The following is a 72,089-nucleotide window of genomic DNA, read 5'->3' as shown; positions in this document are numbered from 1 at the left end:
CAAACTTCAGAGCTGTCTGTGAGTCTACTTACATACCCCTTTCACCGCAATGGTCCTCTTGCATTTGAGCAGCCCTTGAGGACTCTAAACCCTCCAGAAATGCTGCCATCACAGTGAGTACTTTACAAGGACTGCAGGAGGCAATGATTCAGGGTAAGGCCATTAATTGATTATTTTACATTTAGCTCCAAAGGCTATCATAGCTACATGCTGAGCCATGGCAGTTACTTTCCAAGCAAACACTTTCCTAACTGAATGCTCTTGTACTTTCAAAACAGCTTTTTTAAAAAAAAAAAAAACAAAAACACAACCTTCAAAAGAAAAAACATATCCTGCAGAAAATTGCTTCTTCTTTCCAAAACTACTTCCAACTGTGAGGATTTGACAAGAATCTAATACAGTTACAGCATACAAACCATACAGTTACAGCGTACAAACATATATATCCTTTCCATTCTTGTTTTAAAATCTTCATTACAGTTTCTCCGCAGCTGCCTTCCAAGTTACTGCCTGCTCTCCTGTTTGCCAATACTAAAACAGATTCAAAAGATACATATTTTGTGCTATGAAAAAGCTTCACCTTGCTTAGAAGTCTAAGTCCAGCCTTCTCCTGGCAGTTCAGTAAGGGCTCATTACAGCAGACAAGGATTTTTCTAAGTTCATTTAACTTACAAAGAGTGTAATACTACATTCCTATCATAGAAACCTGAGTAGATCAATACAGACAAAGTTTTCATAATAAAAAAAACCCCAAAACACATCCTGCAGGCTATTATTTTGGCTTTAATTTTTTTAAATCCAGCTTTGATAATGTTGAGAAGACCTCTACAAGAAATTCCATGAATGACATCTCATGACAGCTTATGACAAATTTGCATTTTTAGACTTTGGAATTAACAAAGGATATAAATAGTGCATTTCCACTAGCTGATATCCAGAGGTCTCTTCCAACTCTAACATTTCTGTGACTCTATGATCACCTTGACATCTCCAGCATCCTGGCAAGCCCAAATTAACTGTCACTCAGAATGCCTTCACTTTTAATTAATTTTACTCTGAAAAAAGCAAAGTCAATGGCAAGTCAACTGGTCAAGTTCACAGAAGAAAAACATATGCATGTCTATGTAGCCAGCATATTGCTGGGCATGTAGAATATTGCTAAGTTTTAGAAGTTTTAAATTAACTCTTAACACTGGCACCTTCACCTAATACAGAAAATAACAGGATACAGACATTTCACAGAATTATTGTACCAGTGAAGTTTGGACAAGGATTGAGAGTTTGAGGACTATAAGCTCTAAGTACTACCTCTCATGTAATTTATATTGTTGGGTAGTAAAGGGGTGAGTGAAAACAAGGACCTTACTGCTTGTATTCCCCTGCTTGCCCAACAGAAGATAAGAAAAGTTCCGATTCTTGTGAACAAATAGAAAATTAGTGCTCTTTTAAAATCTGATTTATCCATGGTATTGACTCAGTGACCCACTGAAGCAACACAAAAAAACCTCCTGAAATTTCAGGTAAACTTCTTAGGTGTGAGCCTGCTTCTGGACAATGCCCACTTCCGGTATTTCTCTGATACAGACTCATTTAAAAATTTGAATGTTAAACCCATTCCTTTTTCCTAATATCCCCTCCTTCCTCCCTAATTAAAATGCTGGAATAGAAGATTGCTGCCCTTCCTAATTTGATGTTCATTATTTCGATAATTTATGGTTATAGCACATTTCAAAGTGTCTCCTTAGTGCAGAGCTGTTTGTCCAAGTGCTAGCTTTTATACTTGGTTGATAATACAACTTATCTGATCTCACTTGAAGGATGATTTTGTAGTTCACAGAAGAGCTGATGTGAAATCTCACAAGTAACAATTAGCTGGGATTTGAAAAAAGCTGTACTGAGCCCAGGCTCTGCAAGGCCATGGTACTTGCAACTTTCCTACTAAATCAGGCTCTGTAAACACCAGGGTCCAGTCACACCTGATACTATAGAAGCTGCAGTTGTTTCCTTCGGACTTACTAGATAATGTTAGCTAACAAAGTTGGGGCAGGAAACAAACACCATGTGCCTTCAAGAAAATACTAAGCTTTGCTCTGTGAAAAAGTGAAAGAACTTTGATTTTTAAATAGGAAAAATATCAAACATAGGCTTTCTTATAGACTTCTTGTTTTATATAGTTTATAAAGGTGATTACACAGTGTTCTCATTAAAGCAATGTACTGTAGTTACCATTAAGCACTTATTATTTTGGTTGTAATCTTTCATACTTTATAATGAAAGCGTAAGAAACAGTAATTAGGAAGATCCACATTTTTAAGCGCTAGGAAATAGCAAAACATTCCAGGTCTGTTTGACAAAATTCTTTGAGAAATTTCCTTGAAAAAGTTGGGGCTGTTCAGCCTGGAGAAGGGAAGGCTGCATGGAGACCTCATAGCAGCCTTCCAGTATCTGAAGGGGGCCTACAAGGATGCTGGGGAGGGACTCTTCATCAGGAACTGTAGTGACAGGACAAAGGGTAACAACTTCAAACTTAGAAGGGGAAGTTCAGGCTAGATATAAGGAAGAAATTCTTTACTGTGAGGGCGGTGAGGCACTGGAATGGGTTGCCCAAGGAAGCTGCGAATGCTCCATTCCTGGCAGTGTTCAAAGCCAGGTTGGACAGAGCCTTGGGTGTCATGGTCTAGGGTGAGGTGTCCCTGATGATGGTAGGGGGGTTAGAACTAGATGATCTTAAGGTCTTTACCATCCCTAACCATTTTATGATTCTATATCAGCACCACCTTACAGTTTTATATTCAAATTATTATATTCTCATAATTGGCGTAAGAATTATTGATAAGAAAATGTTTACATGTTACATAAATAATGAACCTGCTCAGAAATCCTAACTTGTAGAATTGGAACAGAAGTTTTGGAAACTAATACTCTGCTTGGCATTGTAAGAATTTGAGTCCTAAACTACAAAAATTTATTCTGTTTGCCTTGTTGAAGAGGTGATTTCAAGTAGACCTTCACTTGTTGCTGATACCAAGAAGTTTTGTTTGTTAAACATCAAAGCTTCTTCAGATTTCAGTGGTATAAGTGAGCAGAGTAATATTATCATAAATTGAAAGAACTGCAAAAAAAACCCAATCCTACTAAAAATACTGAAGGAAACATAATTTGCATATAATAAGATAGTTCAGGGACATATTTCAGTATTGAGAACAAACTTCTAGTTCTGCAGGAAGATTCCGCTGAAATAACATCTGACAGAAAAGGTCAGAGAGTTAATGAAATAATGCCTTATGATTGAAATAATAAATAATACCATTTTATACCTTATTATGCAATTTTGTACAATAAGGTACTTTGTAGTGTCATAATCAATCCTCCTACATGAGAAAGTCATAAGTCATCAATCTGGCATCAAAATGACAGACTGACTTATTCTGAGAATATTCAGATGTCAGCTACATAAGTGTTCCTTGAAATGTAGTATAAAACATCCCTCATTTAAAGTATTAATGCTGAGGTGAAACTAATGAAGTCATCCTAAAAAAGTGAGTAATTGCCATAAAGAGGAAGAGGATTTGCACAACAATCTCCGATCACTGCAGTTACTTCTAATATTTTTGCATTCCAAAAGGATTCACACACAAAAAAAAATGGACTGAAACACAAGACGTACTCATCACTAAGAGAATCTCTCTCAATACAAAGACTTCACTCCCTGCTTCTCCTAAAACACTCATTTTAATTGCAGAGAGATATTACTAATGCAAATACAAGCAGTAAGAAAAGATTAGTTGCACTGATGTCATGTACATTGTACTAGACATAAATGATGTCATATATTTTTTTTTTCTCCTCCAAGTCAGACTTAGAACAAATTCATCTTACCAGGGCAGTTTTTAACAGCTGAACCATTTGAAAGCCTTAATTAAGTTGATCTACTTATTTTTCTGTTCTGGCCACTCACATTTTATGGCTCTATACACTACAGATTTTCAAAATGTCACAAAGTACCTGCTTGACAATGGCTTTCTTTTTCTTGGATGGATGAAGGAGCAATCATTTTAGTCATTTTACTGTAAAACACCTTGCAAAAACAAAAAGGCAGGGTTGAAAAATGTTAACCGAAACTCTGTAATATAAACTTCTGTCTTGACATTTCAGAAAATGGTAATTCTAAAAAAGAAAAAGGGGCAACCACCACCAACTACTCTTCAGAAAGCTACCCATTTGGAAGATTTACAGTAATTCAGTGCTTTATGTGAGGACACCAGAACATCTTGAAAGCATCAGTATCAAACGCTGTAACACAGGAAGGGTTAGCCTACAACAGAGCCAGGCCACTTGACACAGTGATCAGATCCAAGCACTGCAGTTATCAGAGCCCTGAACCAGTTGCTTTCCACAACCACATATTACTACCTTCTTTAGGAGTTTACTTCAGATCAGCTTTTACAAAATAATTTCCAGACATCTCCAGTTTCATCATTCCTCTCAAATGCATTCTTTCCCCCCATACATCTCAGAACAGAGATGGATCACAGGCAAGGGGCAAAATGAAAAACTTGTATTCAGTGTGTGAGATAACAGCATGTATATTATTCTTTTAGAAGTAAACATTCTTAAACACAGCTACTTACAGAAATACAACCTTACAAACAGTGGAAATGAGGTATTAGTCTAAACTAAGAAGGCAGTTCCCCTCTCTAGTTTTTGCCAGGTGGGGAAAAGACTGCAAAGGACACTGAGGAAGATAGTCTATGCATTCATGTATGAAAGAAATACAAAGACTTCATAAGAGACTTTTTAGATTCACCTCTTTATAGCATTCATTTTGATTTTCAGATTATTGTGTTTCCGCTGAGTGATCCCCCTATCTCTGGCGCAATTTTTTTTTTCTCAGCAAATACACCTTTTCCCTGTTGACCAAAGGCAGTCTGCTTTGTGCTGCGATTTTATCTTTATTCCCATGTGCTACAGTGCCTGACAATGGGGTTCCAAGACAATATTGTTTACAATGTCTCATGTAGTGCAGATAATTATGAGTTTACATGAGTCTGTATCGCCCATATCAATCCATTTATTCAAATACATTCCAAAATCAGTAGGGTGCACTAAAGAGATCCAACTGAGTCTACGACGAAAATATTGTTCTACCTCCCCTAGAAGGAACATCTACCACTGTGAACAATTCAGAGCCTTTAAATGCCATCAGCATGCAAGAACAGAAAATTACATATCAATGTATAACATAGACTGAAGTGCATTTTCCAGCTGCTAAAATAAATTACTCTTACATGCATGACAGAGAACATTTTAAACAAATCATGCCATGCAAATGCTCAATTAAAACCATCTCCACTGAGTAGTATACGGCATGCAATGAGTCCCTAATGATACAACATTGAATGTGTCATTCTGGGGGAAATACAGCAGCAAAAAGTTTACCATAATTTCCTAATAACAATAATAAATTCCATAAGCTATTCAGCAACCACAGCATTTTCCATAGCACTATAATGAATTATCCTGTTTCCATCTTATTACAAGTTTGCTGTTAAAATGCACTCTTGTTTCTTGCCTCAGAAAAGTGTTCATTTCTTGCTACCTGCTAGAATCATCTTTCAGCTGTCACTGTGGCATTGCGTATTACTTAAGGTGAATCTACTTACTGCAAACAACATCTACTTTCCATACTATTTGGCTTCAACACAACCTGAACTATCCTTGCCCACCAGATATGAGAAATATTGTACAGTTGTGTCACATTACAGTTGTGTCTGTCTCATTTAGCCTCCTCACATACATAACAGACTGGCTCTTGGCTACCTTCAGATGCTGCACATCAGTTCCAGAAGCAATATAGCCTGTAGATTTAATATTTTATTTATTTTTTTAAATCAGGAGTAAGACTTTCTAGTAACTCAGCCCACAGTTTTTCAGCCTTGGGGCTGCTCTTTTAAAATCATCAAATCATTTAACATTTTGTTGCATGCTGTGCAGAAGAATTAAGAAGAATTCCCAGGCTAACACTATCACACACAGTATCACAGTATGTTAGAGATTGGAAGGGACCTCAAAAAAAGCACTATGCTTCCAGTTCCATAACTGTATCAACACAGTCCTATATGAACACATTAACCTTGTGTTGCCATAGCGTTCTTTGAACCTGCACAGAGATATACAGATCAACACTCAGGAACCACATTGCCAAAGGCTGCACTGCCAAAGGCATAATACAAATTAACATATCTTCCAAACCCTATTATAAAAATAATACTTAGGATTATTCCCTAAAAACTTTGCTTGTTGTGGTTTTTAGGTAAAGTAGAACATGATCTGAATCTATACAACTTTGTGCTGTGCAGAAGACTAAGTAGTTCGAAGGGAGAACTAGACAAAAACATTGTTATGATATCAAATTCACACAAAAGTGGTTGTCAGAGCATGGGTATTGAAGAACTTTAAAATCTATACAAGCTGTTGACTCTTGGTTCACTGATCAGAGATGTGCTGGCATAAGAAACATTTCAAAGCAATCTCTTGCTTCAGCTTAGATGAACAATGTTTCAACTATATACACTAACTAAAAGGAAGTGAAATATAACCCATTTTCTATGCAAACCTTAGCAGCAAAGTTCAACTCTGACCCCACTTGCACATTTTACAGTGGAACCATCCTAACTCTTTCAAGAAAAGTGACTTCATATATACTGTAGAAATTAGCGCAGCAGGATATAGAAACACTGGGATTGACCCAGTCATAATGAAAACAAAGAGCCTGGAACAGAATTCACTGAGGAGACAGGAACTGCTAGATGGTAGCTAGATTGCTACTGAAAAAACATTATTCAAGACAAAATGTGCAGAAGCCCAAAGGTCAACAATAAGTACGAACTAGAATTGCACTCAGTAACTAGATCTTCAGTGCATGACTCTAGGGCAGTGATAAAAAAGCACATACAATTAAATGAATCCTGACCTACCAACTAAAGATGGCTAATCAGTGTAACCACACAGGGAGAGCAGCTATTTGGAAAGGATACTTGTGTGACTACCCCTAGACTTACTGCCACAGTTTCTAGCTATATGGGTTGGAAGGGGGAAGATGGAAAGAACATGAACTTTCTTTTGCTTACTTAACCCAGCAAAACTGGCCCAGCAGTTCAGCTACTTTAAGAATTCTTTTCAGCATCCCTTTCTAATCATTAACTTTCACTTCTCAGAAAAAAAGAATGTTTGGGCTTTTTTGTAGGGATTGGTACATGGACGGGAGGTTGTCAGGAGGGACAGGAACCAGCTGACCCTGGGGAGGTGCTTAGGCGGCAAATATAAGGAATTGTAACTGCGCAATAAATTTGTTGATGACCCGCATTCCGTGAATGCTCTATGTCTCAGCCCTAGTTCGGAGGGAACTAGTGCTTCCGTCCCTCACCACACGAGTAGCGAGAAACTACACTTTTTTTTTTTTTTTTTTTTTTCAGATAAACCTTACAAAATTATCTTTCTTACAGTAATCTGATTAGGAACCATTACAAGGAGATGCATTTCACCATTACACTACATGACTGCAGGTGCTTCAACACAACTACAGTTCTTCCTATGCAGTACTGGAAAGACAGAGTAAGAAAATTCCCAGTGAGCACAGGACTTCACCTTCTCAACAAGGCATTGACGGAAATATAAATAAGAAAAGCAACTTACGTACTGACAGAACTTTAAACTTTCCAAATGTACAATCACATATTTAACTATGCTTATCACCTGAGTCCCACTGGGATCAAACCCTCTCCCACAGATACGTTTCTGTCAATTTCTCACTGAAAAAATCCAGGATTATGGGAAAACCAGGTGATTTTATTCCCCAAAAGCCAAACTAGATATATGCATAGATACTCAAAGTGAGATTTTGTAGGAGAAAGTGCTTTTCAAGTCACTGGTTAAAATCCAGTCAAAGAAATTCAACACAATCTTCTTTTATTCTCAGATAGGTAATGCTACCTTACAGTTACTTCAAGGCAGGAGGATAAGATCAGCCATGGAACTGAAAAGCAGGTAACACAGATACAAACTGCTTGTGTGCCAAAACCTATTTTTACCCAGTTATCTGAAGATTGCAATGCAACTGCAAGTTTATGCTACTGCAGGATGGAATTTTTGGATGCTAACTTTCTGCATCACCTTTAGTATCTCTAAAGGCAGCAAGCTGAAAGGATATGACTGCTGAGATACTTCCATATGTCCAGAGGTGATAGGGTGAAGTTGCTGATGAACCTCAGGTGCTGTCAAAACTGCACCATTCTTGATCTACTTAGAATACCTCTGCCTCAAGGAAGCACTTTCCACAGCCTTAAATTCACTTAAAATGCAAACTAGGAAAAGCATCGCCTGTAATGCATTGCCTCTAATGTCAACAACAGCTTTTTAAAACCAATGAGTAAGATTAACCAATTTCAGTGAAAAGTATAAAATTCCTTTCTGTTTAAACTAACTCATTAAACTCCCTTATCTGCTGACGTTTTTAAGGCTAAATAATTGGTATGTAATTCCTTCTATTGAATCAGTAACCTGTCAGGGAAGTTAATCTAAACATTTTCACTAAAGGACCCTCTCTTTCCCCATTCCCTCTTTTAAACCCAGGAAATTCTATCAGAAAAGTAGAATCTCACATGCCTGTGTGGCTTCTCTCACTGTCTGTCACAAAGTTATGGAAGCATAATGTGAAAATAAGCATTAGTGAAAGTAGCAGGGGAAGTGCTGGTGTATGACTTATGTCCTTTACAGAATAGATGGCTAGAAAGTTCACTAAGTCCCTGTTGCCACATTGCAGCTGCTACATATATTAAATTGATGCTTCAGTTCATATTTTCCTTACAAATCACTGAAACTTGTTCTATAACCTGTCCAGTTCTGCCAGTAATAAGCAGATGCTACCAGTGTGATATATTCTGTATAAACTTTGCTGGCTTACAAATTTATATTATGCTGGAATCTTCTGTCTCTCAGTTGTTTTAATCCACTGGGCAGCTACTGTTTTTTCTACCAAGGACATCAGGAACTGCCCCACACCTTTATAAGATATTCAGTTTCATAGTTGTGGGAAGGGATCAAATGAGATTTATTATAGTCACTATGTGGCCAGACCATTTGCCTGACACTGATGAGGCTAAAAAAACCATCTTGACAGCTCCCAGCAGCAAACCTGCCAAATATTCACCAGATAAATGAACAAGGGACATCCCCTTGGTCCCCTTAGAAAAAAAAAGAGGTAGAGGTTGAAGCCTTAAGTACAGGACCTTTTTCTGCCTTCAACTGCAACCCTCTTACATACTGTCACATACAGTGACCTTTTCCTTGCAGTCTCCTGCTGCAGTTTCCAAGAAGGAGTTTCAAAGATTACAGTCTACTGGCTACATTTGCTGTACCAGCCTTACATTGCATTTCCTGAATGCTCAACAGTCATCCGTAGTACAGGAGACTGGTATCATCAGTAGCACAGTTAAATTACAGAGGGGTAATCCAATAGTCCAACAAATTACTGTTCAGTAATTGCTGCTCACGGGTAAACTTTGCATTTTGAGAAACATCCTGGAAATAAAAGAAATTCACATCTCCATAAGGATTACAAGAAACTAATGGGTTCCTTGGGCCATCCACACTGACCTTTTTCTTCCACCCGAACTTCACCTCTCTTCTGGGACTCATCTTATGACAAGCTCTTTAACAAGCTCTTTGTTCTACCCTGGTGCAAGAAAATTCACCATGGACTCAAAGGCCTTAGCTTTATCTAACCTGCTTCTGTGCAGCTCAGTGAGTTATCTAGGGTAGGAATCCTGTTACTAAAGGCTTTTGCTACCTTCACAGGAAAGAAAAAGGGACGTGAGAGAAGCCGAGGTGGGGAAGCATTCATTTTCCTCTAAGATAGCAGAACTTTGTGCTGCTCTCCAGTTCAAGCTTTTGCCTGCTACATGGGAAACACTGGGAGCTACCAGATCCTAAAAGTTATCAGTTGTTACCTGCCCTATACACCCTTAATAGTAAAGAACTTCTTTGCATCCTAAAACCACCTTTATTAGAAATACATATAGCAGGTAAGAAAAGGAGAAAGCAAGTCAGCATATGCAAGACAGAATCATTCAATGAAAACAGATTACAAGGACAGCCTGACTACCAACTATTTTGTCGCTTTGAGAAGCACACTAACAGTAGAAAAAATGAATGCTTAACTGCAGGTGACCTTTCACAGATGCCAGCTGCTGCTCACACAAAAACCAGAGTAAACTGTCATCAGCCATTCTCCATGAACAAGACTTTGCACAAGTTAGTGTGTGTTATTTTATATATCACATTGAAACAAGAACAGGAAATGAAAGGAATAACATTGCTCTGCACAGGAGCTACCTGGAATGTCAAATGCACACATAAAAGCTGGAAGGTGCTTCCATAGAGCTAGGAAAAAAATCAGTAGAAAGGGTAAAATGAGAGAGTGCCCTGAAATTTGCTGCAATTACGCGACACAGCCTCTGGAGAGGAAAAAGAATAAAAAAATTTTAAAAAGGGGGAAGTAAAGGGGCAGTGGAGATGGGAGACATCCTGTGTCTTAATATAATCTCTGGGTCTTGAAAAATGATTTTTTCCAAGGATCAAGATTCAAATTGCAGATTTAAAGGAGACAGCAGATTATTCACAGCTAGAAAAACTGTACGATTACCTGGAGTTAGAAGTTTTCACACACAACACACATGTACTCTCTAACTAGGTAAGTATGTCTATGCTGTGAGAAAATAAATATAATGAAATCTTGGCCAAAATTATTACACAGATATAATTACTAATTCAGGGTAAATCAACTTCTGTTATTCTTGTCTCCAGAAGAAATTACTTTTTCAAAGAAGAATCACAGAGGAAGAAGTAGCTGCTACAACAAACAGTGTGCATTATTTTTAGTTGCCTCAAGCAGTCAAGAATTTGGTGCAGTCTGCTAATGTCCGAGAATTAGTTTCTATATAAGTTCTGGGGAAAAAAAAAAAGAAAAAATTAAAATCCGAAACAAGACTGGTTTTATGCTAATACCAAAGTATTAGTTGGAAACAAGTCATCTGCTTAAATTTGATTTTTTTAATAGTCATGGCAAAACTATCAACACAAAAAAACCCTTAAATCTTCTTCCTCTTACTGAATGTAATTCTGCCCAGTTTCACTGCTGGATAATTTATTTCAGCTCACAGAGATATGAGATTATAAGAGACATCTACACTGGAAACCCTTACTGCTGAATTAGTAGGAATAAACAGAGCAAGCTGAGCTAAAGCACTGACTGAAACTCCGATTTTAATAAACCCTGGAATACATGTCCCATATAACACAAATATGGATGTGCAGTCTGACTTGAAGATGGGCCTCTCTTTGGACTTTAAAATTTGCAGACATCTTCCTCTCTGCACTGAAACATTACTGTATACAATTTGCCCCAAATTACTGCAGGTGCAAAATGAGGGACCAAGGCACAGCAGAAGAGTCTTGAAGTGTGCTCTATGACAGTAAATCAAAATTCCACATATAAGTGTATATAGTAACTTAAATGGAAGGCCTTTAGTACATCAGAGATTACACTGTACATGCAAATAGTCATTGTGAGGGAATGCCAGAAAAAAAGCCTCTGTTTCTCAAAAGCAATAAACATTATGGCACTGAGTTTTTTTCCAGTTTAGTTTGCTGCCTAATGAGGATGTATGAATGTATGAATGTACACATCAGTAAAGTATAGATTTCTGAATTCATGTTTTTGAGAAAGAACCCACTGTTGCAGACTGGCTTTTTAATGGAATATTGCTGCATAAAACAATGCAAACTTTTTCATATGCAGTTCAACAACAGACAGGTTAACTAGCACTTCAATTCCAAAGAGCATTCTAAACCAACCCACATGTAGAGGTCTTCAGCTGCATAAAACTAGAGTCCAATACTTGAGCTTTGATCCTTCAGGAATACTGAGTAAATCAGAGAAGAATCCTTGTGCTCCGGAAATTCCTACATAGATAAAATAAAAATTAGTGAAAATAGAAGGCTAAAATAACCACCTTCTGCTCATGCTTTGTACATATCAAAGTCTGTTTATACAGCTATATCTGTGGGAAACTAACTGCTACTGTGTCACTCCCCTCTCCCACCGTTCAATCCCACATCTTGCTAGATTTGTTATACTATCCTAACCTCAAGCTTCACTTTCAGCAGTCTCAGACTGGTCACATTTCCAATTAGCTGAACCAATCATTTCACATCAGATGAATCTTTATTCTGCGAAGTGTTGCAAATCTTTAATTGGGCTTGAGACTTTGAAAAGATGTATATAATTATGTCATCAGAATACCATGGAGGACGAAGTGAAGCAGAAAATGGACTGTTACACTAGAGTATCACCCACTTAACACAACTAATCAGGTAAGATTCAGACATAAATCTGCTGGTCCCAGGGCAAAACATAGACCACATTCAGTAACTTAATGGCTTGTCAATGCAAGCAAATTTGTACAACTGTTTAGGTATTTTTTGGTTTGTGGCTTTTTTTGGTTTTTTGGGTTTGGTTTTTTTTAAGTATTTATACAAGCTGTAAAAGTGAAACGCTGAAATTCAAAAAAAGAAGCAGGATGTTCATTACTTCTGCTATTTCCTAAAGACAGGGTACTTCCAATTGAGTCTTCACCATATGTCCTACAATGTGTGAAAGCAGATGCAAAACTTGAAATAAAAAAAAATTACTAAGTAATTGTATTATTCCATTACTTATTCATTAAACATCTTTTCAGGATAGCATAATGTTAACATTACAACGTTCAGTCTCTCCTCACACAAAACCAGTCAACTCTTACAAGTCTACTCTAAAATAGAAATAAAACTAAAATTTTAAGATCCCTATGTGTTTGAAAATTAGAACAAAACATGGGGGACATGTATAATTACTATGATGGGGGGGGTTTTCCCCTCAAAAACATTCTTTTACTTCCCATATCATACAAGTAGCAAACTTGGAATAGAACGATCTCATTTCAGAGTACCTTACCTCTCTTTTAAGGTTTTTGTTAAATGTTTTCACTAGGTACACACAAACACTTCTCTTTGCACATTTCTAGCAGAAATAAAAAAGGAAAGTTGTAAATCAAGGTGTTATAAACCAAATGAGATATGAATGAAGAAAGAACCACTGATAATCAAGAATAAGAATACATTATTTCCAGATTTTTCTGAACATCAAGAGGGTTTTTTCAGCGTATTTATAAAAACTTATTTTTTATCTTTGGTACAGAAGTATTGATGACATTAAACTCTGACAAGCTAAACATTTGCCATAGCTTGAGGGGGTTGTTGCTGGCGTTTTATGTTTAGTAGTTAAATACTTTCCAATCCCCACAGACTAAACTGGTTTCTGGCATTTCAATGAATAAACAGAACATTACCCAGCTATTACACATTCTTCCCTATCTTGCATTTTTTTGGATAAGATTCCATCAAGACAGATGAATTTAACTTTGTGCATGACTGATTCAGGAGAGGAAAGAAATATTAACATTCATTTCAAGTGGTCTGTATGTGAAACAAAAGTCATTCTACCTACTAATATATGATCAATATCTGACTCATAAGTGCATTGTCCTTCAAAAGGTTCATCTCTCTTCAAAAGGAAATAAACAACTTAAACCTAGAAAGAGTAACTCCCATTTTAGTTTTCTTTAGTGTGTTTAAAAGCTTTACAGTTTTTAACTTTATAATAAACACTCCTACAACTGAAGTAGCATTAATATAAAATAGTATTACTCCTTTTTCACAGACATTTCAAAAAAGGAACAGCATGAGAAAGTTTCCTAAATGTTTTAAAATTTGTAATAAGAACAGAAGAAACAATGCTTTGACATTCAGTACAATAAATCTTTTCTCACCACGCATAACTCACCAGTTATCCTTGTCACCGTTTCCCATTCCAATTTATGGTGAAAGCAAGAGAAAGGATTTAACTTTTCATACTAATGCCCCTCCAACCCAGTATACAAAAACAGAGATTAAAAACCATTGCTTGTTCTCATTTTAATTTAATCATAGAATCATAGAATAGTTAGGGTTGGAAAGGACCTTAAGGTCATCTAGTTCCAACCCCCCTGCCATGGGCAGGGACACCCCACACTAAACCATGCCACCCAAGGCTCTGTCCAACCTGGCCTTGAACACTGCCAGTGATAGAGCATTCACAACTTCCTCCCTGGGCAACCCATTCCCGTGCCTCACCACCCTTACAGTAAAGAATTTCTTCCTTATATCCAATCTAAACTTCCCCTGTTTTAAGTTTGAACCCGTTGCCCCTTGTCCTATCACTACAGTCCCTAATGAATAGTCCCTCCCCAGCATCCTTGTAGGCCCCCTTCAGATACTGGAAAGCTGCTATGAGGTCTCCACGCAGCCTTCTCTTCTCCAGACTGAATAGCCCCAACTTTCTCAGCCTGTCTTCGTATCGGAGGTGCTCCAGTCTCCTGATCATCCTCGTGGCCCTCCTCTGGACTTGCTCCAACAGCTTCATGTCCTTCTTATGCTGAGGATACCAGAACTGCACATAGTGCTCCAAGTGGAGTCTCACGAGAACAGAGTAGAGGGGCAGGATCACCTCCTTCAACCTGCTGGTCCTGCTCCTTTTGATGCAGCCCAGCATATGGTTGGCTTTCTGGGAAATTTTCGAAACAGTGTTTTGTCTGTGCAGCTTCTAATGCAGTTAGAAACTCAGATTCAGTCACTATAACTTAGTGATTCACTGTGTATCAGCTGATTTGTAGTAATAAGCCAGACAAGCAGAAGAGCAATGTTTTTACCTGCATCTCCTTGTAATTGTTTGAATGCGCTGGAACACCTGGTAAATACAAGGTAGGCTACTACATGACTGTTCCTGGACAGTAACTCATTAAGATAAATACTTAATACATACAACTTGATCACTTGTTTAGATTCTTAATCTGAAACAGAATTAATCCGTTTCAGCTCACCGTATCCTTATGTCCTGGGTTCAGCAGCAGCAGTCAGTTTTTCTCCTTCTTAGTAGCTGTTGCAGCACTGGGTTTTTGACTTTTGGCCTGGGAACAGAGCTGGTAACAGCGATGTTTAGACTGACCAAGGACTTTGTGAGTCTCATGCTCTGCCAGGGAGGAGGAGAAGCCGGGAGGAAGCAGGGACAGGACACCTGACCCAAACTAGCCAAAGAGGTATTCCATACCACAGCACGTCATGCCCAGGAGGTAGAACTGAGAGTCGCCCAGAAGGGCTGGAATGCTGCGGGGTGGGGGCGAGGTACCGGTTGGTGAGCGGTTGTATTCTCTTCCTTGTTATTTCCTTTATCATTATTCTTATTGGTGGTAGCAGTAGTGATTTGTGTTATACCTTAGTTATTAAACTGTTCTTATCTCAACCCGTGGGAGTTGCATTCTTTCGATTCTCCTCCCCGACCCTCCAGAAGCGGAGGGAACAAAGGTTGGGGGGGAAGCAGACTGTGTGGTTCTAATTTACGGCCTGGGCTTAAACCACGACACCTTATTATACTGTACATATATTTTTGCTGAGTACTCAGTCATTAGCATCAGATAGCCATGTAGCTGCATACAAATAAAAAAACCCACAAAACCCAAAGATGGTTCTTGTCTCAAAAAGCAAGCATATGACAATGAGAACAATTTCAATGAAATCAAGACCATATCTAAATATCTAATGGGTGAATGTAATCAAAACATGCCTGCTAAACAGGGAGAGGCCAGGCAAGAAAAAAGATTATCTGTGATGAGGCTATTCACCATACAACTGCTTTCTGTAACAACTGCTTTCTGTATTCAATCACATGCATCAAAAGTGCATTGGAACAGAAATGCATTATGAAAGCAGAGCTGGTTCTCTAATGGCAATTGGAAAAAGACAGGAAGAAAATCCAAAACTACTGAAAGGCCAGTTTGAAGAAAAATACTGTGATTACTAGCCTACAGTACAAAAACTTCAGAAAAATATAGCTGCTATTAGTTCCCCACTAAAGTAAGCCAACCACAGTAAAAAGCAATGATTCCAGAGTGCCAGCGTTAAACACAATTGTTCAGATGATATAAACCAACACAGTTCCAGCTTGTGTCAATGAAAGTTCTCATTAAGCACTCGAGAATATTAATGAATTGTTCATTGAAGACATTTTCCATTTACAGGTACCTCCTTCAAAAAAAAAAAAAAAAGAAATCAAGAACACAGACTATGGAACCATTTAGGTACACAGCAGACATCTGGCAAAAACAATGACAAATGGTAGAATTAACATTTAGATGTAGTTCTATTAAAAAGACAACTCTTCCACTGTTGGAATAAACTCATAAAAGCCCTTTCATTAAATCACTCTCTCACACTAACTGAGTCCTCTTCAATGCAATTTAAACTCATTATGTTAAATGAGCACTAGTATAATTGCAATAAAATAAACATAAATACTGTTTTTATGCTTGCCTACCAGGTAAATCACCCATTTAAAAATATTACAGCTCTATCTGTTGCAGAGTACTTAAACATACACATTTAAAAGTTGTTGGCGGTTACTCTCTTTTTACTTGGATGAGTTGGTCCCTGAAGCACACACAAATACAAGTAAAATCTTTAACTTTGAAATTTTTTTCCACTTACAAGTGATTATACTTTCTCGCACAGAAATTGTCCTACTACTTGGATAAATTATGGAATTACAACAAAGATATTGTCCTGTCTTCAGTATGGAACACTAACAAAATCATTAAAAGCAGCTGCAAGAAAACCTGAGACATTAAGAGAAAAAATGTGATGTAAGATTTAGCGTCATGCCCAGTTGTGTATTTTGATGATCAGATTTCATCTCGTGCCTCCTTTTTCTCCTGTTTGTTCTAACAATTGTCTTGTACAGCAAGAATCTTTTATTACAGAGTGGAACACGCAGGTCAACCTACTGCCTTTTGCAACAGGTATATAAAAAGGGGTTTAGTTGAATATTTTATCAAAACATGCAGTTTTTTTGAACCAGTGATATTTTCTTTCATGAAAAGGGCCAGTGTGGTTACCTAATGTCACCCATTTTCTTTGTGGAGGTTCCCTGTATACAAATTTGGAAAGGAAGATGGGAGTTGAAGAACCGGAAATTTGAGTGAAGCCACATGTAACTTTCCAGGTTTGATCATACAGGTGGTAAATACTGAATTTGCTTCTGCTGTACAAGTTAAAAGCAACTGTCAGCTGAAATGAAAACGAGTGTACACATAATAATACATACTACTACAGCAGGTTTAGGTCCATCTCAGGCCTATCTGAAGAATCAAAAATGGATTCCTACCCTTCCTATCTTCAGAAAAGACAAGATAATGATCCTGATACTTCAGTGAAAAACTCTGTGACAGTTATGTCTGTTTTTGAGGACCTCTGAACCACCATCTGCTTGGTCTGCTGCACATATGCATTCTTACATTGTTCAGATGTAAGGTAGCAATAGCTTGAAGAAACTCTGCTAACTTTGTATCACTTTCTAGGTTGGCAGTACTGCTAGACTTACCTCATTAGTTCAGTTAGCAAACTTGCAAGCTACTACATTGCTGTTAAGGGGTAGGGACAGCATACTCTCTTGTTTCATTTACAATAGTGCCACCACAATTTTCTATAAAACATTAAAACGTATAAAACTGTCAAATACTTTGGAAATTGAAATTAATTTTTAAAGGAAAGTACTTAAAAATCCAAAACAAAACAAAAAACAAACCCACAAAGACCAAAACTAGTCCACATTGGAAATGTAAGCTAGAATGAGCAGTGACAGAACTTTTACTGTTTTATTGCTGCTGAGCACCCACTGACTTTGGCAGCTTCATAGCAGGTCACAGAACATACTTGCACATCTCAAAGGATCAAAGCAGCCAGAATAATTCTACATCTTCATTTACAAGCTTAGCAGTGAGGCCAGCAACTGAAAGGACTGTGGGACTGAACTACTATTTCCTTGCTAAAGGTGGTGCCTCAAAGGTGCACCAAGCAAAACAAAATCTTGACTGGCCACTTGTCTGTGCAGCATGAACTTCAGTGTCTGTTGTTCTGGCATTCATCACACCTAGTCCACTTGTTAAAACATTTATACTGCTTCGAGGGATCCCAGTCATCATAAGCAGTGAACAAAAAAGGAAACAAAATGCAGCTGATAATGCTTGTTACACTGGATAACCACCAAACACGCAAATGTTTCAGTTTCTTCATTAGGCAACATTATGCAAGTCAAACTAGAACTGAATCAGCCTTAACTTTATTATCTTTAAAAGTTACATGAAGAAATGCTATAGTACAGATCTGCTACTGTCTCTGTAGTACAAAGCACAAGTGCTTACACGTGAACACTGCTTGCATGAACCAATTAATGTATTTAAATAAAGCAATTATTTTTAAAGTAATCACTACCATAATAAAGTCACAGAAGTCAACAATATTGTTGTGCTTTTTTTTCTTAACAGACTATTATGAAACTACACCAATTTGCTGTGACTTGTAACATGCTATGAAATGAGACTGGAGTCCCATTACCATGTCATTCTGGGATTGTTCTGTACAAGGAGTAGAAGATTTGGTCCTAAAGTTACTTCAAGGAACCTGAAAGATCAAGCACATACATTCCATTTTTATATGAATATTTACTGTTAGATAAATGGTATCAGATATGCATTGTTTCCAAAACAACTGAATATTATGTACATTCAGTAAGAGCAGATATAAGTTCAGCTGTGCTGATAATTGGGACACTTATTCATAGGCCAGTATACGAGGCAAGTATCAAGAGTCAAATCAGAGAGAAGGTTAGAACAATAGAAAACAGAACAAAAAGGAATTTAAAGAAATTTCATAGTAGATATTCTATTTTCTTAACAAATGCCTTAAATGCCATATTGTTTAGATCTGTGACTTTCTGTCTGCCTTTAAATCCTCTACTAGAATACACAGAAGTATTTTCTGGATAAAAGAAAATAAGTATTTCTGCATTTAACAAAACCTTTCAAAACCTGTTATTTACCAATAACATTCTAAGGAATCTGAAGGGAACATCACACATGCTGTTTTACTGCTAGACATAAAAGTTAGCGTTCTCAAAAAAAACTGTGGCTCATGTAATAAGGCACCTTCACATTAAGTAAGTATGGAGCTCACAAGAAACATTAACCAAGGTAACAAGTATCTATAAAGAATATATTCCTAAAAATAATCTAACTATACCCAGTACCAGAAACAGACTAACCATGTGATGTCCAACAGAGAAGAAAACCACTTACTTATATCAACATGTCTCTTCAATCCATCCAATGTCACTTAAAACACCCACAAATACAATTGCACTTGCTACTGAAAAGCTTGCAGGAACAGTCTTACTTACAGGAAACTACTGACCCAGTTAAGTCAGTAATTTGTTCCAAACCAGTCATTTACCTTTTTGGTGCTTAAATAAAGCACCAAATTGACTATAAAATACTCCTTAGTTTCTTCCAACCACACCAACTCAACATAGACTTTACCCTCTGAATCTACATAGTCTGTGGTATAGATATGACCCATGTAATCATAAAGACCAGATGCCTTGGAAGACAGATCCATGCAGACTGGGGCACTGAAACACCAGAAGGGCTTTCCAATTTCATCCAAGAGAGTAACATCCATCACATAGCAGTCCTATAAACACAAGCAGAAGAGGTTATTTCCCTCTGCCATGGCCCAGTAAATAGATCTGTCCCTGATTTTAGGAGAAATATCAAGGATTCGGAGAGCAATTTTTGGTATAAAGGCTAAAATCTCAAAATATAATGGACAGTGCTCCACTGCAAAGCAACAAATACTTATTTAGAGGTTTTCTACAGAAAGCAAAATTGACAGACACATCAAAAGCTGTGCCAATCTACTTCAGATATTATTTCTTAAACACTTTAGCATCTGTGTTTCTCAATTACTAGTTACCTTGCCATTCGATATTAATAGTCCTTTCAATATGAGAAAGAAACCTAAGTTTAAACTCAGGTGCTAAACTTGTGTGAATGCAGCCATGTTTGCAAAGATACTCAAAGAGACCATCCCTAAGGCAGCGTACACACACAATTACCCTTACATGTCAACTATAAATGAAAGCTATACAGCACTTTTTGAATGGCTGCAAGCTACAGTTCCCCAAAAGATAATATTAAGGTATCTTTCTACCCTCCAAATAATTCTTCCTTTCAAAAAGCCTTGAAAATATTTCTTTATAATACTACACAATTACATCAATTTCTAATGCAAAAGTCAGGATGCCAGTTCTTGGCCACTTGCAAATGGATGGTTTCACATGTGCCTTAAAAGCATGTGGACTGTGTGTCATGGTTAGTATCAGCTGTTACCTAATCTCATGAGTTCTGAATCACTAAATGAATCAGGTTATCTTTATTATGCTGTATATATGCATTGCGTGCAGGAGTATCATATGCTCCAAAAGCGTAAACAAACCAACATCATATATTCCATGCTAAAATTCAGAATGCTTTATTTCACCATACTACATAGTTGTGCTTCCATTGCTTTAACATTCTTTCACTATTACCATACTTCAATCAAACAATACAGAGCAGATGGCACAAACATAAGCAGTAATGTGATACATACAGTTTTCTTAAGTTTGGTACCATAGACTGCTGAAAATAAAAAATCCAAAACAAATCTGATGATGATTTAATAACTTATATAAGCTATAAATCTACTTGAAACAAGGAAGAATTACTATTTTGTGGTCTGACATCTTGCATATGAAAGGTCAATTATGAAAAGTAAACCAGGGTGGCCTTAAGTATTGGGTTTTGGTTTTTTTCTTTCCATGTATTTCCAACTACCTGCACTTCAGCAATTAATTTTTTATAAAAAACACTCAGAAATGCCAAAAAATAACCTCTTTTCAAAAAAAAAAAAAAAAAAAAACCACCAAATTCCTTAGAGTATTGGGCAAAACTCAAATTCAAAGCAGTGGCATAGTCTGCTGTGAAAGATATTATTTGGCCTTCACAAGTTTCAAAAGTTTTACAGATTCATGTTAAATGCCAAATTGAATTCTACCCTCAGCTATGTGTTGCCATGCGAAAGCTCTCACCATAAATGGTTAAAAAAAATAATATTAGTATTGCTTATTTTTGCCTAGAAACAAATACTCAGTAAACCTTTTGGTGTAAGCAGACAGGACAAGGCTAAACTGAAGACTGCAGCCATAGCTCTCTGTTTCTTCTGACAGTTAATTTGCCAGATTTTTATGCACTACTCATGATTATTTTTCATGTAAGTAAAAACCCTGCCAAGCAGCTGTAAATCATTCAGAACCATAGAATGGTTTGAGTTGGAAGGACCTTAAAGATCATCTAGTTCCAACCCTCCTGCTATAGGCAGGGACACCTTCCACTAGACCAGGTTGCTCAAATCCCCATCCAACCTGGCCTTGAACACTGCCAGGGATGTGGCAGCCACAGCTTCTCTGGGCAACCTGTGCCAGTGCCTCACCACCCTCATCATAAAATAAATATGTAATTTCTTCCTAATGTTCAATTTGAATCTACCCTCCTTCAGCTTAAAATCGTTGTTCCCTGTCCTATCACTACAGCCCTTGGTAAAAAGTCTCCCTCATACCTTCTCATAAGCCTCATTTACATATTGAAAAGCCACAATAAAGTCTCTCAGGAGCCTTAATTTTCTGGTATCTGCCAAATTGCACCAAAATATCCTAGCTCCTATTGCATGCTTTTCAAGCAAATTGAGCATATCCTGGAATTAAGTGTTAAGATCCTGCTAACTTTAAGCATACAAATAGTTCTAACAAAATTAATGGGATACACAATAAAAATAAAGTAAAATTAAACTAATTCAAGTCTGAAATTTTTCAGAAGCCTGAATAAGCACTTATTCTGCATTATGGTTCTCAATGAACATTCATGGCAATCAAAGACAGATGACAAACAATTCCCTTAAAAGTGTTTTCTTGTTAACTTGAATTCCTTCTTACCAACCTACAGTATTTTTAATAAAACACATACGGAAAGAGTTGTTCCTTTGAAAATAAACAACCAACTCAAAAAAGTTCAGTGTAAACTGAGAAAAAAATGCAAGTGAACAGATTTGTCACTATGCAACAATAAGAAAAAACATCACTGCAAGCAATTAGAGGAAGCACTCAAAGAAAACTGTAATCCAAGCTCAACTGTAGTTGATGTTCCAAACAGATACTAGTAGATTACTAAATTTCAAGAAAAATTTAATATTTCTCATTGCATAGGAAAACTGGCTGACACTGTAAGCTATAAAACAAGTATTTGAATGGCTATGAGCAAACTATTATGTTATCAAACAGTACTCCGTTCCACACTTATGCAGGATTAGCAGAAATGACAGTTTTATTAATTTTTACTTTTTTCAAAGAAAGTGCCAAAATTTAAATAAAGTCCTGAACCAGGTAATTTTTCCATGATGCTTAAGTTACATCTGTTAGAATTTTTGGTACTTCTGAAATATTCAGGTAGATGAAATAGATTTAAAAATATGTGCCTTCATCACTACTGCAAAATCTACAGAACTGCTTTCAAACTTTCTTTAAAATGATTCTTCTAGGAATTCTATGCTAGAGAACAAGCGAGAATTCCTCTCAAATACGAACGGTTAATCTAGCTGACCCATATACATGACTCAAGGGCAAGGTGCTGGCTGCATGAATGTGGACTGTATTTCAGCCTGCTTCCAGCAGCATTTTAACATTCTCCAACAGTTTCCAACCTTCACTGTGCATACATGCTACAGCAGTATCTCAGAGTACTTCTTCTGGGTTTCATGACTTATTGCCTACAAAGAAACATAAGCCAAACCAAAGAGAGGAAAAAAAAAACCAAAAAACCAAAAAAACCCACAAATAACAACAACAACAACAACAAAAAAACACTAAAAAAACCCAAACAAACAAAAAATAACCACCAACAAACCTCTAAAACCAACACCATCCCCTGCCAAAAAAACCCCACAGGCAGTAGGTTTTTTGTCCAGCATTTCCAAACAAACAGTGCTGGTCAGTCGCAGCATTTTTGACAAGTAGAAAGCACTGGAGTTGTCACACATGTATAATGGGTCTATCATGCAATGTAGACTCTAAGACAGGAAGGGTAAAACATTCTATTCTCAAAATTCACATAATTTTTTGCAATACTTGAATCGAGCTTTTTCCTAATTACAGACATCTTTCACAAATAAAATAATTTTTAATTAGCATATTTAGGATGCATAAACATAATTCTGGTTTGAGATAAGCACTTCCAGAAATAAAAATTATTTCTGACTGACCTTCACATTGCCTTTAAACACACCCGTTTCCCAGGATAAGGCAGGTGTCCCAATAAGAGGTAAGTGCTTCGTATTATCCTTTAAGCTTACAGCTGTGAGCTTCAAATATTCATCTGCAATGTCATCTGAAAATATTAACAATATATAACATTATAGTACTACAAATCAAACTCAGCCCAAGTATACTGTAAATTTTCCCTCTGCTTGTCTTTGTGTCTTTGGTTTCCTCCCACTCACCAATACAGAACCCCAATACAGAACATACACCTACAGCTAGATACCAAGCACGTTATAGAGAATTTAAGACACAATTCAGGGCTTTCATTCTGAGATCTACAGTAGAAGCAGCAGATAAAAAAAACAACTGGGTATATTTGAGTATAAAAATCTGAATACTACCTAAAGGACTTATGCAAGAATGCAGGGAGTAAATTCCATGTTCAGTATTTCAATTTCATGCCACCAGTGCCTCCATCACTGCCCACTCTCCAAGAGCCAAGCTCAACACATAATACATAAAATAAATTATGAGATACACACACCACCTCTTTTTTTAAGTCTCTCTGCTCTGCCTGGTAACTCAATCTATACAACAGGGTATATGGATAACTATTGGTTCTCCCTGGAAAGGATATTGCATCATTTAAACTGACAGCAGTATGCCCTGATTTGAATCAAGTGTTTAAATTATGTATTTGTTCATTTTTAAAACAGCTTTCCAAAGGCTCATTTGTCAACATAATTACTTTGTGATTTTTTTTTTTATTATTTTGTCACTACACATAACCATATGTGTTTGGTATGTCTTCCTCTTCCCCCAGAACAGATCAACTTTGTTCATTTTTCCCTTTTATCTGAGAAGGAAAGCTAATGCTCTAATTATAACTTGGGGTACATCATAACAAACAAGATCCCTACCACAAGGAGAGGTGTGGGGAGAAAGCATCACAGCGTGACAGAACCAGATTTCAAAGTAGGACATGCCTTTAAACAAATTTCCTTGAACAAGAGGTAGTCTTTTAAAAGAGCAAACAAAAGCACTACAGACCTCAAAGAAAAAAAGAATTAAAAAAAAGGAAAGGAATTAAGTATCTAGGATTGCAGAAGACAGGAAGGGAGAGAAAAAATTCCCAAGAAAATACTGCTTTTCAGGATCCATTAGCAGGCTCTGAATGGTCAGATGGTAACTGAAGGAGCTTGTACAGGTTTAAGATGCAAGTGGCAAAGGTGAAAAAATGAGAGAAATGTTTTGCCTGTGATTCTCCTTCAAACAAGTCAAGTAGCAGTATGAGGCTGAAGACAGAAGAAGCAACATCAAAAACATGCCTTTGAGTTAAAAAGCTAAAGCCTCTGTGAAAGAGCAGCAAAAACCTTTGCCTGGTGGCTGCTGAAGGCAGACAGCTGGAGGAAAAGTGACTGAAAAAGAGAGCCCACAGTTAACCACAGAAGCCAGAAACTTCTCTGAATTGGTACTGTGGGGCCAACTCCCAAGAGATACTTGGCCACAAACCAATGCTGGAAAGTCATCACTCACAAGAGGGGAGATCCAAAGAATACTTATGGTGTGGAAGAAGCAGCCCACAACACCTGATAGAAGACAGAAGCAGCAGGTTTTTCACTACAGACCCTGTCTGGAACAAGAGTTTTAATACAGCAAAACCAACATGACTATGCCCAGAAGTATTTTGTACGGTTGAAGGAAAACACATCACTCCAGTGATAATCATTGTTTTTGCAGTGAAGTCCTCGAGAACTCAAGTGAGGAAAACGTAAGCAGAATTCACTTTCAGGACCCAGCTCAAAGTGCAGAAAAGGATATTAAGTTGATACCTGCCCAAATGATTCAGTTCTAAAACTCAGTAAATCAAACCCAATGACAAGATTTCGTTCCAGATAAAAATACTTAATAGTCAAGCTTTACTGAGTGAACATCAAAAGCCCACACTTAGAGTTGAGCTTCTATACAAGAGACTTTAAACACCATCAGTCAACAAGCACTTTTTCCAAAGCACCGTTCTGTTATCTGCAATTCAGGTTCGAATGCAAGCAGGTGTTTCCTGTCACCCATCCAAAACAAATGAAAAATGTAATGGACTAAAAACAGATTGAAAAAAGCATACTGGTAATAAATTAATGAACCCCAGGACATGACTACTATTGAATGGAATTAATAACATGAACTGCTGCATTGCTAGCTGGGTCACCTGATGAAGGTATAACTTATATTGCAGTTACTTCTTAACTTTAAGCCACAATTTGAGATAGGTAACACAGATCAGGAATCTAAAGGTCAATTATTCATGGATTAGTTAATCCAGTCCTTTATTTACTTATTTTTTTATATAAAGCTCCATTGTAAACCTCCCATCCAGAAGAAAGAAAAAGCATGCCCAGAAATTAGCAAGAAGCTGAAGTGCTAAGTACTGAAAACTCCCCTTCCTCTTCCCAGTCAGATGAGAAAAGTAAATTAAAAGGACGGAGCAAGCTATGTTAAAAATACAAAGGCAAACAGAGAAAGGAAATTGGACAAGGCTTTCTTCAGTCTTATCTAGAATTTGTTTCATGTCCGTTTTTAATATCTACAGTCCAGAGTTTATGCAAGACACATAGCAGCAAAGCATCCCTTTAATCAGGTTAATATAGGTTATAGGGAACAAATACTTCCACATAAAGAGGATACCAATATAGAGAACACGTACCACACAGACAAACCTCAGAGAAAGAAACAAATAGCCCAATAGTTCACAGGCATTTATTTTAGCTAAAAGGTAAGCAAGTCTGATTTGCTAACCAAGCCTTTATTGCAAGTTGTAATCTGATGGTTATTTTCACAAGGAAGGCTGTGCTTAACAGTAGTTCTGGTGGTAACAACTGGCCTTACCATGCTGAAATGGTCATTTAAACTTGCAAATCAATCTTCAAGGTCAAGCAAAACCATTTTAAATACATGATGTGATATTTTCCAAACAAATCTTAATATCTCTTTAGACATATAAAAATCACCCCATTACATTTTACAAGCAGAACGTATTAACTTACAAGGAATAACACTGAAAAGCCAAAGCTTAGGCTAACATATGGCTACAAAGCTATGCTTAAAAAGTTAGAAACCTAGGTAAATACATTTCAAGAATGTTTATGAAAAAGCTACATGCAGTATCATGGCTTCTGAGTCACAGGAAAGGCCTGTCACAGCTTCCTGACACGAGTTTTCTAATGCTTTCAATTCTATTTTAAAGTATTTAACATATTCACCCTATAGCATCCATCAACAAGACCATATTACCAGTTCTGTTTAAATGGAAGGAAGCATAAAAAAAAAAAGCTAAAAACCAGCCAAAGGAGTAAAAGAGTGGCAAGCCAGCTAGCTACTGCAGTGCAAGTATTAATAAAACAAACAAACAAAACATCTTAAACCATATATACATCATCCATTTGGTTCAATGAACTGTGATATAACTTTTTTAATTTAATGTTAAGAATTTTGAAGAAAGAATTGAAAATAAAGCAACAAAATTAAACACAACATTAATGAAGACAGACAAAAAGAAAACTAGATGTGAACAGGTAAATCAATTATTCTGCAGAATAACAAATTGATATTCTCTGGTAACGCAGAAATGTCTATAGCTTCCTGATGGAAGCAAATAAGTATTTGGCAACCAGCTGACAACTGCTCTATGTCTTGGGTTATGGAAACTGCCATTGGCATGTCACATCCATAATCTGAAATAAATCTGGATTGCGTAGAGCATTCTAAGAAACAGTAAAACTTCTTTCTCACTATGCCAGAGACCTCCATGTTTCAGAGAATGGGACAAAGAGTATTGCTATAATGGAGCCTAAAAACAAAATGCAACCATTGAATACCACCAGATGGGACAAACCTACTCTGATGGACACATTCAGAAGCACCATGTTTACCATAAGGAGCAAAGTGGACAACAAATTACCATGAAGATATGTGAGAGCAGACAGCCATAAGCTGCCTCACCACATCATTTCTGAACACAAATTATGGAGGAAATCAAACATTTTCCAAAAGGTTTCCAATTGTGCAAGTACATGGAAGGGTCTAGATGACAACTGAGCTTATTGCCTACAGAACCATGGCTTCAGCTGGCTGATGTCCTCTGAGAAAAGAATCTAATGGCTGTCACACAGATAAAGGACACAAAAATAAAACAGTTCAGAAAACACTGGCTATCATAAAACAGACTGCCTAACTGGCAAAGTGAGACGACACCACAACCGTATCATGGACATTTGCTATAATTTGCATAAACATTAACTTAACCTTTAGCAGAAGTAGCGTTTAAGCTGCAAAAAAGAGATACCAACAAAACAGTGTGCCACATACTGCTTTCTTTTGTACAGCTGTATTGCTAGGAGCATAAAATTTTCAGTTTAGAAAACAAAACACGACATTCACCTTAAAAAAAACAAAACCAACAACAACCACCAAACCCCAAAACCCAACTCTCTAGCCAATTTACAGATGAAATTACTTTTTTTTAGGGTATAAAGAGGAGTCCTGTATTGAACACCACCTCAGGAGAGATTTCTATTGCTACATGGGTAGACTTTCACTGAAGTTTTACCCTTATAAGTATTCCTTTATTTCAAGCTTGCAGCTTTTCTGGAATCTGAAAACATACACGTTTCAAATTCAAAAGACTACAACACTCCACACTGTGCACAAGGCTACAGACTAAATAACAGTTCTTGGAGTCATCAGAAACAAATTAAAAAGTGTCACACAGGGAAATTTGCTCTAACACTGTAGAAGCACTGAAGCCTGGTAACAGTGCCCTCTATTGTCACCATCAAAACCAGTATTTTCTGAAACCAACAGAAGGCTCATTGGTACTGTTAGCAGAAAAATACGGGGGAGAAGTAACTGATTTACAGTGTTTGATTTTCATTGTTCAAGCTTACTATTGTCTCTCCTGACAGAAAGACAGCTGTGTAGCTGTAAGGCAAGGTTGTGCTGAAAAAAAAGTTGTGCTTGTCAAAAGAGCGATCACCTACATATTGTGCAAAACTAGCACAACTGTACCTGAACAAAGATAGCCAATCATGTCTCATTAAAAGAAATGCTAAGAAATTAATAAAATCAGCACAGTTAAAAACAATCACTGAAATTGCTTATCAGACAGTGAAAGGATGTCAGAATAGACTATCTCAAATTGACCTAAATAAAAGCTATAAATCCTAAAGTTCTCAGTATCTTCTACAAATGTATTTAAATATTTAATCTGTCAATGCACCTAAAGTATAGCTGAGAAGAATTCTACAGAAATAGGTTTCCAAAATGCATGAGGATAAACTTACTCTCCCTTATAGTTTACAAGTGGAAGGAACATCAATCTACACCACAAGCTATGCCACTGCATTATTAATTCAGCACTGAAGCAAACAAAAGTATCCTGACAATCTGCAGAACTTGTACCTCAGGCCTGACACTATGTCAGTTTAATAGGCTGATTTCATACAGAGCAAGCTTATGGCACCACACAATGTACCATGCAGATATAAAAAAAATAATAAATAAATAAAAATCACACAATGAAGAAAAATACAGCTTACATTTAAAAATCCATTTCAGTTTCTCCCCTTAAAACAGAAATACTGGATATAAAAGGAAAACATAACAGCAGGGATCATCTTAAAATCAGACCTTACTGTTCTGCCAACTCTACCTTTTCTGCAGAAGAGGCTTTTAAATGTTCCACACAGGTAGGTGCAGCTTCTACCGTGCATATCAAGATGTAGACTGTAGTCATGTAGTCCATACTCCGGGTCAACATCATCCAATAGAGGTTTATGAGGTGGAAGGGCATATTTACTTCAAAATAATAATAATAATCATTAACAACACCACAATACCAGAAGGGCGAAAGACTTAACAGAAAGAGTAAAAAGCCCTACCTTAGGAGACGTTTTAAGAGGGGGAAAAATTATTAGAAAAATCAAACATCTCTAGTTCATCATACTTCTTTTAACTCATACAGTGTCTAACACTTCTCATCAGCTGTCCAGCCTAGCTAAATGCAGAAAATACGGCACTCAACCTTAAAAGGTACATCTGTGAAACTCCAAAATAAGCAGTGGTTTATGAAAAAAACAAACAAACCAACCAAAAAACCACAAAAAAAAAAAAAAAAAAAAACAACCCCAAAACAAACCAACACACCAAACAAAAAAAACCAACTAACAAAAACCATATCAGCTTAACTATAAATCTAAAAGCTACAGACTTCCCTGGAATAGCAGGGAAATAAAAATAGAAAATTTTGTCTGTGTCTAACCTAAGAGAGAAACTACTGTACACGAATGACCGGAAGTGCCCAGATCCCAGAGGCAACTGAGCAGCTTCTACACAGGATCCTATTTGGTAGCAAGGGAGATCTTGTTAAGTATTACCTTCTGTGTGAAAAGAGCCACACTAAGTTATAGCCAGCATTTAAGACCACCAGTAGATCCTACAGTATCTGAGCAGAAAGCTCAGGGGGTGGGCTGGGGGGAAAAAATGAACCCCTGAAATCATCCTCTAAAGGTAAAAAACACCATCTTTATAAACAGTTTACAGTGTATAAACAGGTATTACATTGTACACTGGAATATACACATATGCACAAATACTGCATAGGAAATCCAGCTACTTTTTCAATAGGGCTGAAAGATAACTGCAGGCACCTTGCCAGTTTATCAGAATTTTTTTCTTCCCTCTTGCACAACTAAGATAATTATCCTACTAAGATAATTGTCCTACTTCTTAAAATGTCTCCCTCTCTTCTAGGTCTTTCAGATAGGAAGAGGGAACAAGAAGATTGCTTGAGAAAAGGGAGACAGAATGTGCAGTGTATTTCTAACTTTTTCAATATAGCAAGTACTGGTACACTTGTATGACTGAATTATCTCCTTAACAGCATAACAATGGTTACATTTGAGTATGAAAATATTTCACCGGCTTTGTCTGTAGTTACTGTCGTTATTTATATTAAACATGCACAGTTAATTACTCCCTAAATATAAACCTCTTACCAGCAGCCAATTTTAACTGTGAAACTCAAAGCTTTATTCAAAAGGTTATATTTATTACCCACAAAGGAGAACCCCAAACTTACACAGTAGCAGAACCCAAAGTGCTTCTCTCAAAAAGTTGATGATAATGAAGACTCGTCATAACAAAAGCAATTTCATTTTTCACCTGAAAAGTTAATTAAAGTAGATGTATTTTCATCTGGCAAGACTTTTTCTTCATAAGGTCTTCCTGAGCATTAAAATTCATAGATAAATGCTGCTGCTTATTACTCTGCCGGTTACTCTAATAATAACGGTTTGCTTTAACACTAAGACTCCTATTACTGTTACTATCTACTGCTACAAGAATACAGAATATATGTAAAAGGTCTCAGCATTTCCATATTATGAGGAAAAGAATGGAAACTAGCTTTGCTGAGGCAAAAGTTATCAGCAGCAATCCATGAATTGCACTTCTCTAACTTCTACTTACTGCTTTAAACCAGATACCTAAAAAGAGTCAAATAGGCCTTACTCTCAACTCCTAAATACCTACGCATTAAGCTTATTTTATGTAAGGAATTATCTGCAAAGAGGCTAACATCAGTGAGGAATACAGAACTACGCAATAGAAATATTGAATATCAACGTAAAACCCCAAATGTCTTACCAGATCACATTCTCCCGGGAAAATGGTAAGATATACCTTCTATAGGCCTATATACCTCAAAGAAAACTTCAGAGCTCAACATGAGAACTAAACAGAGCCAAAGGTACCTATTTACTTCAAGAACACAGAATGCTAGGATTTCAGCTTTAAAAAATAAAAATAACAATGCATTTTTAAGTCCTACATTTGCAAACACGTAAGTCAACAGCAAAATAAATTATTTACTGCCAGCAGCCTATTTCTGTTCTGAAAAGTGGGCAACTGTTGTTTTCATCTCTCTCTGGGTTACCAAACAGAAAACTGCACCCTCTAAAACTTTTTTTTTTAAGCCACTTCTTTAGCTACTTCTCTGCACTTTTTGTGATGCAAAATTACAACTATAAAGGATGCAATGATAAGAGATTGATAAATCACACAGAGTCTCTCAGTCTTTCTCTATTCAAACACCAAAAGGCCCACATAACCTGTCCTTGGTTACTAGCATTAGCAATTTCTGTTACACAGCTATGTGTAAAAAACCAAGATGTGTGGCATTTATGATTATCACACCCACCTACACTTAACTGCCTAATGTTACTCTCCCACATAAATGATAAGAACAGCTGTTCAGAAAAGTAAGCAGGAAAAGTATACCAGAGCAAGGCATTCAATGCTTAACAACTTTGTAGAACTTAGTTACGACTAAACCATTTCCAGGTGCTGAAAGAGTTGTCTTTCCAAGTATGGGAAAGGGTGACACATTAGCAGGACCATAGCGACAACAACATATGGACACAAATCTACTAAACTTCTAAGGATACAAAAGAAATGGCTGTTCACTTATCAGAACTCCTCACAGATTGAGACAACTCATAAGAGGTTCATGCAGGTCAGCCAGTCTCATTTTCTAGGAAACGGACACCTTTAAGTAAGGGTGAAACAAATATTCCTTCGGTGGTTTTAAACAATTTCTCTGGTGATTGGGCACGTTTGAGTTAGCAAGAGTTTCCAGCTGGAAATGAGACATGGCTTAGAGCAACTATTCACAACTCCCTCGGGAAAGTTCACTGCCAGTGCTAAACAATATGTCTATGTCATTAGCATGGCTGGAAGAGGAATAAAGGGCTGCTACCTCTGAATTCAGTCCAAGAGCTGAACACCTGAGATAGGCTTCCATAGCACCTAACTGTATGCAATTTCAGGCAGACAACGAGGTGCCAGTTTATTCAATGCTAAGACACAGGTTCCTTTAGAGTAGGAATCTACTTCGGATGTTCTGCACTGCTCTCTAAAGACATTCATCCCTACATACAGCCTACACAGACTAACTACTTAACTTAGACACTTGACAGCAAGAACTGAATATCCCCAAAAGGGCAAAACGTACAGTGTTCCTGCTGCTGGAGCATGATACGACTACCTGGCAACATAGATTAAAGGAAACAACAAGCAAAGTTGCCTTGTGGGAATTCATCGCTTTGAGTGATGGGGACAGGGCAAGGCATGAGTTAGGGGAAGAAGCACATCCCTCCTGAAACCTTCTCTTTAAAAAGTCTTTAGGATATCAAACTTTGGCATGTGAAGAGTGCAAAATAAATATAACAGAACCCAGAAATAAGATTAGTACAGTATCTGGTATACTATGAAACATAACTGTTATTTTTCTTAAAGGTGGATTTTTTTGGAAAGTACAGACAATCCTGCAACAGCTCTTTAGAATACAATAAATCATGAACTAGCTATCCCTACCTGCATTTTCTTATTATTAGTTTAGACAAGATCTTTCAAAATACAAAGAAAAAAAAGGAAGGTGGGAAAAAAAACCCAGAACTAAACCCCAGCCTCCTCCCCCCGAACTCCCCAAATCCCAAACTACCAGGCAAAATAATCTGTTTCTTCAAGTCATAACACAGTATCAAAACAAAATGTTTATCTTACCTTCCAAAGTCCTATTACAAGTCCTGAATTCAGACAGAAGAGTCGGACAAGCTTATCAGCACCAACTTCTACACTTTTTTCAGTCAGGTTAGCAAGACAATATTCAGCAATTAAGGAACGATGACGAGGTCTTTGAAAAGAACACACAGAATGTAGCAACAAGACTATGTCTCCTTAATCAGAATCAGAATCAGAATCATCCTTATTTATGAAAAGTTCAGCCTGATCTCATTTTTTAACTCTGAAGACTGACTGACCGCACAAGATGAAAACAATTTTGAAAGCATTCAGCTATAAATTTTATTTCTGAACAACTACAGCATTCTAGCAGGATCTCAACATCTAACAAGAAACAAAAGCCACCACAGGATGGCCTAATACAGAATTATAGAATCACAGAATCAACTAGGTTGGAAAAGACATTTAAGATCATCAAGTCCAACCATTACCTCAGGACTGCCAATATACTACTTAAAAAAAAAGGAAGAAAAACTGATCTATTTGCCCAATATTTCAAAATGGCCACAGAATTACTTTATAATTTGTTTTTAATACTATGTTGGTACTAGATGGAATCACTGGACATCTGTCAGTATGAAGCTAGCTAATAAGAAGGTAAGTTCCTCCTTCACATAAGCAAAATTCCGAGGAAAGGATCAAACTGCACATATAATAAATTAAAAGCTTCTCTTACAGGAAGCTTTCTTTTTTTAGAAAATTGTTTCTAGATTTTGCCTGTAATTAAAGCAAATTAGCTCCATAATATCCTTTAACTAAAGGTCATACCTCAAGGGCATTCTGATTGGCTAATGACACATAAAAAAGAGCAGAACGCAGAGTCTGTGTTACCTATTCAGAATGGAGAAATAACCTTTTTCTAAAACCTTCTGCAGATTTATGCTCTTACGATATTCAAAACTGTTCCTAGCTTTCCCAACAGTTTCAAATAGTATCACCTACCACTACACACTGCTAAGAAAACAGCAACCAACAGGAAATTCATCACTTCACCTTGAACTGTAAGATTTGGAGAGGAGATGGGACATCAACCTTCTCTGGTTTTAAGTCAAGCAAGCTGGCATAAATACAGGGAATTTACTAAAGTCCCTGCACTAGTCCCTTATAATCTTAACATTCTAGTAACATTCTGATATTTGTGAAATCATTACCTTTGTGTATATTCACAAGCACTAAAAACTTGTAATTCTGTGAAATAAATACACTAGCTGCTTGCAGGTTTTATTTTACTATTTTCTACATATGAATCATCATCTTGGTAAAGCAACTACATTTTCCACATAATCCGACTGCAAGACTTGTGTAGCTGACTACACAAAAGGCTTCTTGGTATTTTTTTTTCTTTAGGCAAATACATTGCTTATTCCTGAGGAACCTTGGGTTTTGTATGTGAGCAGTTAGTTCTTTTCAGAGCTATACTGGCTATGGGTTCTGTGTAAGAAGCATGTAGGTGATACTGCATACGCTAAAATGACAGGTAAGACACAGACATGGTAAACTCCTTCACAGGAACCACATACATACATATCTCAAATACACACTTTTAATTTAAACATCTTTTCTCAGAATATCATGGCAGAAAAATATTGTACACACTTAAATTACAAAACAACAGCTATCCCACATTGTGCTGTGGGCTACTTTATGCGTGTGTTCTTATATCGTACATGTAGCCAAACACAGAGCTCCCTCAATTCACATACATACCTATCAGACAGAAAAAAAATGTTAGTAACACAGATTACCTTATTGTAGCCACATAAACATTGATGTACTGTCCCTATCTAAGCTTCTCACATTAAATCCTCCTAGATCTACATGTTTATTTCATGCTCATTTGTATCTATGCCTTAGATTCAGCTTTCCAAGGCAGGATCTAACAGTCTGTATCTTGCATGCCAGTAGCTACATTAACCTATGAATTAATGTCATAGTTTGCTGGATTATATCTATTTCTTGCTAAAAAGCTCTACCAATGAAGAGAAGGACATAGGCTTTGGAAGAAATAATATAGAGAGGCTTTCTCAGAAAGAATTGACTTGTTAAGTTAAACCAAGTTCAGGTAGCTCCTACAGACATATTATGAACCAGTTACACCAACCCTCTCCTAAAAAAATCCCGTGATAAAACTCACCCATTCTTGCTGCGAGCTCTGCTTTGGTCAGGAAGCAATGGTATAACTCCAAATAATTTTAGGGTTGACAGGATGTCTAAGCATGGCCAGTCTGTACTATACCAAAGTATAGTAACAGATGTATCCTTAAATGATAGGTTTGCTTCCTCCATTACATGTTCCTTTCCATTTCTGTCTTTTAGAACAATTATCCAACTCAAGCCAGAGGCTCTGTTATTGAGAAATTGAAAGGGAAGAAGGATGTTTTGGAAAAAAATAAATGAATAAGCATATAAAAAAATTTAAATTTTCAAAGTGGCAAAACTTAAACTGTGCTTCCCCAGAATTTTTACATTTCTACTAACCGCTACTTACACTTTTCAGGGTAGGTCATTTATAGGCTATCACACTTCTTCCCATTCTGAAATACATTTTATAACTCTATTTCCGTATCCCCCCCTCATTTTCAAAGCCATCAATATTCTGTACATTGCTCGTGAGTAAACACCTCCTGTGATAAGGCATTGCTTACTTCATAGCTTCTTTGTTTTTACATGGAAGACCTGTATAAGGATCTACAGGTTTAACAAGTTGCATTACTCTAGCTTTGACAACAGCTATTTGTTTGAAGATATATTCTTTCTTCCAGTACCCAGGCTTTCTATCATGTAGAGCAGCACAGCCCAAGGAAACAGTTTCTGTTTGTTCAGACTTCATTTTCCAAATTGTCTTTTTTGGTTGAAAACAACTGCAATAGATTTTCAGCCAGATTCCACTGAAAATAAAAATAGAATAAAGAGGAAAACCACATAAATTTCAAAAATAGTTATTTAATTATTCTTACATGCTTGTCTCAGCTACCACTGAGCATGTTGGCAGAAATATATAAAGCCCCAAATTATTAGCATTAGCCAAGGAAATGCAAAGACACAGTTGTATACTTCTCCACTTTTCCCCATTTTGACCTTCCACCAGCTCATATGAGGTCATTTTCGCTGGTGCAAACATGAAGGCTTAGGAACCAGAAGATGCTAGGTGTCAGCATTTCTCATGGGCTTACTGGGTTACCTCAAAGAATATGTAATCTCTGAACAAATTCTTGTCTGGATTATGTATACCAAATGAAATCCACTTACAACCTTCCACTCTACAACAGGGATAAAAAAAAAAACCTAAAAAATATGCAGTTCTTACAATATGCCAATAACATTAATAAAAATCTCAACTACATATACACAAAATGTTTGACTACTGTAGAATCATCAGATATTGCGAAATTTTATGCCTCACAATAGCACACTAGAATGTGGTGGCTTTTAAAAGGCCTTCCCTCACCTTATGCTGCCACTTCACACTCACTGAAGCAGATTAAAAAAAAAAAAAAAAAAAAAAACAACAAAAAAACACCCAACAAAGCAAAACAATATATCTGAGTGAAAGCTAACATGACGAAACAAAAGGACAGGTAAGTCTTGTCTGTCTTCCTGAACATATAGGATCCAGGATGAAGCTCAGAGGCAGCATAGCCATACTCAGCGACTTAAAAGAAAACTGATAAAGGTTGAGCAGTTACTTCTGAAAATTCCACCCCGAAATGATTCATCTTCCTCACACAAAATCTGCTACTAGAAAAAGTGGTTTAATACCTCTTATTCAACAAAGACAATATGGACCCCTCAAGTTTCTCACAAAGTCTAGCTGGAAGTGGGGTAGACGAAGACAACTAGAATCACCTATATTTGGTGGTGGTACCACTCCTATGTCAAGCCATTCTGCACTCTCTTTTGAAAAGCTCAGAGAATAGACATCTTTTTGAAGAGATCAAAGAAACATGCAACAAGAATGAGGGGTTCACCTCTTTCCAGTTAAGAAAAATATGAGGTCACATTTCTGCCCCCCCATACTCCAATATCTCTAGGGCAATTCATGGAATATTAAGTACAAGAACTTACAAGAATTCAAACAACAACCTGTGAATAAAGGTTTCCAGTAAGTTTTCCAATTTTAAAGTGCTACACAGTCTACCTAGATGCACTACAGAAAATTAATAGCAACAGAAACAAACTCTCAAGAGAAATTCTCTACCATTCATCAGCAAGATTACCTTTACCAGCCCTCACTTATCCCCAGGCAAACTTACACTAATTTGCTTTGTAATGCATCTTTTCTCTCCTTAAAGAATTAAAGCATTCAAGGGCTGAATCCACCCCACACTACCTCCTACCCATGAAAACCACCCTCACTTCATCAGCTGCTGAGACCACATGCCAAGAGCTAGGCTCTTTGTTATTGATGCAAAAATACTCAGGAATTATGCAAAAACCTTCCAGGCTGCTGCTCTGCAGATATATGTACAATCTCATCCTGACACTTTTTCAGTCAAAGCTGTTTAAAACACACAGACCGATAAGTTTCTGTGACAGGTAAAAGGAGGTTCACAGTCAATATGAGCTTTCAATTTTCCTTTCCAAAGTCTGAGGGGGGAAGGATATATGAAGAACAATCCCATAAGTAAAACAAAGGCTTAAGATACTTCAATTTTGAGCCCAGAAAGGAAAAGACAACCCAGTTATCAGATAATATAAAACATTTCTGATGGAGGGAGGAAATTATTATTTAACTCCAAAGCAGCTAAGAATTGTGAGATGATGAAAACAGAGGAGCGATGTCCTTGACACAACATCATCAGGGGAAACTGAGCAGTGTACCATCCAACTGGTCTTACTCAGCCAAAAAGTCCACTAATATGTCCTCCCACAATCCTCTCCTGTGAACTAGAAACCTCTTCCCAGCATAGGCATGGGAAGAGATACTCAACAGCTGGCACTGAAAAGCCAGGGTTTAGTAGTAAACAGTTCCTGCATTTTGAAGGTACGGCCTCAGGCACTGTAAGCTGAAGGAAGACAGATTTACCACCAATACCTACCACCCTTCTCCTCACTCTCGGTTACATGTTGCTTCTTCATTTCCCAGAACAGTATTATGCAAGCAGGTGAGAAATCAGTTCAAGAAGTTCAAAAATTCAATCAGGGCAGGGAGGCAGAGGAGAAAAAAAGGGGGACCTGGAATCACAAGTGTTTAGTGAGGTATCACTGTCCCTTCATCCCCAACTTCTGAAGAATTCAGGGCAGACAAATCAACTAGGCATCCAGTAGGGAAGCACAAATTTCCCTCTTTACAGCAGAATACACACCACTTTTGCTTCAAAGTGTTAAGTATAATATTCATCTCAATGCCTTTTACTGGACATTGCAAACAAGCCAACCCAATCTCTTACTGCCAACTCAAATGCCGGAAGTGAACATGCAGTCAGTCATCACTTGATGACCACAATGGCAAAAAGATCATCTCCTGTTCTCTAGCTTCTCACTTCCTCTTACACAAGCACTTTCTGCCGATGATCAAAATCCTCAGGCTTTCAGACAGACCATCTATGTGAGCTTCCTACACTGACAGGAAGGCTGGAATAATACCACATGCTGAGATAAGTGGAGTGCAGAAAGGGCTCAGAAACAACTCCCTGCTTTCAACATTTACATTGAACATATCAGTGCCAAGGATCCATTAAAGCAGAGACATTATTTGAAGGGCCCAAAGACAAAGCACTGCATTCGGCAGCACAGATATATCACGATGAAAGACTATTGCATCAATAATAGTATCCTGCAATATCACCAAAGCATACTCTAAAAACCAAGATCAGATTTGTCACAGAGATATGGAGGAACTTTAATTAAACCACAAGATTCAGGGACTCAAGAAGGTCCACAGAAATCCAGCAGGAAGAAGTGACCTAGTCTCACTGACAAGTCAGTCTTCTAGATTAAGGGAAAGTATCTCTTCCTCAAATCCCATTTGTGCACATACAGTAATCTCTGTTGAGATAAGAAAATGGAAACAGACATTGCTGAGATGGAGACAGATGAATTGGCTTCCCATGAACAAGCCTCAATGATTTTATCCTACCTTACTATCATGAAGCAGAAAATGCGTATCGAGATATATAATCTGTGTCCACTACACAACTGTTATCTACGTGCACCTGCTGACAGCCTCAAAAAAATTAATCTGGATAATGGCCTTCCCTTCAAATTCATCAGTTTGAAAGGTGTCAATGCCAACGTTAACTGATTCATTGTACAAGTTCTGGCAAATAAGCGAGAAATGGATGAACACCAAGATGTGGCAGCTTCCTATATAGGAAGATATTTTCTGATTTAAATAACACTAATTAAGCAGAACTCTACAAAAAAAGAAAAAGAAAAAAGAAAAAAAAAAAAAAAGAATACCCAGGTGTCCTAGTTATCACATACCAACTAGGTCCTCTCCTGTTGATACTTTCACAAAATTATCATGATACTGATACAATCAATCTGTGAACTCTGTATAACCAATTGCTTATAAAATGTGGCAGTATTTATCTTTGCCCCTGTTTCAGTTAGAAAACACCAAAATTTGACAGAAAGAGCAGCAGATAAAACTCACTAGTGAATCCCCTGACTAAATCAAACCCTCCGCAAAAACCTGACTGAAAGAGCTAAATAAGGAGGACTTCAAAATTATGAAAGCTATGACAATTCTAGACAGCTACTGGCTACACACCAGTAAGGACTGCCTGAACTAAAAAGCCTGTGCAGCTGCATGTGAATACAAGCAAATATATGCAAATAATAATAACAAAAAAATGATAATAGCTACATTTGAAAACACGGTATTTAGTTTTTGCCTCATAACTCCCATTAAATTCAACAGAGCTTGTACAGCTAGAATTCCATACGACACACTGTACCATGAACTGTGCAGTATAATTTCAGCAGAGTAATTGCCAGTAAGTATATGCATCAGTGCTCTAGCATGAGTGAAACTAAATTAGAAAAGACTCGTAACTCAGGAAAACTCAACTGCTGCACGATTAAGCGTAGCACTTATGCTTCCCTGTTCCTTACTTGTCATTGGCCAGATGATAAAAGTGCCTATTCACACAACCAACAGCCAACAGGGACACAGCATCCAAATAGGAAAATATCTTTATCAGTATTTCTGATGGCATGCTGGAAGAGAAAGAGAAATACCATTAGACTTGCCTGGAAACCCCAGAAATTACAATGGCAAAGAACTTTAATTCTAAACCAGAGCAAAACAAGAGATGGAAACTATCAGCTTGTAAATAACAAATCAAAACTCACCAGAAGAGTTAATTTGCAGAGTTTGGGTTCTGATCTCTAGTACCAGACATTTTTTTAAAACCATTTACCACAACCTATTCAAGTGGCACAGCATGAAAAGTTATAGGTTTGCATTTTCATTAAACTTTGTTAACTTTAACCCATTTTGACATGAAACTACCTCATTCAACTTCAGTTTCTCGCTGCTTGTAACACGATTTTAACACATAGTCCACAACCACTAGCATTTGCCAGAGAACGGCCTATACTCAGTCTCCTCCTTACTGTGGCGTCAGGGCTTAGGATGTATCAGGACATAAATGTCCTAGTCAAACAGTGAGATCATTCTCGACCTCACAAAAACCTTCAAACCATATGTGCTCAAGGGTCTCCTACAGTTTTCATTTATGTCAACAGAAAGATGCGAAACATAAGAGCTGAGTGGCATTTCCCAAACATTAATATTTTTGTGCCTCTGTAAGGCTGCCTGAAATACAGGTGCCAGCCTAAGTACAAGCACAACATAATTTGGAGCTGACCCACCGTGATTTTTGTATTAACAGGTAGAAACCTCATACGCTTAGAGTAGTATCTGGTAACTGCACAGTGTTTTAAAAAAGATGCATTTTATACTCTTAAGGTTTGGAGCATGACAGTATGGTAACATAAAAAACACCACTGAAAATACAAGGTGCTATGAAAGTCAACACTTCATCTGTGTCTCTTGTCCATTTACCACTGTCATTTACAACACTTGCCGATTTATAATACCCTATCCAGAAGCACACAGCTTTCAAGTATGGAATAAATGCCAATACACCAAGGTTTGTATCAAAACTCAGAATCCCAGCTGCACTAACGTAGAGATGATTGTGCCAAAACTTGCACAGTTATTATGTGAAATAACTCACACACTGTAAGCCCAAAGCAGTTAGTGCATTTATTCCAGACAGAATTTAGAAATGATCCCTTAAAAATCTGCAGATTAGCTAAAATAGTATGCTTGATCCAGAATTCTCAACAGTGGTTTTTACAATAATATTATTTTTTGTTTGAAGAAGCTAAGAAATTTTTTTTTTTCTTTTCTTTCACACCAAATTAACAGTGTAAGAGACTGAACTGCCCATCTAATGGAAAACAAGAGACACGGCTACACAGGAGGTTACAAAATGTATATTAAAAAATTAATTAATCTTTCCTGTAACATATTCTCAGATGTCTTCTGTAGAAACCCAACTAATTTTAGAAAAGGAAACAACACATGACTACATGAAAGTGCCCTTTCACTGTCAAACAGGAAGGGAAACATCTACCTGATGTTACCTGCAGCAAATATGGAGCAGCCACTCTATTTCTCCCCACCTCATCCCACTCCACCAGCCTAAGCCTCTCTACACAACGGAACAATCAAGAGAAACATTGAAGTTTAATTCCAAACTGGCTTTTATTGAAGTAATACAATAACAATTTTTATTCTCGATGAACAACACAGGCCATGATTTGCAAAGGAGCTGCAGAAGTCTTACCTACATACTTCATATGAACTTAGAAAAGGAGGTGAGGAAGAACATACCAGATAACATCAGAAGGTCAACACAGGATCAACCAAGAAGGCCAGGAAAGTAAATCTTTCCTTTTCAACTCAAAATATCTGATATGGAACTCTCCATACAGTAACTGTAAGCAGTCAAAAGATAACATATAGTCTGCAAGGGGTGTTCCACTGTTACTCCTAAACTGAAGACATACTCACCTCTCAATACCCAAATTAGACTTCGGTTTTACAGAAGGTGTCAAATACAGACTTTTAATTGCAGCATGTACAGCTCTAGAATCTCTCTGAGGCCCGGCAGCAGAGCTTCTTGACCTATTTCTGAGAAGCAAAAGCTTTTAGGAATCACATAATCACAAAAAAAAGAAATATGCATATTGTGCACACCTAGACTCCACATCTCAAATGAGACAGGATTCAGGGAATACACTATATGAATTCCCTGAGTATTTGTGAACTCATTATTATCAGTTCAGAAATTTGAACAATTATCACCAAGTTAAAATACCTGACATCAGGAAGATGCCAGATTTAAACTCATAGGTGTCTCTCCCATGATTAATCTCTTACAGTAGTCAGAAGGTAAGAGTGTTGCACCACCAAATCAATTTGAATTCAGTAGAAATCCATTAACATTAGATAGCTGCACCACTGAGGCCACCATAATCATGCTCCAAAAGTACTCTAGAGATGCTTTTGAGCTATTCAAATTTGTTAAGTTATTCAAAGATATCAAACAAAACAGTACCTTGAAACTTTCTCAAAAACTAACAAGGCTCAAACAGAATTCCTTGGACTACACAACCATACTTGTGTACAGACTACAGAACTGCATTTGAAACAAAATTATAGTCTTATTTCAGACTTCCCCCTGCTAAAGTACCCACAAATCTGCACAGTAAGTGCTAGTTTAACAGGCAAAATGGGTATCAATGTTCTTATTGCTCAGTAACAAGCAACAGTTTTGACAAAAATTACTTTCTTTTACTAAAGAAAATAACTTTGTAATTTTGACACAAACAAATTCTTAAAATCCAACTGGCCACACATTTTTTCCGAGTTTCTTGATAGTAAGAATTTTGGAAGCTGTAATTGCAAACACTATCACTCAACCACACAAAAATACTCATATGGGAGTTTCAAACTTAATCATATCCTTAACACATCATACCCACTGATGCCACCAAGCAGACAGACCTCCCTATACACTTTGTTAGTGATGGTTTGTATTGCCAAGTGACTTTCCAACACCTGGTCAGTCCAACTTTGGGTTTCCAAGCAACCAATTAATTTTGGGGAATGAAATTACAATCTAATTTTGAAGTACGTGGATACCACGTACATTTTATGCACAGTGTTCTTGAACTGAGATTGGTTTGTGCTCAAAGAAAAATAAAAATCAGAAAGAAAAGAACAACTTTGCCCTACATTGTCAACTGTGCTAGGGACAATAAATAGACAAATAAATAAAAAATATCCTTGAAGTTTTACTGGAAATTGTTATAAGCATGACAAAAAATTACACACATTTCAGCTTGGCTGAAATGATAGACTAACTTCACTGATAGGCTGACAAAATTAACAACTACTTTATGTCAAATATACCCTGAAGGTCAAGCAAATGTTTTACTCATGTATTATTATCAAGAAGTACACTTAATTGATAAGGCTATAACAAACTGCATTTTTCAAAAGCCCACTGAAGGGATTCAGTGATATAAGTCATGTTCAACAGCAGCAGAACTACCACTTCTGGATCTTTCTGGGCAGCACATCCCAGCCTATTCCCCTATCTATGCTGAAAACACAAAGATACTTAGTTTGGGCAAATTCTAGAGTGACATACCTACACAGATGCCAGGTACAAAAGTAATTTAGATCAGGTGCTGGATCCAGGTTTTTACAACACACTTTACTTCATACAAGCATAACTTGCATTGTCTCTATTCAGTCCTTCTTGCTCTCTTTTTAACCACTCCTTGCATCCCCCTCTTCTTCACTCAGGAAGGAACTTCTGAAGTAAGAAAAATGCTGCCTACACACGCCTTGAAAACTTTGATATAGTAGTATCTACCACTTCTGTAAGTTTCAATTCGAAAAAAGTACTTAATTTTTGCATCTTCCAAACCAAAAATATCCTTAAGGTATGCAGAAACAATAGCAAATCCTAAACTATTTTTTTAGAATTCTGTCTGCTAAGACTTGAAATTAGTATTAACAAAACACTTTCATGCTGTATTGACAAACCTTGCCTGCCCAAGTTAAAAATCAATGTTACTCCCCCTCTTTTAGAGACTTCTAGTAACAAACTAAATGCTCCTGCTTAGAGGCCAAACAATCTCAACTGCCATTTCATTAGCTTTTAATTTGTGGGACTGTTTTGTACCAGTATTTATACTTTCACACCCTGTAGTACTCGCAAATTACCATTGGGGTTTTTGCTAGCCAGGGAACAAAACTATTTCAAAGAAAGTATTCAGACCTTTAAGTAGTGACAAACCCTGACTCCTCTAGAAGTTAAATGCATACCTGGGGATAAACAGAAATGACAACAATGTTTTGACATCTTGTTTCTTTTTCTCAGCTAACAATTCCAAAGTCTTTTAAAAAGGTGGGTATTACGCATGCCATTTACAGGTTAGACAAATGGGGGGAATGAAACTGCTACGAAACCCACGGTGTTATGAATGAATTAGCAGAAAAACCTGCTTTCTCAACTTTGCCTCTAAGATTTAAACTTTTGGAAGCTGAACCTTTATTGTAAGAATTAAGCTACACCTTCCACAATGAAATCCTCCCATATATTACAAACACCTAACTACCCTCAACATATACACATTAGCCACAAAGCTAGCTAGTACTTTGTAGAGGGGCTACTGCTTATCACCTTCAAAGCTCACCCAGTCCAATCACCTGCAATGAACAGGGACATCTTCAACCCCATCAGGTTGCCCAGAACCACATCCAGCCTAGCCCTGAATGTCTCCAGGGTTGGCGCATCCGCCACTTCTCTGGGCAGCATGTTCCAGTATTTTATCACCCTCACTAAAAAGAATTCCTTCCTCCCATACAGCCTCAGTCTTCCCTCTTAAAGCCATTATCCCTCATCCTGTCACAACAGTCCCTGCTAAAAGCCTCTCCCCATCTTTCTTATAGGCCCCTTTTAAGAACTGAAAGGCCACATTACTACTTCTAAGCTCAAGCACATGCCAAGTTTAAGCCTGACTACCCAGACAGAAAACACTGCAATAAACCTTATGTACACGTGGAATGCCCGTGCTTCCTATCACAAAGTGTCACCTCCGCAAAGACACCCCCTCCACAGGGCCAGGGAGAGGAGAGCACTATGGCCATAAAACCGCAGGCCTGAGTTATGGCGAGATCACGGCTTCAAACCACAGCCACGAGACGGGTGGATCGGGGTTCCCTGACCAGCAACAGGAGTTAAACATCAAACTACTCCCTACGGGCACCGTGCCAAAACATGAGCCAGCAGCCCTGTGGCAGCAGACCCCAGTCGACGCTGCCTGGCAGGGAGACCGTTACCTGGGCCTGACGGCCGAGGGACCAGCGGGAGTAAAAGGCGGCGACGGCAGCCCGACCTCTGCGGCACCGGGAAAAACCGCCACGCCGGCTGCCGGTGCCGCGCTGCACTCACGTAGGTGCCTACCACAGCCTGCCGCCATGGCCAGCTCTGCCTAAGGCCAGTGGCCTCGTACCAGGCGGGAGGGAGGGGGGCACGGGAGTTGCCACCTCCTACGTGACGCCGTGGGGCGGGCCCGGGAGCGCCGCCGCGAGGAAGTTGCTGTACTGACACGGCGCTGTTCGTGCCTGCAACCTGTGGGAGCTCTACCCATAGAAGTCTATTTGCAGCGGGAGAGAAGGGATGGCGCCGCTTCCGAGAGCTCCCAGCAGGGGCCAGAGCGGGCTCCGAATGCGCTATCGAGGCAGACCCATGCCAAGACAGCTGTCGGGCTTGACTGGCCGCCGCACCTTGCTGTGCCTGCCGCGGCTGTCGCTGGCACGAGCAGCCCGGTGTGGGGCACACGGAAAGCTCTGACACACCCGAGAACCGCAGTGACTCCCGCCAGGAGCCCCTGTCAAGGCGTCCTCGGCTCCCCTCCCCTCAGTGAGCCGCTGCGCCGGCTCCGGGAAGCCAGAGCCGTTCTGTGGTGGAAACGTCACCCGCATTGCTGTTAGGCACCTATGTGTGCAAGATCAAAAAAGCAAATATATATATATAATTTACATATATTAAAAAGCCTAAAAAGTGTGACCGGGACCCCAGTCGTACGACGCGGGGGGGCAGCCCCACCTTCAGCGGTCTTGTGTCCCCGCCCCGTGATGGCGGCGGCGCTCGGTATGGCGGTCGCTGTAGTGATGTTGCTGGGAGCCGCTCCTGGCGGCGGGCGCAAGAGGGAGCCCGTTTAAACTACCGCTCCCAAGGCTCGCCACTGCCGTCCTCCCCGCCACCCCCGGGAAGATTTCCGCTGGGGTAGCGGCGAGCAGTGGCTGCCGCCCGGTAAAAACTAATGGGGATTCCTGACCGGGAGCGCCGGCTGGGGAGCCGCGCTCTGGGTGGGGAGCTGCCCTGACTCTTCCCCGAGGGATCCCCCTGTGGGGACGGTGGCTTGTGGCGGAAGCTTCCCGTTTATCTCGGCCGTGCTTCCTTGAGGGCGGCTGGGAGCGGAGCCCCGGCATGCTGCCTGCCTCCCTTGCGCGGGCCTGGCAGCGCGGCGAGCGGGTGCGAGCCGCCCTGGGGAGGCAGCTGCTCGCTCCCCACGGCTGGGCCCTGCTGCAGACAGAGCCCAGGCAGTGCCTCCGTTTGTGCCTGAGGTGGCGGCACCAAATCCACTGCAGGGAGCCCTCCCTGCTGCTCCGGGCCGCCCGGAGGAGTGTCGGGACGCAAGCCGGGGGGCTGAGAGCTGAGAAACCTAGCGATAATAGCAAACATGTGTCCGTGCAAAGGGCTGAGAAAGGAGAAACTTTGCTGTCGGCTGCTCAGAGAGGTAAGACGGGCTGTAGTCACTTGTGAGTGGGAGCACTGTGTGCTGGCACGGAGGAAAGTACTGCTGCAGCTGAGATGTTGTAGCCCCAAAACTCAGGAATTTAAAACACCAAGCCCTTTCTTTCCACGTCCTTTTGTTTGCAGCAGTTGATCCGTTTCAGTTTATGTATTGCACAAGCAAAACAGAAATTAGTGGCATCTTCCTAACAGCTTGCTGATTTAGTGGTTAAGTCACATCAGGGATAAGATTTCCAGCGAGGAAAGGCTGAGAAAGTTGGGGTTGTTCAACCTGGAGAAGAGAAGGCTCCAGGTAGACCTTATTGTGGCTTTTCAGTACTTAAAAGGGGCCTATAAGAAAAATGGGGAAAGACATTTTAGCAGGGCCTGTTGCAATAAGACGAGGGTAATGGCTTTAAACTAAAAGAGGGGAGATTCAGGCTGAATGTGAGGAAAAAATTCTTTACAATGAGGGTGGTAAAACACTGGCACAGGTTGCCCAGAGAAGGGGTGGATGCACCATCCTTGAAGGCATTCAAGGCCAGACTAGATGTGGCTTTGGGCAACAGAAGATGACCCTGCTTATTGCAGGGAGTTGGACTAGATGATCTTTGAAGGTCACTTCCAACCCAAACTATGCTGTGATTCTATGTAATTACCTCTCATTTTCCTTTTCAAAAGGCAAACCTAGTGCACAGAGCCTGCCCTGAAGCTGTTGAAACAAGTTTATTTCTAGAAAATAGTTAAACCTCTACATGTGAGGCTAGTTTATAGGATGGCTGTCACTTTGGTTGCTATCACTCACTTCAGTGAAAAGTGGTTTCTGCATGATTAACCTCAAGAATTCTAAGTGCTTTGAAAAGGTTTGGGAAAAACACCCTCAACTGGTTAGAAGATTACAGGAGAAATTGTTATTAAATTTTCCCCAGTAACTTGTACTTCACTGAAAGGCACAACTTTATTACCTAAGCAAATCAGTAGTTTCTTTCCAGGTTCTCAAAAATATTTTGTAACAGAGAATCTCGTATGACTGTTTCAAGGGTTTTTTTTGCATGTATGCTGACACTTTAGATTAAAACTAATAGATAAAATTAATCAGGTAAACTGCAGTTAATGATCTCAAATAAAATACATATTTTGGTCTAATATTCCTCCATTTCATTGTTCACTTGATTAAGAATTCATAAAATCAGTTATTTTCAGTCAGTGTGTGCCATTTATAAGCTTATGCTTTTTCATTTTTTACTTTTCCCTTTCATTGCATGAGGGTTGCAATGATTGGGGATTTACATAGTAGCATGAATACTGCAATGCTAAATACCTCATTACTTCTTAAAAAACCTAGCTGTCATGTACCCAAAAAGTAGCAGTATCCTGGGTCTTGAAAATGTCTAGTAGTAAAATAGAAAATAATAAGGTTTGGTACAGAGATATAAGCATGCTGTGTACAAAATAACAGATGTTCCATGGTCTCTTTCTTTTAGTGATGAGGCATTATGAAGCTGTTAGTGGATTTCTTTCTTGTGCCAAAATGTTATTTGAGCTGCAGACAAATAGAAGAGCATTTATAGAAGAAAACTATGTAAATCTTACTGTACAAGATTGTAACTCCTGCTTTTCTGTCTATTTCAGTGAAAGATGCTGGAAGAGACTTTACCTATTTTATTGTGGTGCTTGTTGGAATTGGTGTTACAGGTTATTTCTAAAAATTATATTCTTTATTAGAAGATGCTTTTCATTAATTCCGTCTGGTTTGATTAGTTTTCATTCCATTTGCTGTTGTTTCTGTTACAGGTGGTTTGTTTTATGTGATTTTTAAAGAGCTATTCTCTTCTTCTAGTCCAAGTAAGATCTATGGAGATGCCTTGGAGAAATGCAGATCTCACCCTGAGGTTTGTTTTTGAGCCTTAGTCACAAGTTTATGTTTCTCAGTGGTTTACTGTCTAATTTTGAGTTAAAAGTTTGCACAGGGAATCTCACAAGTGTCTGTTGTGACACTTCACTAAGGTTCAGTCATACTGTGAAGCACTGCATAAGTATCCAGGAATTTAAACTCTTCATGAGAAACACAGATAGCATTCCTGTGGCTAACAGAAAAAGAGAGAACAGTCATGTTATCACACAGTCACATAAGGTAGCTAAATGTAAACAAAAGTCACTCTTAACACTGGGTTCTAAAAGCCACTGCTGCAGGCAAACCAAGAAATGCACGGAATAGCTTTCAAACAAGATTGCCACAGATGCCGCTGAGGATAGCCTAGAAACGAAATAATGGGTTGTCACTAGAATAAAAATGGAGACCAGTTTGAAACAAGTTTGTAGAATTAAAACTTTTATGCAGTGTTTACACAGTAAAAATCAGCCTCTCTTTTTAACCAACTAGGTTAAAACTAGATTATTTTGGACTGGCTTTACAAATCTGGGCAAAAAAAAAAGAATTTCTTAATGTTTTTTAGGTAATGTGAAGGGGAATGCATTTACATTTTAAACTTTGAAACATACTGTCTTGGAGGAGACATGAGCAAATATAATGGAAAAAAAATGCTTTTTTTTTCCATTTTACACAAAATGTTAGTAAAGTATAAAATACACAGTAAGAAGACAGATTAAAATGTCATAATCGCAGAGAACAGTACAAATGGAAGATAGTAGGGTTTTAGACATCTAATATATGATTGTAAAGAAAAGCACTGAAATGCAGAGGAATTTTCCTTACACTGTTCTCTGTCATAAACTCTTCTACCCTTGACACATCAGACTCAGTAGGGGTATTTTGTTGAAAGTGAATGCATTCATAGCATTTCTGGAATACCTGTTTCAATGTGATACCTTCTGACAACTAAAAACCTCTTTTCTCTTGTAGATAATCGGTGTTTTTGGTGAATCCATTAAAGGTTATGGGGAGGCAACAAGAAGAGGAAGACGACAGCTTGTCAGGTGACCTTTGGTGTTTGCCCCATACAGGCGCAGCGGAGACATTTTCGGTCTCATAATAGAAAGCTAGATCCAGATTAATGAACTGCATGTGACATACGCTGTTACTTTTGAGTGAAAACAAAAGCAGTATTTTGCAGTACATCTTGTAGAGCACATACTGCTCAGTACAGCATACATACAATACAAAATGCCAATTCTGGGTGCCTCAAAACAAGCTATGGTCAGAACAGTAAACATAGAGCTGGACTCTCCCAAAAACAGGAAAAGTCTGAAGGGAGCAGTACAAAGGCCTACACATGCATCTGAGGAGCGGGGATCTGACTGAAGTTTACGGTCTGAAACCCTCAAATAGAGTGAAATTGTTCTTTGAAAAGTTGTTCCTGAAGAGTTTTTCTCCTTTTGAGGCAGTAGTTTTTATCAGGCTGGAAAGAGCAGGATGTACTGAATTTCAGACTTTCAAGAATAGAGCTTGCTGTCTTTAAAGCTAGGCTGGGCCTGACTGTACAGGTTGTAATCACTGCAGTGATTATATTGTCCCAAGCTGATCTGCAGTATTGGCTGCCCATTTCTTAAACTGATTTTTGGTACTTGAGGCCACATCTATACTGTGTATTTAACAGAACATCTCTCACCTAAACCTTTCATCAGTGTATTTATTATTCTCCTTTTGAGGGAAGTAATAATTCTTAGAAAATGTGGATCTTCCCTGCCCTATAACCCAACAGGGGCTTTGTCTTTATTGGGTCCTTTGACTTGAATTTACCTGAGGAGGTTTCATACAGAATGGAACGCATAAGCCCAGATGCATAACTTGAATCATGAAATTGAGAATCTTTTCTTTTTTTTTTTTTTTCTAGAGGAAAGTGATATTTACTGGTGGAAGTTTTATCTTTTCACCAGACTATGGAAAAGTGTTTAAAGTAGAGCTGCTAATGAAAAAGATATGCACTAAATGTTTTAAGCACCTCTCTGTAAAAGAAACTGTGTAAATAAGTAAATGCACTGTAAGCTTTCCTAGTATTTAATTTCCATCAGTTTGAAAGTTTAGTATTTAAAATGAATTTTTGAGCTGAGGACTTTGTAGGGTTGTAGAGTTTGTGTCTGCAGTATAAGGATGTCTCAAAAAGGGCAGATTTCTGTGTGTGTTTATGAATACCTTGAATATGAATTTACTGCAATAAGGCGCTTCATTCATCTTTGTTCTCTGTAACCTATAATGTCACCTTAAACATATTGGAAGTTTAATTCACAGTGTGTATCTGAGCATGACTGATGAAAATAAGACCTTGGTAGTATACAACAGTTAGTAATATCAGTAGGAAACTGGCACCAGAACTCGAGTTTGACCATTAGTTTTTGGAAGTGATCACCTTGAAAGTAACATGACCTTTATCTGATATTGAGCATAACCTAACTCTGGTCTAAATATCAGCATTTAGACTGGAGATTTGATATCGGTGCTAAAGTTACACAACTTTAGTAGAACAAAATTATTGCCAAAATACATCAAACATATAGTGAAGTGTTTGTTTTGATGTGATTTAACCAACCTGATAATTGATAATTAAGTTAACAAAACATTGTTTGTGTGCTTTGGCTTGGTAACTTCATTTTAAGTGCCTAAAAAAACCAAAACCCTGGCAGTATTGGTGATGTGGGTATTCCTTTCTGCATGTCAGGCTCTGAATCTGGGGGTTCTTTATAATAAATGCAAGGAAATTCCAGAATTTTCAGCCACTGGATTGCTGTTGAGTTTCAAGGGGAGGGCTGGGGTGAGGACATATAAGCACTTAGTCTCTTAATCCTCAACTGCATAGTAGTTCTAACTCCACTAGTCCTAATGCTCACAGCAGAGCTTCGGAAGAGGAGTAGAGAGAATGAACCCACGGTAGGATAAGGATTGCATCGGAATACACTTTCTCACGAAATAGTTAAGCAGCTCCTCTAAAGAAGTTGTTTAAATTTTAACTAGCATATAACATGTATCCTTGCTGGATGGCTTGGGTTTTTGTTTTGCTGTTTTAGTCACATTGAATACATAAAGGATGGACTGAAACATATGCGTTTGAAGTTCTATATTGAGGGCTCTGAATCAGGAAAGCGGGGAACAGTCCATGTGGAAGTCAAAGAGGTATGTATAATTGCTTGATATAGCTGACAAGCTTAATCTTGAATTTAAAACTACCAAAGAGAAAAAAAAAAAAAAAAAACCTGCCTGAAATTGTTTTCCTTACAGAATCCTGAGAGAGGAAGATTTGAGGTCCGCTACATATTTGTGGACGTTGACACCTATCCTAGAAGAACCATTATCATAGAAGACAACAGATAGCCAATGACCAAAGTTACTGTCTCACCTGACTGAGTACTGGATGATACTGGTGTCACCAGACTTCATGAGTTATTTGGTATTCTCAATTATATCTTGCAGCTTTGGGGTTCTGTTACAAGGAAGCAGCCTCTCAGGGCCTCTGTTGAGGTCTTTCATAATAACAGGTACAGGATTTGAAATGAAGCCAATGAAATAATAGTAGAGCCATCACTTATGGCAAATACTTTTGACATAGGAAAGTAATGGTTCATAATAAACAGTTTAATGCTGGATAATACTTCTGCACACCCAAAACCCGAGTATACCAAGATGTTAGATTTGAATGGACTTTTTTTTTGTCTTCCTTTATCTTCCTTTTTTTGTCTTCCTTTGTCTTCCTTTTGTCTTCCTTGCATTTTCCACTAGAACTGCAATAAAGTGTAGGCAAACTCACTGTTTTCATTCTGGGTGCCTTTGTAGAAAGTAAAATATGATATATAAGAGATCTAGCCCAAAGGAACGTAAATAGGAACTGTGTAGAAACACACCCATGACAAATAACTGAAGATAAAGACTTCATTATCAGTGTCTTCTACTTGCTCATTGTAACGTTTGCCATGCTGCTCCACAGAGTTGTGGAGCACTCAGCACTATTCACAGTATTTCCATCAACTAATGTAAATATTCTGGAAATCAGATGCATGTAGGTTTACCCAAAGTCAAAAGTTCAGCTCATGACGAAATTTTTCACCTGGGTTTCTTCCTTAGTGCAGCATGGCAGACAGTAAGCATAACCCTGTGTATTAGTAATCAGACTCAGTTGTGCTGATCTGCCAGGCAGCACCAACCAAAAACATTCAAGCTTTAGCTTCTTACATTTAACCACTTTATTAAAATACCAACTACTGCGTTTTTCTGTAGTTACCTATTGTGTTACCAGCTTTTTAGTTCACTAGTGAATTATCCCTGCTTTAGGCATGCACTGATGTTCAGTTAGCGGTCTTTACTATGAGTTTGTTTAATGGTATATTTGGACTGTTCTAAAGTTCATACAGTGTTCTCTCATACAATGCCACAAATACTATATGTAGACCTTCAGTAATGCTACTCTGGACTTAAGCTATCCTGTTGAGCTATCTCCCAGTAATCCCAATTGCATAATCATAACAACTGAAGGTAATACTTTGTTACACCTGGATAGCTGCCTTAATCACTACAACCTTGACTTCAGTCAGATCCTCATAATGTTTGAAAGTATTCAGTGACGATGAATCACGCATTCATTCCAGTCATGTGGGCAGGGTAACCATTATAGCAGAGCAGCCACCAATGTAAATCTGTGTTAAGCTGCAAAGCATTTTGGGGTTTCCACACTGTACACAATGTAACTGACTTTTACTGTCCTTAAATAATGAAAGCAATTGATTTCCATTGTTCTTCATGTTATTTTCTTGAAAGCAGTAGAGTTAGTACACTTTTTGACTTATAACTCTTCCCAATTCTTAGCATTTCATTTGCCAAAACTTCTGATCAGAAGAAATCTTCAATCTAACCTAATTCATTTACAACCAAATAAAAAAAAGAAGAAAATAGTTAAGGCCCTCATTGTTTCCCTGGAACCTGTTGCAGTACTGACTGATAACATTACACACCATATTTACCTGCCACTGCTTATGTCCAGTTGCTATAAACATCTGTCATACTGTTGTGGTTACTGAGAACCATCTCTGGAAGAGTTTTGTCATGATTGTCGGAGTACATCAGAAATATGGCCAGCTATATAAGTTTAGAATCCAAGATCACTAGCCTTAAGCCCATACTATACCTTGATAAAAATGTAATCGTTCTTCACATTTTGCAAACCAAGACTACATAAAAATACATAGTTTAAATTAGAAAATACAATACTGTATTTGCCTTGCCTTCATGAGTTTCTACCATGTCAAGCTGCCTGAAAGCCACTGTAAACAACATGTCAACAACAACAGGCTAGCTTATGGAAGGGTGGATAACTGGAAGGTTCAGCTTTGCTTTTCAGTAACACAGGCAGTAAGTATTTCAGTGTTTTCTTTTTAAAGCTCTTTCCTCTTTTTTTCTCTGAACAGCACAAAATTACAGCTATGTGGGTTACTTTCTGATGTGAAACTGTCATGTTACTAAAGCTGTGGAAAAAAAAAATCACGGCCAGGAAGTTAGAGCTCAAACAATAACCTTTTCATGAAATTAAACACATTTTCCGGAGTTAAGTTTTGATTGTTGCAGAATTAATAAAAATACATATGCTCAAAACCCACTTCTCCCTTAGGAAATGAAAATATTTCACTCAGCAGTGAAATGCTGTTTTTCCAGAAACATTGTGTCGCAAACTACTCAAAATGTACTTGAGGTGGTGTGTAACTTTGTCTTAACTTTGGTGTCTCTGCCTTCATTTTTGTGCGTGCCAAAACTTGTGCATATAGGATAAGCAGCCAAGATCCTTTGAGCTGGTTTGTGGGAATAATAATGTTACTCTGTCATCTACATGACCTCTGAGTCTAGGCCCTGTGTATACTTGCTGTATTGTGACAGAAATAGACCTTCAGGAAATTAATTTTGTGAAAACTTTAAAATATAAAAAATGACTACTCTTACTAAGCTTCAGTAAACAGAAGATCTCGCTAAGGAAATGGAATTTTAGACCGGAAATGAAAAATGTTGTTGTGCATGACTGAGTTTAAAAATTACCCTGATACATAAATAATTCCAGCACAGAAATCAAGTTTCAACAATCGATTTAGGTGATAGAGTCATGATCTTGGGAATGGTTGCAAATAAATGCATGTCTGATACAGCAAACTTCGACAAACTCACTTAACAAGGAGAGGAGACAGGAATGTAAGAATTATTGTGTCACATGGCAGCTGCAGAAATAAAAACACAAGGAAGATGTGCTGGGGGTTTTCACAAATAATTTCAATTCACTTTGTTTTCAGCCACATCTCACTATCACAAGGGATGCTATCCTAATACTCAGGAGGTTATTACAATGTGTAAATGATCAGCCACCTAGTTTCAAGGAGCAAGCTTAAAGATGACAGTGAGGGCTCATAACTGGCCTCTGTATATGGGGTTGTGAAGTCTGCTTGGAGATCTGGAATACAGTTGGTACTGGAAAAATGGAGAAATTTGAAAGCAAAAAGATCTCCCTTCAACCTCTTTTTTGGTGGGGCAGAAAGGCTTATTCCCTAGAGAGGTGTTCACTTGCTCAGAATAGAGAATAATAGAACTCCAGTGCAAATTCTCCTTAGGCAGCTGGGAAGTCATTACGATACAATATGCCAAGAATCATGAAACAATCATTCCAACCTGTACAGTAAATAATTGAGCAGCAGAAGTATTTGACGGTTGTTCTTATTAAATTCTCAGGGATTTTTTATTCTGCATGTGTTATGTAAAATAATCTATAGGAATTATAATGTGAATTAGGGCCATCCTGTATTCAAATTCAATATATTTAGATTTCCTTAATAATGATACATAGTTAAAGGTTGAAAATGTACCAAAAATATTTTGCAAGTAAAAGGAAAGAAAAGGGAAAAAAAAAAAAAAAAGTCTGTTTGGAAGTCTGTGATTGTCCTGGGAGGAATATGTATGATTCCGTTCATCTCAGATAGGTCATCAAGGAATATTTGTAACTTGACAAATAAAAGAAGTGCAAGTATATGTTTCAGTAAAGGACTTCAGTTTGGAAAGGCTCGTTTGCCTCTCTGTTCAGTATCAAACTGCATTTCATTTTAAACAGCCACATAAAAAGTAATACAAGTTGTGGAAAAAAACATAGTAAGAAAGCTTATAATTATCAGCATAAAGGATATGACACAGTACATCTTAAAAGTATCACAGATTTTAAACTAATAGAAAGTGTCAGGTTTAGTTGGCATATATGGCCAAGTACGAATATTTACCTATCTATATGAAAAGTTTGCTGCATGAGAAATCTTGGGGTTTGGGATGAAGATGGAGATCACTTGCCAATTACAGTTGCAGACAAAATAGACTTCAAAGTTAACTCAATTTATGGCCTGACGCAGCGCAGCAGCATGGGCAACCAGCCGCAGTGGTGAAATACCCAGGGGACCTGGCAGCAGTGTACATGATCTTTACTTCCAGATCATGTACGTGTGCCTGCCTCTGCATCTTAAAACCTCCCGGTACTGTGCTGAGAAATGTTTCCAGGATAATCATGTTTATCCAATCTCTATTTAATCACAAATCCCCTTTATCTGAATCACAATTATGTTCTCTAGCATGAGTTGCCTGCTTGTATTACTCCCCACAATTAACTCTATTAACCTTCATTTATCCAAGCGTGTTTTCACTTCTTATAGGAACAGGGTTGCTTTGCAATTTGAATCCCAATTCTTTCTTTATTTTTTTTTATTCCCCCTAGAAACAATGATCTCAGCCATAGCAGTGCCTTATTACAGTTACACACATAACATGGCTATATTGCCTGACAACTGATTTGCTTCATTAATGCTACAATATCCATAGAGGGGCTGGAAGTGAACTGCTGTTTTGTATGCTATCTAGGGCCATGCATTACCCTGTGTTTAATAACATGGAGCCACATACTGAAGGTAGAGTGCAGATTTGCAGAATGCCACCAGCTGCTTTTCAGCGTGATACCTGGTGAGATCCAAGCACCTTCTCCTCCTCCTGGGGCTGCAAAACGACCGTGTTCAAGTGTGTGACACTGGCAAGAATAAAAGCAATGAAGAAAAATAGCTGAGACATCTCAAGATTTAAGACAGAAAGCAACTTTTTTATCAACTGCCTTGAGCATAGAAGCCTCATAATAAGCCACAACTATTTTTCCCTGAAAACATCCATGAAAGATATCCCACTTAACTAATTTTTTTGTATTCTTCCCACTTCTTTTCCCTGAATTTCCTTTTTAGCACCTTTTTTGGGGGAGTTCCACCAGCCTCTAAATCTATTTCTGTTTTCCTTCAAAATATTATGCCTAACTTCCATGTCTGCATTTCTCTTCTTTACTTACATTTAATCCAGCAGAATGAAAGCTGACTAAGAAATATCACACCTTCTGTTTCCAAGGTTTCTAGAGCTGGTGGCTTTTCTTCTGTGGCTTTTTACAACTTTTTCCATCGTGCTTGACTCACTTAAAAGGTAGTACAAAGTCAGTGGCTACAGCCTGTAATTCAGCATCATTTGGATGACAGGAAGTCTTACAGCTACAAAATATTTTACCCTATGTTAAGGTAAATAAAGTGAAAGGATTTCAGGGAAATCATTTCAATTTTACTGAGTGTCTGATTTCTCCATGAAAAAGCAGCAGTATAACATTCAGTGTATTCCCCATGCAAATCTGGAGGTATGATTATTTCAATATATCATATGATATACAATGGTTTACATCCAAAATAAAAGTCAGGGAATTCATCCCTGACCCATCAAAACCTGATTAAGGGGAATTAATTCCAAAGACCAATGTCATCCAAACCAGCCCTCTGCCACATTCTGCAGTTATTAGCACGTGTCATATGTTTCTACGTAAATACATATATATGCGTATGCATAAAAATATATCAATATAAAATGTAAAGCCTGTATGTTGTATCATGTATATTTTATATGCGTAATAGAAATATCTACATACATATATACATACGTATATATATACACATACGTATATATATACACGTATATATATGTATGTATATATGTATGGATGTATACATAGAATCATAGAATCATAGAATAGTATATACGTATGTATGTATATACATTCTTGACCTCACCTTGGTAAGCTTTTTATGGAACATCAAAGTAAACCAGCTTCTGAGGCCATTCAGAAACAGACACCATTACAGACCAAGTCAGGTCTCCAGGGACTTGATCCCTACTGTGATCTGAGATCAGTTTGGTTTGCATAAACCACGTGGAACTCACAAGTGGTAAATTCTGGATGGTGGCTCAGATCAATCCTTTCATTTTTTAACTCATGTCCAGCACTCCATCCAAACCTTCAAAGACTGACATCTACAAAAGCTCCAGACATCTCTCAATGGCAAATGCTTTAAGGGGAATTAAAAAGAAGAAATCAGATAAGGACAAGGATGTAATTTGTGCTATGATTAGAGCCTTTCATCTTTAATCTCTCCTGCACTGAATGAATCATGATGGCAGTTTCTCCTTGATAATCTCTCACTTCATCCTGTATTGTAATTGTAAAGGCCAGAAAAATAGTGCCACATTCACTGGTAGTTGTCAGCCTTTGGAATGGAATACCAAAATGAAAATCATAGAGTCATGGAACAGATGTAAAATATATATATATTTATTGGTTTTATTTATTTTTTAATTTTTTATATTTTATATATACATACATATATAAAATATATGTAAACTGACTGCCAATGTCACAGTCAGCTCTGTTTACCCACAGGCTATCCATCTTCTTGTACCACCCACATGAGGGATGTGACATAGTGATCCCTTTCCACAGAGGACTGGCCCTGTGCTGCCCAAGCGAAGTGTTCCTACATGTTGTCTGCAAAATAATTATCCATCACATCCAACATAAATACCAAAACATACAAGATCAAAGGAAAAATAATGTTCTAAAAAAGGAAACCATTGTAATGTGAAGAAAATTACTATGTATTCCAGAAAGAAATCTGTTTTTAGATTTAACATGCTTCTGTGAACATTGTTAGGCAACACCACACTCAGTGAGCAATCTTACTGTGTGAAAGCGTTAAATACTTCTGCTATATGCCCAGTCTGATGTGGCACCATGGCTGTACCTTGTGATAGAGTTGGAGAGCAACCAGCCCATACATATCCATGTTGAGATCACTGAGATGACATAAAGGGTTTTGCTTGCTGTGCCTCTGGTCTCATACTCATGGGAGTCTCCACCTTTCAAAGGCAGACATTTGATGGCTTTCTGAAAATTACATTCTGTTCAGTCTTGGAGCCCTGGGGAAGGTTTCTGTCTCTAATTCAAGGGTCATTGATCTCTTCCCTGGGAATAAGAGGTGGTTTGCTGGAGGCCAGCTGCTGACTGGTCTTTCAGACCTCTGCGTACCACACACGTTCCTCAGGCCATGCTTTCTGCACTCACCGCACAGATCTCACTGGGGTTTTAAAGACAAAAAATAATGTGAATATTTTTGGAACTGCCTATATATCACTGCTTTTATCACAGTGTATAGGGTTACATGACAAGCACTTTCACACTGAAATAATTTACTTGGTAGTAGTAAGGGCTTGTCAGTAATGATACAGATACTTTCTGCACCACTTAAACCAATAATGAGCACAGGGCTGGGACTCAGGAAATACTGATTCTGAACTACATTCTGTCATCCATCCCTTCCGTGGCCCTGGAGCAAGCATTTCTGTCTTTCTCTCTGCTATAATAATCACCTGTCACAAATGAGTGTTATGAGAATCAGGTAACGAAGGGAAACGGCAGAAAGCCTGGGCAGGTAGGCAGGAGCCCTTAGAATAAAACAATGATTTTGAGAAACCCAGAGGGACAAGTTTTCAGAAACTCTGGAGCACATTTCTGAAACACATTTCAAGTCAGGCACTCAAAAGCATTTTTCCAGGAAGAAGATCTCATCACTTTTGTCTATGAGAGTGACGAATAAAGAAATAATTACATAATAGGTCATGACATTTAAGTCAAGTCATACCTCAAGAAATCCGTAATCATACAGGAAGTTTCATAGGAAACTGGTAGTATTAGCACTGATAATGAAGGGCTAAAGTGCCCACTAGCCCAAGCCTTGGTATTCCTGGGCACCCCACATCCCTGCACGGCAATTAATCTCTGGTTTTAGTGAAAAGCTATTTGGACTTAAAGAAGAATGTGACAAGAAACAGAAGCTCACTTTTAAGATCAGATTAAAAAACAAAGCAAACCATAGAGCTTTGTGCATAACAGAATGAAGCCCATCACTCAAGGGCAGTATGAACATCATTATGCATGTAAAGAATAAAATAAGTTTCTCTGAGCTGGATGCAGCTTTCTTCTGATACAAACAGGAGCACCGCATGAGATGAGTGGGAGCACAGACGTTGCTTCACAATGCAATGGGCTGCATGAATAAAAGCCATGAAGTTGAGAGCAGATCTTTATTCTTCCCACACAACAAAACTAACAGAAACTGCAGAACAGATTGAGCTTTCCAAACACTTAAACAAGGGAAGTTTAGATTGGATATAAGGAAGAAGTTCTTTACTGTGAGGGTGGTGAGGCACTGGAACAGGTTGCCCAAAGCAGTGGTAAATGTTCCATCCCTGGCAGTGTTCAAGGCCAGGCTGGACAGAGCCTTGGGTGGCATGGTTTAGTGTGAGGCATCCCTGCCCATGGCAGGGGTGTTGGAAATAGATGATCTTGAGGTCCTTTCCAACCCAAAACATTCTGTGATTCTGTGACAGCACTGAGCTAGGAGCTTTATTAGGATATGTCAAATAATATTATCCTAAGCCCTTTTACCTTACTTTTTTACTCTCTTCACATTCCTTCTACAATCTTTATCGGCTTCAAGAAGCGTTAACTAGCACCATGAAGTCCTTTATATGCAATGAAAGCAAGCTCTCTCGGCTTTGGCTATAATTTGTAGTTTAGCACCACCTTCCTAGACACTAAAGAATTACAGCTTTGCACTGCCAAATCTTTTAGCTTGAAACCTTCATACAAAAAGAGAAGTACAAAGAAGGATGGTTTTTTTTTCCCAATCTGTTTCAATTACTAGACATTTGTAATAATAAGATTGAGTTCTTAGTCCTCAGGAGTTTTTGGAGCTCATCAGTTTTAGAAACTATGCCACAGACTGGTGCTCCCTGTAGCACCTCAGGTATGGCTCTGCAGCTGTGAATCTGTTGTCACAGTTTCAGGGCCCATCATTTATGTTTCCAAGTCATGAAAACTGAACTGTAACTGTAGTTTATGCTGAATATAGCATATTTTAATATTAAAAAGGAGCTTGTGAGTGTCTGATCTGAACTCGATATATTTACTTAACATTGTAAGCAAAAATTTCAACCTCTTTTCTATACTTCATCATAAATAACTGTTAAGAGTTTCAATGATTTCTTCAAAAACAGGATTGACAGAACAAATAGAATTGTCGTTGGTGGCCTCATAGTTCACAATATAAATACTTTCTTCCATAATCCATGGACTTGATGATCTTAAAGGTCTTTTCCAGCCTAGCTGATTCTATGATTCTATGATTCTATAATATGAGATGATAAGAAAAACAGTAAAGGTGACAGACATAGAGGTAACTAACCTGCATCAGCATCAAACACAAGCCCATACCTCAAAGAATATTCAAGCAAAGCATAAAGGATTTTTTTAATGCATTCTTCAGTTTTCCTCTTCTGCATGTTCCCCAGCATGCCCTCACTTGCATGAGGCATGTCCAGGATCAGCTAACCGAGAATAAGCTTAATCACAAAATTACCTTACAGTGACCCTCTGCAAAACCTCCTTGTAGGCTGAGCTCCTTATCTTGTGACCCAGAAGCTGTGTGCACCCCCCATGTCATGACCTGTTTTACAAAAGTCTCACATAATTGATACTTAAAAATACCCGAGAGGTCTGTGTACTTTTGCTTGGCTTGGTGCTTCCCATCGCTACTGCACTACTACAGGAGGTGTTCCCTAAGATGCGGTCACAGAATTCTGAGTGACATGTTGTGTCCATACTGCCTGTGTTCCCCAGGACAGCCCAGCGGCTAACCTGCTCACTGCCATGTTGCATGCTGAAGCTGCATCCCATCTTAAGTCTTCACTGAAGTGGGGGTGCAGCAACCTCCCTGGTTGTAAAATTATTCTTCATCTAGAAAATGTCTTTAATACAGAGGAAACCTCTTGTCTCTTAGTTTCTTTGCCTACGCAACTACTCCAGCATAATCTGACTGTGAATGTAAAGCAACCCCTCATTTTTGTCTCTTTAGGGAAGAAAAAAAAAGCTATTGCATATTAAGCAACCATCACACTTTCCCTGCTAGATCTCCACCCTTCTATCACATATGTAATTTCTCATAAACAGAACCCTAGTGGCAACCAACAGTGGGTTTAGTTATGGCAGTGAGCTAAAAGAACACACAGTTACATCTGCTGAGTGGGCAACAACACAGAGAGAAAAGAAGATGATAACTGAGAAGAGAGGAGCTCTAGGTGTCAGCCTTTACAATCTTCCCTGAATTCCACATGTGAATCAGGTATGGTTTCTGGAAGCGGCCTCAAGAAAATGCATGTGAGTGAGTCTTTTAATGTGGATTAGTTTAATTTCTTTACATTTTTGTGTGGATATTCTCATTAAGAATTAAAAAGCCTAAAGTGGCCTTTATTTAATTTATTTAATTTCCAAGGAGAACTAAAGCAGATTGAATTAAGGACACTGTAATTCTGGCTAAGAGTGCCCACATATTACTGTGTAATGCAGTTTGATTCTTGACTTTTCAATTCACATCTTTAGTTTGGACCGCATTTTCAGTGAGGCCCTGAGAAGCAAACACCAAGTGCATTACTGTTTGAAGAATGTCATGATAGTGTGCAATGCTTAACAGATTTATATTGTTTTGTTGTCCCACTTAATGAAGCATATAAATCTTTCCATAGGCATTGCTACTCATTAGAGGCAACTGCATAAACAGATCCGCGTACTTACATGGCACATATTTTTAATGCTTCTGTTAAAATTGGAATTTGGCTTTAATCGCACCTAGAGTTTGTGTAGAAAATATATCAGAGACTTCTTTCAACTGTATATGACATTTACCCTTGCAGAAATGACTGGTTTTCATACAGACATGCCCAGTGTAAACAGGTTAACTTAGCAGAGAAATTATTTTTGAATGTCTGCACTTCCATTGGCTCTCCAGTCCTTGTCAGGCACCAACTGTTATCTCTAAAACCCCTCTCAGATTCCTCAGTATCAAACCAGCCATAGTGTGGGACAGGTAGCTGAGTTGGGAAAGCCATGGGGAAGTCTCAAGTATCATGTAATTTTCCAGTCATAATGTTTATATCCCAGGTAAATTGAGTTTGGGAGGCTCGGAGCATCAAAAACCATGATCCTGGAAGGCCAGGTGCCCTGGGCTGACCATAGTTTTCCACCTTCCTCTCCATCCTAGTTGTCCCCACAAAGGGGGGAGCAAAAGCCAGGGGCTTTTGGGCCTTGTGAAAAAGGGGCCTGGAGAAGGGTCTGTGGGCTCCCTGTGAGCAGGAGTTATGGACTCGGTCACTTTGATTTAATGCTTTCCTTCACTGTAATCCGTCTTCCCTCATGAATGACTGATAAGCAAGTCAAAGTATTGTGGTCAATAAGGTATTTCTACCCCAAATGTATTGACCTGGTGAAGACATTTGCTTGCCAAGCAGTTTTCCATCTTTCAGGTAAGTGAACTTTGCAATTAGTTCCCTGAGCATGGTGTTTGCTTCAAAGTAATGCCATTAAGTATGCTCTCTTTGCCTCCAGCTGCTGCACTTCAAATTTGATGGCATTGCTGTGTTGTTAGAAATCTGAACAGAATGAAGGGCATACAGAGAGAGCGGAAGGCATATAGTATTAGCAGTTATTGTTTGATGAATACAAAGTGATAGCATCAACTATAAAAGCTACAGAATTCCTGCTTACAGTTCTTTAATAACTTGGAATTAAATTTTACATGAGCATCTGTTATCAGTGAATTTTCCCCCACATTCATACACCAAAAGCTTCAGCCAAGATAGCTTGCCTGTTTTCTGGGGCCAAGGCTGAACAAAAAAATGTGTCTCCATTTCTCCCCTGCCTGATGAAATATACCAAGATCCTCTTCTGGCAGCTCCAGCAACCCCTGATTTCAAGCAAGTGTTTTGGATTTGCTTGCAGACAGCATCTGTGGCAGAAATGTGGTTTTTATTCCTATGAAAATCCACAGAAACTTTGCCAATACACAAAAAAGTTATAATTACCCTTCTCTGCTTCCCACAGACCAAGGCTAATGCCCCTGCCTGCAGTTTTCCCCCAGTAACTGGGACAGGGCAAACCTTCCTTGGTCATGGCACAAACAGATGCCTTGGGGCACCCATGTCCGGGCACCCAGAGGGGACCATACCCCACCCTGCCATGGCTGCTGGGTCATATCCACAGAGATATTTCACTGGGCAGCAGGAAATCCCCTAGAGCCTCACAAGCAGCCTTTTCCTAGCATCTCATCCTTTCCTATGGGATTTATGGCAAGTAATTAGGAATAGCTTTCTTGGAAAACTTCATCATATTTTTAAATGGTAACATCTGAAACTCTTCTGTGTGCTGACAGATCCTTGCATCTTTCATACTCAGGATGGTTGAAGCCAGCTGAGCAGCTCGCTGCTGAATTGGAGTTGAGTGCTGCAAAATCCATTCAGCAGACCCAACACAGCTGCTGCAGGGAGACTGGGACCTCGACTTGGGCACCCAAGGCATGACTTTGATGAAGCAGAGCTGTAAGATTCTGCTATAGAGAAGAATATCAATAACTAAAAGGGAAAACCAAACCTTACTTAGAAAATTATGCCAATGTGGATTTGTTCTGTGCTGAGATTACCAGCCACTTATTCTCTGTAATTCCAGCAGCTGCAGGAGAGTCCCTGGCAGGGACAGGGTCTGGCAGATCTGGTTTAATCAGCACATCCCACCTCACCCTGGGGATGAGTGGCTCCTTCAGCCACCATATCTCAGTTGCACCCTGTCATGTCCTTAAGTCCTTAGGTTTTTCCTATTGCCATAGGAAAAGTGATAAGCAGAGGCTGGAGTGGAGGTCTATAGCAATGGAAAAGGATGGTTTCCCCAAAGCCTTTTAGCAACAGGTCTTATTGAATATTTGCAAACAACCATGCACTGCTAGCAATTGAAAAAATTTGCAAAAAATGAACAAATTGTCCTAGGTCACCTGTATAAACATGTACAAAGTGTGCAGTGTGGGTATGTCAGGGAGGAGACTGCCAGCAGTCAGCCTTGAGGACCCACTGGGATCCATCATCTCTTCCCTTCATACGCTTGGGTCAGGACAGGATTTATTTCCTTGGCCTGAGGACTGAACCTCCTTCATTTTAAGCCCAGCTTAGACTCATTAAATCCACACTGATGCCTTTAACAAGTCTCTTTTTCCACTTCAGAGCTCCCAGGATAGTAACTGGATTAATTGGTGTTTACACAGAGCTTTGTGATGGAAAGTCTTGGTAAAACATGTTCTGTAGATTTAGCACTTTTTGGACTACAGACTCAAAACAATGCAGTATGAACTTACTTAGGGGTCCTCATTCAGCAGGATACTTCCAAGCATGTTTAAAGATAATGATTTGGGTTGAGAACTCCACTAGATTCAAGCCTAACTTTATTAATTTCTTACACAAAACGAGCAGTTTTCTACACTGGAAAGTATGCCAAATGTCAACAGTGTTTTATTTAAAGGTGTAAGCAAATTACACTTTTGTCAGACATCCGTAAATCCTTCTGAAAAGGTGTCTGAGTTATTGTGCATAAATAATTTGCACAATGTATATTGAGAGATTTTAAGTGTTTGGAGACAGATGCCTCCTCTACATCCCTGAAGAAAAATGGAGAATAAAAGTGTCTTTAACTCTTTAGAACAGATGGCAGGGCAATAAAAGTGCTGAACAGCTATAAAGCAAGCAAAAGAAAATAACATCCATCAGACAGGAGTCAATAGCAGTGAGATGCAAAAATACAGATAGTAAAGTTACTTAAGAGTAAAGAATGACACTTTTTACCCCACACATCATATTCTGTCCTCCCGATTTGGTCCTTTTTGGTCCTCCTGATGCCAGTCTTTAATCGAGCAATGAACAAAAAATACAGTTAATTGCTTTACTGGAAACAGGTCCAAGCCATGTCCTGCATTTTTCCCCCATGGGCAGCAGAGGCTGTATGCTGCAGGTATTACTGATTTCTTCACCCACCAGTGCTGAAAACAGTGAACATTTTTTGCTGTAAATTCAAAATACCCTGTCATGCACCCTGAGAAACTTGGTTTCCCACTCTTCTTTGTCTTCTGCTCTGACTTGCCCTACTTCTATTTCTATGCAGAACTGGAAGGAGCCAGGATCCCCTGCCTGCATAGCCAATGGCATATTCAGCACCTGATGTACTCATGTGTGTGTTAATTAACAATTTCTGTGATACAATTGTCCATATCTCTGCTCCTACCTGAACTACTGTGGCCTATGACAACTCATTTGCAGGCTTCTGTAAATAATATTCTTAATAGTTAACATTCTTAATCATTACATTATTATTTTTACAGTTGTTATCTCTAGCACTCCAGAGCTTAGTGAAGAGCTGCAAAACATAACACTTTCAGGATCTCTTATTATCTGCTATCCTCAGACTTTGAAAGCGTCAGTAGAATTCTTAGATCCAGCCTCATCTATTCCAAAAATTCATGTGTCTCTGTAGGTCTTTCTATCTTATTTGGGGCCTTGATCTCTTCAAGTTCCTCATGATCTGCATGAGAACTCTTCTTGTCGTCATCTGTTTCACTGAAAACCGTGAAAAAGAAGATTCTTCATGAAGAATGAATGTTATGTTTCAAAGGATATTTCTAGATTTTGCAAGCCCGGAATTCAAGACTTTGAAAAAATATTATGCTTTTAAGAAATGGAGTTTTATCAACCTGAAAAAGGGTAGATTTTGACTAGATATTAGGAAGAAATTCTTCACTGTGAGGGTGGTGAGACACTGGAACAGGTTGCCAAGAAAAGTTGTGGCTGCCCCATCCCTGGAAGTGCTCAAGGCCTGGATGTCCCTGCCCATGGCAGCGGGGTTGGAACATGATCTTTAAGATCCCTTCCTACCCAAACCATTCAATGGTTCTATGACTTCAGAAACAGAAGATCTATAAACACATCTTAAAATAATAAATAAATAAATGAATGAATAAATAAATAAATAAATAAATAAGAGTAGCATTGCAAGTCTAATAGCACTGCATGTAAAAGTCTATAAACAAAAAGGAAATCTAATTTTTCCAATTTTAATCAAATTCCAGGAGTAGACAAGAAAATAAAGTAGGAAAAGTAGATTAGCTACTTTAAGCCTTTTTTTTTTTTTTTTTTTTTTTTTTTTTATAAGAACTCTTGGTATACAAAGAGAGGTTTATTTATAACTGAAAGTATAATTTAATTGTTTAATCATCATTGTTTTGGTTCCATTAAGAGTGCGTAATCACATGTGTTAGCCATGGAAGATGGTGTCTTTGAGGCTGCACAGAGCAATAAAAATTGTATGGCAATTCCTAAAGCAGCAGAGTTAGGCTTCTTCCTTCTTATAGAGGAACAGAAAATGGTTTTTTCTACTCTAGAAATTGAAAAATCTCTTCCCTTTGGTGGTTTCTTTAGAATTTATGACATGCAGAAGGCTTAAAGTATATGGACAGCAGGAGGGTTCACATCAACTGACTCTACACAGCGATGTCTACTGCCTTAGATCTGCTGATGCGCCATTTTTTGGGGGGATTCATCACTACATAAAAATCAGACCTGTGAATTATATCTGCTTTGAAATTGTTTTGTGGTCATCTGATGCTCCACACTACATCGCAGTGTTACAATGACAGACATTTTATCCTGAATAAAAAACAGATGAAAGTTCACTGGAAATGCAGTTGCTTTGGGTTTTTCTTTGGGTTTTTCTTTGGGTTTTTCTTCGGGTTTTTCTTCTGAACAAGACCAATATATTTTCTCTATTCATAACCTAATTTGTTCAGTACTCTTTACAAAAAGCAGGTATAGGATTTCATAGTGCTTTTGTCTACAACATGCATCACTTTTTATATAGCTACAGTTACATACTAAAAAATGGGAAAACAGCTTCCAATCAAATCTGCCAAGTTTACAAACTTTTCCTGATGACCAGAAGACTTGGCTGGATCCAAGTATTTTTCTTTCCGTGTTGTATGTCAACAAACTATGACTCATACTAAATTCACATAGCCCCTAAGAGGATAATATTAATTCTGGCTAAAGTCAAATAATTCAAAGGTTTTATGTGTGAACAGGCAACAGATTCAGCACAAATCTTCTATTATAACTGAGATTAACATAGTGATAAGGGGGCCACAGCAGGCAAAGGCATGAACTGTTGAGCTGGATACGCCTAACAGTTCCTGAGAACTGAAGAAATGTCTTTCAGAACCCCAGGATAGTACCTTAGCGTCAGTAAGTCAGTGGCAGAACTCCTATTGACTTAGATGAACTACCTCTAACTGGGTGGATCTTCCTAGGTGTTTAACAACAGACTTGCCTGGAATTCATCCTGGCAGGTCAGCCTGCAGGCACTGATCTTGAATAACACAGGAAAATGAATTTGAGATAGCTACAGTGTCTATGCAGTACATGTTATCTCCTGCAAACATAGTGATTAAAATATGTTGCATTGCACAATAACCATCAAGAACATACCCATGAAACTGAGAGTGAATAAATTTTAATCCTTCCCCATTGTGCCACCATTAAAGCAGAAGTAGCCTATTAGTTCAAAACATGTACCTTTTCCTAGCGTAGACGCAAATTGTTTTAGCATATCATGGCAAAATTCAAGAGAAAGTGCATGCTTGTTTACATGATCGTATACTGAATATACAAACTATGCAATATTTCTTAATGCAGTTCTTAGTCAGTAAGGAGAAAATGTTAAGACTGTTAAATGAAATCACAGTAACTGTTCACACTTGCAGAGTCCTCTGCAATGTATTTCCTGAAATGCAGACATCAATTTTTTCAACTAGTAAATACCTTATTAAAGCTAAAGTATTTTCAGCAACACAATTCTGGTTTTCACCCAGAACTTCTACTATTATTGTTTTCCACAATGAAGCCACACTGGCAGTAGTCACTTGCCCTTATCTGTGATGCTTTGTATGTCTGCACAGCTGAGAGAAGAGGGCTGCAGCATTCTTGGTCTCCTGCTGCTGTTCATACTGCCCTGGGCATGAAGAGCCTTGCTGGCCACTGACGTGGGAGTACAGCTCCACATTCCTTCTCCTTTCACAAAGAAGAGCAAAGGAAAAAGATCAAATTCAAAATCCTCTTGTCCTTTGAGCCTTTAGATGGGCATTGTGTAAATACATATTGAAGGTTATGTATTATGGCAGCCTTATAAAAAAAGACATTTTAGTGAGGGTTCATTAACGGGGCTCACGGATATGAAGATTTTCACCTCATCTCCTGCCTGGCAGTCATAATAAATGAAAGCTCTACACTACCAATTACTGAACAGGCCTCTGATTACTTTTAAATGATAAGGTTCAATGTTTTATTTGTAATTGTGGCTGATGTGTTATGCCTATTTTCTGAAGCAGTAGCTGGGAATGCCCTACCCCTTTATGATTAAATGCTTGCAAAAATAGCTTCACTTTGCTACTAGAAATGGGAGTGGAGTGTTTGGCAAATCTAAATTGGTGTTCCACTGAAACACATTTGTGCAGAAAGTTGCAACAAGCAAGTACTGAAACCATCCAGCCCCACTTCTGTACACCCAAATGGGGTTAAAAAGAACACCAGTCACATATATGTTGAAGACATATATCTCCAGGAGTATTGTGGCAGTATGTAAAAAAAGGATATGTCTTCACTGTAGAACACAGTACTGGGGAGATATCTGCAATAGCTGAGACTGAAGCTGCATGTTAGCATCATGTCATGCCTATCTTGATTTATACTGTGGCTCAGGCCAGCTATCATGCCCTCTCAGCCCACAAACACTTTGTTCTGTATAGACAGAAGCTCAGCTAAAATCAAAATGTATTTCAATTCAAGAAGCACCCAAATGAGCTGTGCTCAATAGCTTTCCTCCAGCTTTGCCCAAAAGCCCATGCAGACTATATGTGGGTCTGTCACTTTTGCCTGGGACAGGGAGGACACTCAGCAATGTTTTTGAATTCACAGGCCACATGACTGGCATCACGGTGAAAATCTGTCTCTGTTTCATTGATGACTTTTGCTGGACTCTGCTGTTCATTCTGCCTTCGGACCTTAATGATGCCCATTTACATCATTACAGGTAAAGTGCCCACAGGACACCAAAATGCCTGTGCTACCAAACTGTGTCAGAACAACATATGCAAGACTACCCAATACATCTTCACACTCACCAGGATAGGTAGCCCGACAGCAAAATCTGAAAATGTATGGGTCCTACCCAGGTGTGCATTAGGTTATCATTCCTGGCTTGATGCCTCAGGAAGATAGCAGTGATGCCCTTGCCCTGCCGTTCACTAACGTTTCCCCTCTGCTTGGCACACACCAGCCATGGCAGTAACCCAGTCTCTTCTCAGCAGCTGTATTTAGACTATCAGTATTTAACTTCACAGGTTACCAACAATTTTAACTCCACAGACCTTTTGCTGTGCTTGAACAATGGGGTGCTTTTTGCAGAAAGCCAGCATGCTCACACCCACTATTACAGCTTCAACTGTATCTCAAAACTGCAAGCTGTGTTTTTGAACCTGGGAAGCCATGGAAGAGGCAGACTACTCTTAGGAAAGCAATCTGAAGCTAACAGATCCCATATCCAGCACTGCCAAGATCCAAACAAATGGTAAGTGGGAATAAAAGAAACAGAAACTAAATTGATAATATAGAATCATAGAATAGTTAGGGTTAGAAAGGACCTTAAGATCATCTAGTTCCAACCCCCTGCCATAGGCAGGGACACCCCACACTAAACCATGCCACCCAAGGCTTTGTCCAGCCTGGCCTTGAACACCACCAGGGATGGAGCATTCACAACCTCCCTGGGCAACCCATTCCCGTGCCTCACCACCCTCACAGTAAAGAATTTCTTCCTTAGATCCAATCTAAACTTCCTCCGTTTAAGTTTTAACCCATTGCCCCTTGTCCTGTCACTACAGTCCCTGATGAAGAGTCCCTCCCCAGCATCCTTGTAGGCCCCCTTCAGATACTGGAAGGCTGCTATGAGGTCTCCACGCAGCCTTCTCTTCTCCAGGCTGAACAGCCCCAACTTTCTCAGCCTGTCTCCATATGGGAGGTGCTCCAGTCCTCGTGGCCCTCCTCTGGACTTCTTCCAACAGTTCCATGTCCTTTTTATGTTGAGGACACCAGAACTGCACACAATACTCCAAGTGAGGTCTCACGAGAGCAGAGCAGAGGGGCAGGATCACCTCCTTCGACCTGCTGGTCACTCTCCTCTTGATGCAGCCCAGGATACGGTTGGCTTTCTGGGCTGCGAGCGCACACTGAAGCCGGCTCATGTTCATTTTTTCATCGACCAACACCCCCAAGTCCTTCTCTGCAGGGCTGCTCTGAATCTCTTCTCTGCCCAACCTGTAGCTGTGCCTGGGATTGCTCTGACCCAGGTGTAGGACCTTGCACTTGGCATGGTTAAACTTCATAAGGTTGGCATCAGCCCACCTCACAAGCGTGTCGAGGTCCCTCTGGATGGCATCCCTTCCCTCCGGCGTATCAACCGAACCACACAGCTTGGTGTCATCGGCAAACTTGCTGAGGGCGCACTCAATCCCCCTGTCCATGTCACCAACAAAGATGTTGAACAAGACCGGTCCCAACACCGATCCCTGAGGGACACCACTCGTTACCGGTCTCCAGCTGGACATTGAGCCATTGACCACAACTCTTTGCGTGTGGCCATCCAGCCAGTTCTTTATGCACCGAGTGGTCCATCCATCAAATTGATGTCTCTCCAATTTAGAGACAAGGATGTCATGTGGGACAGTGTCGAACGCTTTGCACAATATGTTGTAACTAAAATATCTGCAGCGTGTTTATGCACAACAGCTAGGGACTTTCCAGAAATAAAAACCATGATCATCTTTTCCCTGAAGGAACTAATAAACACAGGCACATAAAGGTTAGGGAAACCTTATACTCAAGATACAATAGAAGGTCACCAGAAGTTATATAATTAGAATTCAAAGAAAAATTAATTCTCATGAGCAGTGGGAAAGTTTTTAAACAA

At 38.6% G+C, this 72,089-nt stretch overlaps 2 protein-coding genes across 3 annotated transcripts; one reads left to right on the top strand and one right to left on the bottom strand.

Annotated features, from left to right (window-relative positions):
- Window positions 1–19,443: 19,443 nt before the first annotated feature.
- FBXO15 (F-box protein 15) lies at window positions 19,444–40,168 on the bottom strand (the record flags this gene model as incomplete). Its single annotated transcript, XM_080611725.1, has 8 exons — window positions 40,064–40,168; window positions 35,650–35,892; window positions 35,139–35,348; window positions 32,987–33,116; window positions 30,504–30,586; window positions 29,076–29,221; window positions 23,374–23,498; window positions 19,444–19,713 (listed from the first exon to the last, which is right to left on the bottom strand). Exons 1-8 carry the CDS (start codon window positions 40,165–40,167, stop codon window positions 19,444–19,446), a joined length of 1,311 nt encoding a protein of 436 aa, XP_080467851.1. The 5' UTR covers window position 40,168.
- Window positions 40,169–46,513: 6,345 nt separating this feature from the next.
- On the top strand, window positions 46,514–52,672 carry TIMM21 (translocase of inner mitochondrial membrane 21). 2 transcript variants are annotated; one of them, XM_080611816.1, is made up of 6 exons: window positions 46,514–46,843; window positions 48,472–48,534; window positions 48,634–48,731; window positions 49,703–49,776; window positions 51,802–51,907; window positions 52,013–52,672. In XM_080611816.1, the coding sequence occupies exons 1-6, from the start codon at window positions 46,534–46,536 to the stop codon at window positions 52,103–52,105; spliced, it is 744 nt and encodes a 247-aa protein (XP_080467942.1). In that variant the 5' UTR covers window positions 46,514–46,533; the 3' UTR covers window positions 52,106–52,672. The 2 variants fall into 2 exon arrangements, with proteins under 2 accessions (XP_080467942.1, XP_080467943.1); XM_080611817.1 differs by lacking the exon at window positions 48,472–48,534.
- The last annotated feature ends 19,417 nt before the right edge of the window (window positions 52,673–72,089 follow it).

This window comes from Psittacula echo (assembly GCF_963264785.1).
Source record: "Psittacula echo genome assembly, chromosome: 2".
Classification (NCBI taxonomy): Eukaryota; Metazoa; Chordata; class Aves; order Psittaciformes; family Psittacidae; genus Psittacula; species Psittacula echo.
The sequence above is the reverse complement of the archived record's forward strand: the minus strand, read 5'-3'. Positions and strand labels throughout refer to the sequence as shown.

Bases quoted from the DNA above. Each gene is read 5' to 3' on its own strand.
- TIMM21 (XM_080611816.1), top strand. From the start codon at position 46,534: ATGCTGCCTGCCTCCCTTGCGCGGGCCTGGCAGCGCGGCGAGCGGGTG. The intron at 46,844-48,471 runs GTAAGACGGGCT...TGTCTATTTCAG, and splicing joins GCTGTCGGCTGCTCAGAGAG to TGAAAGATGCTGGAAGAGAC. The intron at 49,777-51,801 runs GTGACCTTTGGT...TTGCTGTTTTAG, and splicing joins GGAAGACGACAGCTTGTCAG to TCACATTGAATACATAAAGG.